This window comes from Rhamphochromis sp. 'chilingali', assembly GCF_963969265.1.
Source record: "Rhamphochromis sp. 'chilingali' genome assembly, chromosome: 3".
Taxonomy (NCBI): Eukaryota; Metazoa; Chordata; class Actinopteri; order Cichliformes; family Cichlidae; genus Rhamphochromis; species Rhamphochromis sp. 'chilingali'.
In genome coordinates this window covers 28198294-28270382 of record NC_137931.1, presented here as the reverse complement: position 1 = coordinate 28270382, position 72089 = coordinate 28198294, and the positions used below count along the sequence as shown (strand labels likewise).

The window sequence follows — 72089 nt, the reverse complement described above, 5'->3', positions numbered from 1 at the left end:
TCTGTGCAGGCTTTTTGTCCACTTTTCTCCTGTGAAAAACACAATGATGAAGCACGTTGCCCTCTTGCTCATTCTTTTCCCCGTGTGTGGACATCTGCTGGACATCAAGTTTTATAATAACCCTTACGAGTATACCTGGGAAGAGGCAGTAGCATTCTGCAGGAAGAACCACACTGACTTGGTCCGAGTGAGAACTGCAGAAGAGAATGAAGCTCTACAGCACTCTGGATGGATCGGTTTGTCCCGGAAGGATGCAACAAGTCCATGGAAATGGTCCAGAGGAGGCGAAATAGCCATCTTCACACCATGGGATGGTACATTTTCATACTATGTTTCTTACTCCTTAGATGTTACAAGATCAAACTTACTGGTAATTATACCAAACTTATTTGCATTGTGACCTGAAATCAATTTGAGACATTTTGAGCATTCAACAATTTGAGTGGTGAGAAAGGATCAGATTTACAGTGTGGAGCAGTGTTGTCTACCACAGTGTTGACTGTAATGAGTTTCATGAAGTCCCAAACCAACTGTTTCAGCTGGAACTTCAGCAAGGAGGGTTTGTTACACACATAAACACTGTACTGGTAAAATGATTTGATACTGAATCTAGATAAAAATAGACCTTTAAAACATCTCTGAAATCCAGCCGTCTTTTTTGTCTATTGTACTTCGACTTCTTGCAGCACCAAAAGAGGATGAAAACTGTGTGAACAGAAAAAGCGACGGAAAATGGGAAAGCAAGAAGTGTGATGAAAAAAAAACTTTCCTATGTTATGAGGAAAAGCTGATTCTGGTGAAGGAGAATAAAACATGGGAGGAGGCATTAGAACACTGCAGGTCTCTGGATGGAGTGGTCACAGAAGATCCAGCCTCTTCATACAGGAACCACGGCTATGACCTGGCCTCCCTGATCACTCCAGATGACTACACCACTGCACGAGAGACCGCAAAAGAGGCTACCACTGATGAGGTTGGGCAGTTTTCTGCATGCGTTTGTGTTGGTGAGAGACTCATAACTATACTTACTGTAACTTTGTTTGTTTCTCTTTGTTTACTGTTGGCAGGTGTGGACAGGCCTGTGTAACCTGGCTGGTGAGTGGCTGTGGGTGGGTGGAGAAGAAATGCAATATGAGGATATCCCAAAATGCCCAATCGAGGGCCTCTGTGGCGTCCTCGAGAAGAATGGTAGTTCACCCTACGGCATAAGAAACTGCCAGCAGAAAAGGAACTTTCTCTGTTCCAAAATGAATTAAGTGCTGTACTTAAGTAAAAATTTGATATATCTGTACTTACCTTTCCATCTTATGACACTTAGATACATGTGTGTCAAAGTAAACAGGAGAAATAATCCAAAGCAGACTCCACAGACAGGGTTAAACAAAAATGAACCGTTATTCAGGTATATGAGTGAGTCCAAAATTAGAAATTCCAAGAACAATGGGAACCTGACCAACACTTTACACTACCAGTTAAAAGTTTTTGAGTTAGAATAATTGTACCTTCATTCATGATGCATGTTACAAATATATCAGTTAATATAGTCAGTACATTGAAAAGGTGAGAAATAGTGATGAGATGTTTTCATACTGTTAGATTATACAATGATGATAGATTAATGCAAACCAGAAAAATCATAACGTCTTGTTATATGTGTTATTTTCCTAATGTAGTTGTGTGACATGTCAAGTAAATACTGGACTATACATAATTTAAAAGTTGTCTCAAGTCAATAAAGATATTAAATAAAGATTAATGTGCAGTTAAGCAATTATTTTTGTCTTTATAAGCAGTGGTGAGGGAACCATATGGTTACTTTCACTGCTATGAGGCTTTTTTTACATCTAAAACAGGCCGTCTTGTATTCCTTTTGAAAAGAATGTTTTACAGAATTCGAGAAGTACACTCTAACTACGTACATAGGAATTAAGAGGGAAAGTCAGGTAATCAAATCATTTTGACTAACTGATTATCTGGAGGTAATCACCGCTAAAAGAAGACATTTTCGCAATTTGCTGCATCTTGCAGTCATTAAGTTGACTATAAATTTCTCTGCATACCAAAGTATCTTGAGGTAATTATAAAGCTTGGCTGGAACTGGGTCAGGCAATAGGAGAATGATTCCAATGATGGGTCGTACACGTGCACATTCATGCTCAGGCACGTGCAAAGCCAGCACTAATATTCTTCTACCTTCTTATTTCTTTATTTTTACTACTTTCTTCATTGTAGATACAAACTGAAGACATCAAATATATCAAGCAATATATATGGAATAATGTAGCAAAGAAAAAATTTAAAATACGTTTTATATTTTAGATTCCTAAAAGTAGCCACCCTTTGCTTTGTTGACAGAGCTGCAAACCCTTGGCCTTCTCTCAGTGAGCTCCATGATGTAGTCACCTGAAATGGTTTTCATATCACAGGTGTACCCTGTCAGGGGTCATTTGTGGAATTTCCTTAATGGTGTTGGGACCATCAGTTGTGTTATGCAGAAGTTGGGTTGGTACACAGCTTACAGCCCTATTTGAGAATGGTTAGAATTTATACTGTAATATGCAAGAACCAATCAGCTAAGTAAAGACAAACAACAGTCCATCATTACATTACAGAAGGTCTAGGTCAGTCAACTTTGAATGTGTCCCCAAAAAGCATTTGTTTGGGCCAAGAAACACAAGTAATGGACATTAGACCTGTGGAAATCTGTGCATGGTTTGATGAGTCCAGATCTTTGGTTCCTAATGAGATTGTTGGAAAACCATTTCAGGTGACGACCTCATGAACGTCATTGAGCAGTAATCAAATCAAAGGATAAGAAAACATAAAACATGTTTTGAGGTATTTCACACATTTTTGTTTACTACATGATTCCGTGTGTTCACTCAAAGTTTTGATGCGTTCAGTGAGAATCTACAATATAAGTAGTCATGAAAAGTAAGAAAAACATTAAATGAGAAGGTGTGTCCAAACTTTTGGCTGTTAGTCTATGCTCCGTCTCTCTCTCTCTCCTCGTCTCTGTGCCTATATCATGCTGTATTTCTCATGTACATGCAGGCAAAGTGTAAGTGAGTCTTTAGAGTTAATGCTGAACATCTTGCTTGGTGAGGTGGCTGAGAAAAAAGACGGAGGGAGAAAGGTCAACATTTAACTGCAACCAAATGCTAAAAAAAATAGGTGAAAGTAAGAAACAGGTCAGTCTAAAACTCTTATAATCTAATTAACATTGTTTCATGTTTATGTATGTTTTGATGCGTTAATGTTTAAATATATATAGATGTTCATTTCAAACTGTGTTCTCATTCTGTCATATTCTGTTTAAAAAGTGAAGACTGTTTGTTTTGTGTGCTTGATCCTGTGCGTTAGTGTTACATCCTGTGAGGCTGTGGGAGCGTGTGGGCGTGGTGTTGTCCTCCCCCTCTCTCTGCCCCTGCCTTCTCCTTTAGGACACACCTGCTGCTCATCTGCCCTTGTTTACCACCAATTACCCTCCAGAGGTGATATAAGCTGGAGGAGAGCTGTGCCGGTGTGGGAGAGGCTTCTGGTGGATTCGGTCGGTCGTGGCTCTTTGTGAGTAACTCTCAACTGAGCAGCAGTTTTTCTTAAGTGACGCGACCTCCATTTCTTGGTTTGGCCTACCTGGTTTTATTGCTAAGAACAGCATAGCAGCTTCCTAGTTGAAGCAGCCACCGTTCCTTCGGCTGGCCTGTCTGATTTATCATTAAAGCAGTGTTTCTGCCTCTTTCTTTTGTTACTGTTTATATGGGTTAATTGATTATAATAAAGATTCATTTTGTGTTAAACACCTCCGCCTGGCGTCCTATTCATTCCAATCCGGATCCAATTGTTACTGTCCCCCACCCTCTTTGCCTAGCTTTCATGTGGGGATGTAACAATTAGTTATTCTGTTTTCTCTGATCTACAGCCTGAACAGACTTTGAAACCCAGAATTTACACCTACTTATTCTGTAAATTACATTTCTATCCTGGATAGTTTCCCTCTAAGAAAAAGTAATAAATAAAAAACAAAGGTGTAATAAGGGTTTGCAAGTCTATGGGTGTCTAAGACCATAAACTCAGCAGGAAAAGTTTTGAAGATAAAAAGAAAGGAAACCTTTTCCAGCAGAAACTTCTGAAGGACTGTAGGTCTTTGTGAAATCACAAACATCACAATCTGGTGGCCTTTAGTAACAGTGATATGAAAAAAGTATACAGTGGGGCAAAAAAGTATTTAGTCAGCCACCGATTGTGCAAGTTCCCCCACCTAAAATGATGACAGAGGTCAGTAATTTGCACCAGAGGTACACTTCAACTGTGAGAGACAGAATGTGAAAAAAAAATCCATGAATCCACATGGTAGGATTTGTAAAGAATTTATTCGTAAATTAGGGTGGAAAATAAGTATTTGGTCAATAACAAAAATACAACTCAATACTTTGTAACATAACCTTTGTTGGCAATAACAGAGGTCAAACGTTTACTATAGGTCTTTACCAGGTTTGCACACACAGTAGCTGGTATTTTGGTCCATTCCTCCATGCAGATCTTCTCGAGAGCAGTGATGTTTTGGGGCTGTCGCCGAGCAACACGGACTTTCAACTCCCGCCACAGATTTTCTATGGGGTTGAGGTCTGGAGACTGGCTAGGCCACTCCAGGACTTTCAAATGCTTCTTACGGAGCCACTCCTTTGTTGCCCGGGCGGTGTGTTTTGGATCATTGTCATGTTGGAAGACCCAGCCTCGTTTCATCTTCAAAGTTCTCACTGATGGAAGGAGGTTTTGGCTCAAAATCTCACGATACATGGCCCCATTCATTCTGTCCTTAACACGGATCAGTCGTCCTGTCCCGTTGGCAGAAAAACAGCCCCATAGCATGATGTTTCCACCCCCATGCTTCACAGTAGGTATGGTGTTCTTGGGATGCAACTCAGTATTCTTCTTCCTCCAAACACGACGAGTTGAGTTTATACCAAAAAGTTCTACTTTGGTTTCATCTGACCACATGACATTCTCCCAATCCTCTGCTGTATCATCCATGTGCTCTCTGGCAAACTTCAGACGGGCCTGGACATGCACTGGCTTCAGCAGCGGAACACGTCTGGCACTGCGGGATTTGATTCCCTGCCGTTGTAGTGTGTTACTGATGGTGACCTTTGTTACTTTGGTCCCAGCTCTCTGCAGGTCATTCACCAGGTCCCCCCGTGTGGTTCTGGGATCTTTGCTCACCGTTCTCATGATCATTTTGACCCCATGGGATGAGATCTTGCGTGGAGCCCCAGATCGAGGGAGATTATCAGTGGGCTTGTATGTCTTCCATTTTCTGATGATTGCTCCCACAGTTGATTTTTTCACACCAAGCTGCTTGCCTATTGTAGATTCACTCTTCCCAGTCTGGTGCAGGTCTACAATACTTTTCCTGGTGTCCTTCGAAAGCTCTTTGGTCTTGGCCATGGCGGAGTTTGGAGTCTGACTGTTTGAGGCTGTGGACAGGTGTCTTTTATACAGATGATGAATTCAAACAGGTGCCATTCATACAGGTAACGAGTGGGGGACAGAAAAGCTTCTTACAGAAGACGTTACAGGTCTGTGAGAGCCAGAGATTTTCCTTGTTTGAGGTGACCAAATACTTATTTTCCACCCTAATTTACGAATAAATTCTTTACAAATCCTACCATGTGAATTCATGGATTTTTTTTTTTTTCACATTCTGTCTCTCACAGTTGAAGTGTACCTCTGGTGCAAATTACTGACCTCTGTCATCATTTTAGGTGGGGGAACTTGCACAATCGGTGGCTGACTAAATACTTTTTTGCCCCACTGTATTTGCACTACTCATATCAATGTGAACACAATATACAGAGGTCAAATAACAGTTCAATGATTTGAAATGCTTATTTCAAACTGTAAATGTGACAGGAAGGAGTATTTTTCAGAAACAAAGCAAAACCTAAAGGAATACCAGGGAACGTGGATCATGGTTGGATGATTGCAAAGGTCCCTAGATTAACATTTTGAAGTTTAAAACTAAAATCATACACGGATGTCATTCTTTTGCTGAGACTCCTCTTTTGTGAGCTGAACTTCATTGAATAACAAATATTGTTCATGTGCAGTTTTTAGTGTTCCTTCATTTTTTTATTCAGCAGGAGGAATACAGGAAACAAATAAAAAAACACATAAGTTCCCTGTCATCACCTATGAGAGGCAGACTAGCTGGCACAAACTGGATGGTTTGGCTGGTTCTTTCATACTGGCTCTGATGAATGAGATAACAATCAGGCATGTCCAGCTGAAGAGCAGGAAACCCCAGGATCCGCCCACATGGGAGGAGAGAGCCTGTAAGAACAACAATCTGTACCAGACAAACTAAGCCAACCTGTGCCCCTGTGTCAGGAACTTTACATGGTTTTGGGCTTATTATCATTGCTGGTTCATGTAGCACAAGGTTGAATATCCATTTTGTTTTATCTGGTAAACAATACTGAGAAACATTTTTAAGGTTATTGGTTTATGGTCAATACCATTAGCATCTTTTTTCCACCTTATTATTCCAGCATTACCACATTATTACTGTAGTACAAATGCTACTGAAATTTGAAATGATTTCTCATGATATCTTTGGGTTAATATCATTCTCTATTCATCAGGAATTTTTTGATTTTCACTGGCAAACTAGCCTTTGCCACCACTTTTAACAACATCTACATCAGAGGTGGGCAATTCCAGGCCCCGAGGGCCAGTGTCCCTGCAGGTTTTAGATCTCACCTTGGGTCAACACACCTGAATCACATGATTAGTTTGTTACCAGGCCTCTGGAGAACATCGGGAAATGTTGAGGAGCTAATTTAGCCATTTAAATCAGCTGTGTTTGTTCAAGGACACATCTAAAACCTGCAGGGACACCGGCCCTCGGGGCCTGGAATTGCCCACCCCTGATCTACATGAAGCTGTTTGGTACAGCTCGAGAGAGCAAACGTACACATCTCAAAAAGCTGCACCATCTTTTTACAGAGGCGCAGTGAGTGTGAAACCCAACTCCATTTCTAAACTGTGCTCACCTCTGCAGTAACTGTGTTGTGATTATCATACACATTTGAAGCTCCTCTCTGTATTTTCAGAGCTTTTGTCATTATTTCAGGTGTCACACTTTAGCATATCATGTCCAACCTCCCTTGGAAAGCTGGTGCTCATAGAGTTAGACAAACAGAAAAAGTTTCATAAAGATTCTTAGTATCCTGCCAAAGTGGAAGCGACCTCTCCCGAAGGAGACACCTCCCTGTGTACCACTGCATCATTGACAATGACGTGGACCTCTTCAGAGAGGGGACAGGTTTGTGCAAATTTGCTGAAGACTGATTATATAGAACTAAGACAGAAGACTGAGCAATTGGACTCAAAGACATTTGAATCATGGAGGGATCATTTTGGTTTATGGATCAAATCTGAACCTCGGCTGTCTTTCTTTTGGTTAATATTAGCGAACACTAACTATCCTACTAAGGCTCATTGTAGAAAGTGAAATGAGGAAGTTCAAAAAATCAGGCTCAGATATCCTGAATATGTTTTGCTCTGAGAGACTATTGCTATCACTACTGAAATCCTACATGTGAATGGACTCTAAGTCAGAACACAATTTTAAATGCTCCACCATGATAGCACATCGCCCTCCAGTGGCCATTCTTGTTATCCATCAAGTAATGTGTATAAGAGAATGACAATATTATTAATATGAAGCATTTTGTTAGCAATGTAGGTACTTGCTGGATGTTTCTTTCTTCACATTACTTTTAAAGGAAAGTAATCAGCTAATTAATGATTACTGTATTAATTAAAGAAAAAGAAAAAACTTGACAGTATTTTCTGCAAGGAAATCCTTTTAAAGAGAAAAATGTTCAGATTTGTGAGACTAAACTTAAAAGGTTTTGAGTAAATGATGAGTATTTATTCAGGCTTGGATGTACGCATTTGTGAAATTGTTTTACGTGTGGTCAGGTTGCGTTGTATTTGTGTGTGGATTGGAGCACATGTTTGTGAATCCTCAAAAGTTACAAACGCTTGTAGATCACATCGTACGCATTTCTAACACTTTTAAGGTAAATTTCTCTCCATATTAAAGTCTATACTCTTAACTCCACACTTCTGCCTCCTTCTTGGGTGATCTACATGTTTAATTCCTAACACAATCCTATTCATTTATCTGAGCTTCAGATCAGCACTATGGGTACACTGGCTCGCTCTAACTGACACTGCCACAAACTGCCAAATGTAAAAACAGAGACACTCACAGAGCTGTTCAACCTGTAGCATGTGATCATAATGGAGTATTTTTTTTCTGCAATGGAAGGAAGGACATATTATTCATCATTAGCTTTCTATAATTAAATATTTAATCTGTTCATATAAGAAGACCTTGTAATATTGATGTATTACTTGAAGGGAGTGTTTTCATTTTGTTTTTTGTGTGCTTTTTTTTTCCTGGAGGAGTGAACTGGTTCACATGGTTTCCAAACTTAAGTTTTCAAGCAACTTAAAGAAGTCCAGACACTTTTCTTTCCAAGCTCCTTAGACTACGATGACCTGGATGACTGAGAACCTTCACAGACATATCAAATATTGATGTAAGAAATGGACTGTTGACTGAAAAACTAACTAGGCACAGCACAGTAGGAGCAGCACAGGAAGACGTTCATTAGATCAAGAACATCTTCAAAGATTAGTGGTTAAAAATACCTGCTGAGTTGTGCACAAACCTGGTGACTGACTCAGGGGCAATTCTAGGATCAGAGCTTTGGGGGTGCTGTGCACCCAGAGAGCTGCCCATCCAGGCAAGGTAAACTTTACTCGTCACGATGAGACGTCTTCCCTGTCTCTGTCAGTCCCTGCATCCTTAAATGTCTCCAGTTGTCCCGAGTTCCCTCTGACTGTCTCCTTGGTGCATTTAAACCCCTGCATCCTCCCTGTCCTCATCGTCTGTTGTCTTCATCTCCATTATCAGTCATCATAATTTTACCCTCTCTGTGCAAGTCTGCAAATTTTTTTATTAAATCATAAGATTCTTAAATTCATCAAGTCTCTCTGTGCCTGGGTCCTCGTCTCAAAACATGACATCACTGTTTTGTACATTTCAACACAATTGAATCCCCACATTTGTGAAAGAAAAGCAAAACACTTTTTTGAAAAGTCTGTAACAAAGTCAAAGTCAAAAGTCAAAGTCAACTTTATTTGTCAATTCTGCCACATGTACAGGACATACAGAGAATAGAAATTTCGTTACTCTCAAACCCTAGATGAAATAGCAAATGAACATTTAAATATAAGAGAGTGATTAAAAAATGCAAATAAAATAATTAAAAAGTAAAAATTTAAATAAATAAAATACAATTTAACAAGAAAGCTATGCAATATACAATATACAATATTCAGTTAAGGGTAAATGACATTGAGTGTAAACCAGGCAGAGTAGTGCAAATAGGCAAATAGTGCAAATGGAGATTTAGTAATATACGGTAAGAGATAGTATAACAACAAAGTCTTATGAGGTAATGGCAGTCCAATGCTCCACAAAGTGACTGGTAACTGGTGCAGGCCAGTGAGTGAGTCAAAATCATCAAATCCGATAAAGGTTATTTAAATGCTGCCAAAGAAGAATGGATTGGAATTTAAAATTTAAAAAAAAACAAATTAAATTTAAAAATATATATTTTTTTAAATTAAAAAAAAATTTAATTTAAAAATTAAAAAAAAAAAAAAACATATACTAACCTTAATTACTGCGGGAGAATAATGAATGATGCTCATAGTGAGTAAAAAGTAAACTGAGTGCATTTTTTGGACAGAGATTCACTTTTAATGTGTATGTATATTATACGGGGCGATTGTGGCTACGGGGCGATTGTGGCTCAAGAGTTGGGAGTTTGCCTAGTAATCGGAAGGTTGCCGGTTCGAGCCCCGGCTTGGACAGTCTCGGTCGTTGTGTCCTTGGGCAAGACACTTCACCCGTTGCCTACTGGTGGTGGTCAGAGGGCCCGGTGGCGCCAGTGTCCGGCAGCCTCGCCTCTGTCAGTGCGCCCCAGGGTGGCTGTGGCTACAATGTAGCTTGCCATCACCTGTGTGTGAATGGGTGGATGACTGGATATGTAAAGCGCTTTGGGGTCCTTAGGGACTAGTAAAGCGCTATATAAATACAGGCCATTTACCATTTATAATACAGATACATAAAAAATACACTCCAAAAATACAAAAGACCTTGAAATGTACAAAATATTATTAAAAAATTTGAAAAATTGAGACACCTTGGGGGGGTGCTGAAGCACCCCCAAAAATGGGCTAAAATCGCCTCTGGGCTGACTTAAAGAAATGTACGAGTAGCAGCAAAAGTTAGTCCACCAACACTGAAAAAAGTGATATTGGCTCCTTTTAGATATAGCATATTTTATTTTGGTATATCTTTTTAATTCAAATGAGTAATTCCTGTCTATATAATTCGAGTAACTCCAGAATACATTCCCTGCGTTTTAATCCAATTAATTTTAGTTAATTAAATGTAGCTCAAAATGCTTAAGTATGTTTTTCATAGCATCCTGCTGGGCCATTTTGCGCATGCGTTAGGACAGGCCACCATTTTGCGCGCGGACTGAAAAAGCCGACGCTTTGTGTGCTGCAAGCAGGTTCAAGTTAATCACACAACTTTGTGTAAAGGTGGTCTAGCTTCGGTAAGTAAAGCTTTTACGGTCGTTTTTGTTTTATTTTTTTTTACCTCAGTCAAAGCATGTTGACTCTTTAAGACGTGTGCACATGGAGAAAGAAGTCTAAGCAGTTGTACACCTCTGAACTTTGTCGTGATTTGACTTAAGCTAGCTATGTGCTCTATTAGCTACTGCTCTATTAAAAGAGTAATTGTATTGATGAAAACTGCTATGTTAAATTGTCATATATTTTTAGCTTAGTTCTGGTGGCACACTTTGTACTAACAAATTATGAAACGAGGCAATTTCTCTGTTGTAGTTAGCTGTAAAGTTCACTGTACAGACAGCCTGCAGTTTTAAATTGTGAAATCGTCCCTCCCGCCACAACATTGGCATTAAGGAATAGTCGGGCGGGGGCAAGGAAAATTTTAAAGTTGTAGAGCCTGTAGAGTATGTGTTGGATGAAAAAAATAAAAGAACATTTCAGTATGTTCCAGTTTTAAAGGTTTTATGGCAGCTTTTCAGTGATTGCCACCTTCTTGCTAAGGTTTTGGATGGTAGTCGCATAACAGAACAAAGTGGGGCAGAAGTGATTTACAGGTCTTTTAGGGAGGGGTTGTTTTTCAAAGAAAACAGTTTTTTATCAGCAGGTGAATTGCGAGTTTTACTGAATTTGTATATTGACGATTTTGAGATTTGCAATCCACTTGGAACTTCACGTAAAAAGCACAAAATTTGTGCCATATATTGGACTCTTAGCAATTTACCACCTGCTTGCCATTCATCACTGACTTCCATTTATCTGGCTTTACTCTGCAAGTCTGAAGATGTAAAGACATATGGATATGAAAAGATTCTAGAGCCGTTGTTGAGTGATCTTGTTACTTTGGAAAGTCAAGGGATTTTTATTGCACATCTTGGAGAATTTCTCAGGGGCACAATACAGTGTGTCATAGCAGATAATTTGGGAGCACACAGTATTTCTGGATTTATTGAGAGTTTTTCAGGTGAATACTTTTGCAAATTTTGTGAGGCCAAAAGATCTGATATTCAAGAAACAGAGGTTAGTTCAGGTGCGTTTACTCTGAGAAGCAAAGAGACACATGAAATGCATGTAAGTTCTGCACAGAGTAATGCAAAACCATGTCACGGTGTTAAAAGACGGTGTGTTTTCTCTGCACATCTCTCCCATTTCAGTGTTTGCAGTGGATATCCTCCAGATATTGCACATGACATATTTGAGGGCATATTACCAGTTGAGTTGGCATACTGCCTGAATATCTTAATTTTGAAAAAATATTTTACACTTGAATGAATGAATGAATGAATGAATGAAGGAATTGAAATTTATTTCAGTCAACAACAACAACAACAGATTATAATTTTACATAAAAGTACTCAAACAGAAACCGAAAAAGGAATAGGCTGAAGCCTTATGGCTTATACTTATCCTATCCCTTACCCCCATAGAAATAATCAAATCCTTAACCAAGAAAATAAATAGCATTGATAAATAAGTTGTATAACAGTTTGAAAAGAAATCAATGATAAATCAAGAAATTAAATCAACACAAAAAATTTTTAACAAACCAAATTTCTATAACCTTGTATAATACTAATTTTTAAAATCTTCCTGAAGAATGACAAAGAAAAACACATCTTCAGTTCATCATTAAGTCCATTCCATAATTTCACTCCCAAAACTGACACACATCTATACTTAACATTGGTTCTCACTTTAGGCCTTTCAAACTTATAAGCAGTGTTGGGTAAGTTACTTTAAAATAGTAACTTAGTTACTTCTCTCAAAAGTAACTCAGTTACTTCAAGTTACTCGTTACTTTCAAAGTAACTAGTTACTAGGGAAAGTAACTTTGGTTTTACTCAGAATTCTCTTGTTAATGTGTTTCTTCCATAACTTTGCCAGTCTTCTAGCTTGCTTACTTGCCACAAGTGCCACCTACCAATAGAAAGGAAAAGATAATGTGCATATTTCCACGAGAGAAATCCCACGCCTGGACCGTCATTGACTGCTGCCATGATTCTAGCCTACGTCACAGCGTCATGTGCGTCTTTTACATCCAACACAAAAACTGCAGTCGTGGTGCTTTCGATTGTACTCAGAACTTGGAAATTCTGCCTTCTGAATAGGAAGATGTAGGTAACACCAGACTGCAGATGAGCTGCATACAGGGCTGGACTGGGACAAAAAAATCGTCCTGGGCATTTTGACTAGAGGGGCACCATTATAGGAAAAATCATAAAGCCTTTGAATGAAAACAAACGCTGTTGTGACAGTGATGTACACTGTTTTGATGGTATATATGCATCAATCTATCAATCTTTTGTTGTAAGATTCAGATAATTATTTTTTAAAAGCTAGACATTTTAAATGAGAATAAGAAAGAAAAGTATTTCTTTGTGCCCCCCTTTCCCTGTTAATGCCCTACCTGGCCCCCTGGCAACACTTTGCTAGATCCGCCCCTGCACAGTTACCAGCTGTCAGCTACCTAAAAAAGGATCCTGGGGTTATTTGTCTCTCAGAAACAGTTCATAACTTCCCTTCAACTCATTCATGTCACCTAAAAGGTAAACCTGTTTCTCCATCACCTGTTCAGCTCTGATGATTCAGTAAGGACATCTCCTGGTTTCATCTTCATGTTTCCCTCTCACCAGATAACCAAACCATATCATGACCAGCAGTTTTTTTGCAGCTGTGGCTCCAGCAAACATCAGCTGATAGTAGAAATTAATATTAAATAAATTCTAACAACAGCTGATCAAGCTTAAACGTGCTGCTGTTGTTTAGCGCGACATCCGCTGGTTTCCTCTTTCGGCGCAAAGTGAGCGATAAACAAACAAGAGAGCCGATCAGCTGATCACTGATCAGTTTTCATGATTAAAGTAGAAACGGGAGAGGGAGGGGGGAGAATGAGAGAAGAAGAGGCAGCTGTGCAGCGTAAAGACACAGAATAACTCCAGCTTTGTGTCTTTTTCATTGTAGCTGAATTACGGGACAAACTGTTCCTTTTTACCTCAATAAGAAACGCGTAATATTTTCTCTGAATACCAGACGGGACGGTTGGCAACTCTAATAACTTATGAACAAAATAAAGTTAAAACATCATTAACTTCATAGCACCCACCCAGCTGTATAGAAACTCCGTCATGCTAGCTAGCACGCAGTACGGAAAAAGTCAGAATAACGAAAATAAACTCCACCTAAACTTGGTTCATATCTGACTCAGATAGACTGCAGCAGGGGCAGAGCGTGGGGGTGGCTTACGGGGCTTAAGCCCGGGTTGTTTTGTCAGAAGCCCGGGGTATTTTGGAGTGTAATTTTTTCATAGTTAGATGCCTGGCTGACAACTGTATAAAACAAAAAGTACACACAATATTCGAAGCACATAGTGCACACTGTGGGAATTTACGACTGTGCGTGAATCCCCCCCTGATATTGGTATGATCCAAGCTCAGGCACTAAGCGACTGAGCGAGGGGGCGGGGGGAGCTGCTGCCCGTGAGTGCGCTGTTTGAGAGACGGAGCCAGCCATACTAAGGAGAGCTTAAGTTTGAGCAGGTACCAAAGCAAATCATTCGTACCGTACAAATAATGTAAATATGACGGTGCATCACGAAAGATTGATATGAAACTGATCACTTGACCAATATTATTTTACTTGCTCTTCAAGTGAATCAACAAATGGCGAAATGAAAAGCCGAACAAATGCTATTTTTTAGAGAGTCTTAGCTTACGTGTGTTTATTTCATATTTTCAGTTCTTACCCTCCCCGACTAATTCGGTTTCAGTTATGTACTGAAATATAAGAATGGACATTAGAGGGTTCTTTCAAAGAAAAAACTCAGGTAAATGTTATTTTATATATTATGCTTTGTATGTTGTTCAGTATATTTCTATGCAAAACAAGAGGGATTTCAGTACACAGCAGGATATTCACATTTGTAACCAGATATTTACATACACTTTAGGGAGAAAACATAAAACATTTTTACTGTACAACATCAATTTAGAGTAAACTTTTGTTTTAGATAAATATTGAAATATCTTTTGAATTAGTTAAATGTCAGAATAAAGAGAGACAGAGCTGTCTATTTTTTATCACTTTCATTAAATTTAGGAGTACATGTACACTAAGTTTGTTAATTAATAAGAAAACTCCAGACGATTCCATTCTGAGCTGAAGAAGCTTCTGATAGGTTAGTAGAGTCCATGTGAGTAAATTGGTGGCACAGCTGTGGATGCATATAAGGCAAAACACAGAGCCTGTTTCTTTGAAATGGGAAAATCCAGAGATGTCAACCAAAACACCAGGAAAAGAATCGTGGAGCTCCATAAGTGTGGCTCAATTTGAATACAATTTGGTGCCATTTGCAATTAAAAAACACAGACAGTTTCTCTCTTTACTCTTAAAGTTAACAAATATGTTTTTATATTTATCAATCTAAAAAAATAAACATTTAGTCTGATTTGATGTTACAATTAAAAAAGTGTTTGTGTTTTGATCTGAAGAGTTTGTAAATATCTGGTTTCAACTGTATATTTGATGATTGTCAGCACAAAGAGGGAGAGAGAGGAGCAGAGAGGGCGAGAGAGGAGCAGAGATTGAGATGGAGAATGAGGACAGAACAGAGATGAACAAGAGCAGGTGAGACACACATGTTAGTCAAATGGTTGCTTACTAAAAGTATCACTGTATCATAGGTACTCATGTATCTCGTACCTAGTGTTTCTTTTTAGGTTTGCTATTTTTCAAATTCTATATTTATTAAGTTCTGCAGGCTTGTTTGCACAACAAGGCTAAATAATTATATAAACTTTTCTCAATCTAAATATTGTACTTTGGTAGAATTAAATAAATAAGTGTAGTGCAGGTCTATGATGATTTTTAGTGCTACTATCATCTAGTTCTGATTGTGGTTATGTCTTGGTTAAGTCCTCAGTAATCCTGCTTTTGAACTGTTGTAGTCCTGTTTTAATTCTGGATCAGTTCTGGGTCTGGTTGAATTGGGGTTTAGTCCCTGTGTCTTGATACAGCCCCGACTTCGTTCTGTCTTGCTGCTCAATTAAAAAACTAGTTTAAGGTGTCCTGCATGTGTGATATATATATTTCCCTATATGAAGTCATTCTTTTTTGAACAAAACTCAAAACAGAGCCTATTAATCTTTCAGTCATTTCTACACCCCCCCCCCCCCCCCCCTCAAAAAAAAAAAAAAATCCCACATGCATACTACCCTTTAGGGCTAAGCCCCGGGTGTTTCAAATGTCTGGCTCCTCCTCTGGACTGCAGGTCTAACTTCTTACCTGAAGTTCAGTTCACACTTGGACCGGAGGCCGCCTCGGGTCTCTTTTCCTTCTGCGTCCCTTTTCCTTCATCCACCTGCTGGCTTCCACCACTTGCTAATGTTACTGAATCTGTGGAAGCTCCGCGATAGCCACCACACGAAGTAACGAGTAACGAGCCTATCTAAATCCCAGTAACGACTAACGCGTTCCTGATTTTGGCATAATAACTAGTTACCGTGCTCGTTACCACAATAATAACGTAGTTACTGTAACGCGTTACTTAATAACGCGTTAGTCCCAACACTGCTTATAAGACCCCCTTAAATCATATGTTCCATCTCTTAGTTGAAATATACTTAAAATACAAATTGGAACATTCTTTTTCATCACACGATATATAATTTCTAAAGTTTTAGAATATATAATGTCCATGAATTTTAACATAGATGATCCTACAAAAAACTGGTTGGTGGACTCCCTATATCCAACTTTATTTATTATTCTAATAGCTCTTTTTTGCAATTTAAGTATTGAATCCAAATATGTTTTGTATGTGTTCCCCCAAATTTCTGCACAGTAGGTCATATAAGGCAAACAAAGGGAAGTATACAATAAATAAAGGCAGTTCTTATTCAAAAAATCTCTTGTTTTATAAAGAATAGAAATAGACTTGGATAATTTTCGTTTCACATGTTCTATGTGGGGCTTCCAACAAAGTTTATCATCAATAATTACTCCTAAAAATTTTGTCTCAATTTTACTTTAATATTACTTTTACTACCTCCAAATAACATAAATTTTGTTTTACTTTCATTCAATGATAGTTTATTAAATACAAACCATCTATTTAACTTCATGAGTTCTGTTTCCACTGTTTTCAGTAATTTCTTTATGTCAGGGTTCCTCTGCCTACCCGGTCGGCTCAGTATGGCTACATATGTTTTGTATTCTTTTTTTATTTTTTCCCTGCTCTCTCCCTTCCCCTCTTTCCCTCCTCCCTCTGCCTGGGCGGAGCTCACCTGTGGGCTCCTGCCCTTGGCCCACGCACCTGTGGCTCATCACGAGTGATCCAGCTCCTTTATAAGATGGCAGCCCCGTGTTTCTCGTCGCTGGACCGTTGCCAACCCTCGTCAGTGTAACCCCAGCTCAATTACTTCTGAAGTGTTTTCACAGCGATTTACCTTACTATCCCTTCGTGTCTCTGTGTACAGATTCCCTGGACCTACCTACCCCTGTGTTACCCGAGTGAGTGGAGTGTGAAGAGGAGTGGACGGAGTGTGTGTGTGTGTGACTATCGGCGTCTTTCCCATTCGTGTGTGGACCCCCGGAGCCCGGCTTTCCCCTCACTTTTGTAAATAATCACCTGGTGTATCATAATAAAGACTCTTGTGCTTTCAAGACCTAGAGCCTGCGCGTGAGTCCGTTCAGTCCTGTTGTGACACTTTATGTCTTTTCCAGAGCAAAATAAGTTTGTATCATCAGCAAACATCACACATTTTAAAGTATCACTGGCTGTACAAATATCATTTATATAAAGTAAAAATAACTTAGGTCCCAAAACAGATCCTTGTGGAACTCCACAAGTTACTTTTCTAAGTTTAGATTTCATGTTATTAATACTCATATATTGGAACCTATTATTCAAGTAACTATTTAACCAAAATTGTACAACACCTCTTAAACCATACCTTTCACACTTCCGTAAAAGTAAAGAATGATCTATTGTATCAAAGGCTTTACGTAAATCAATGAACACACCTATTCGAAACTGTTTTTCATCCACAGCCGTTGCAATATTTTCAATAAATTCCATCACAGCTAGAGATGTTGAGCGATTTCTTCTGAACCCATACTGATGATCATTCAATAAATCATATTTATCAATAAAAGAATCTAGTTTGTTTGCAAATAGTTTTTCAAGAATCTTTGAAAACTGAGGCAGTAAAGATACTGGTCTATAGTTTGACACAATCTGTTTATCACCAGTTTTATATAGTGGGATCACTTTGGCAATTTTCATTTTATCTGGAAAAATTCCAGTTTGAAATGATTTGTTACAAATATATGTTAACGGCTGAAGGACACTATGAAGAACTTCTTTAATTAGTGACATGTCAAGGTCGTCACAATCCATGGATTTTTTACTCTTGAATTTACTCACCACTTCTACAATGTCAGTCTCACAGACTCCACCAAGAAACATTGAGTTACATTTACAAGAAGTAGAATCTACTTTATCATAATTTCCTCCTGGTACAGAAATTTCTTTTGCCAAGTTGGGACCTACATTAACAAAGTAATCATTAAATTCATTATCTTTGCTCTCAGTATTCTCAATCACTACATTACCTCTTGTTACAATACGTGTTGGAGAACATGTATTATGTTGATTTTTTATTATCCCATTTAATACACTCCAGGTAGCCTTAATATTACTTTTATGTTTTTGAAGCAGCTGTTCATAATATCTTTTCTTTTCATATCGCATAATAGATGTTAATTTATTTCGATATTTTTTATATTTGTCTTCATTTTCCTTTGTTCTATGTGCCAAAAAAATCCTGTATAACCTTTTTTTTTTTTTACAGGCTCTTTCCAGACCTTGTGTAAACCATGGTTTTTTCTTTTTATAATTTTTAGAAAACTTTTTAATTGGACAATGGCTGTCATAGATTGACAAAAATATATCCAAAAACGCATTGTATGCATCATTAGTGTCTTCCACATAAACTTTTTGCCAGTCATAATTTTCTAAGTCTGTTTTAAAAGCCGCAATTTGTTCTGGTGTTTTTATTCTACCACTGTAATCCATTTGCTTTTCCTCTTGAAAATGAAGTTGATTGTTCATTTCAATCACTGAAAAGACAGGCAAGTGATCACTTACATCTGTGACTAACAGTCCACTATGTATCTTGCTGTTTATCTTATTGACAAAAATATTGTCGATCAAAGTGGCACTATCCATCATTATTCTGCTCGGCTTTAGAATCAACGGATGGAATCCAAAACGAAACATTTTGGATTCCACAATAAATTCTGAAGTCTTATTATGGTCGTTTGCCTTCAATAGATCGATGTTAAAATCACCACAAAAAAAAAGTCACCTTCTCCTTGTGTTTTTCCAATATTACAGAAATTTCTTTAGTAAACTGATCTATACAGGATGCAGGTGTACGATAAATGCAGCTAACTAATATGTTTTTTGAGCTTTCAACCTGAATTTCAATGGTTAAACATTCCATCAATCACAGCAGTCATATTGTTAACAACTTTACATTTAAGATGTGAAAAAACAAACATAGCAACACCTCCTCCTCTTCTATTCTTCCTATTTTGCCAAAACATTTCATAGCCCTCTAGTCCATCTTGCAATTCTTTGTCGTCATTCAACCATGTTTCTGAAATTGCTACCACTGCAAACTTATTTTGAAATTGATCAAGATACGCTTTGATTTTAGAAAAATTACTGTAAAGACTCCGACTGTTAAAGTGGATTAATGAAAAACCTTTTATCTTGGGATCCAACTCTTCCCCATTATAATATTCACATGTCATATCAACATTCTGATAGAGGTGGATATCTGGATCAATACTGTTGTCCAACTCATAAAATTTATAATCATGAGATCCAAACTATTCCATTTTTTGCCTTTTTTTGTTCACACATTCACATGCATAGTTATTTTTCTCACACTTATCAGATATTGTTCATATCACAGTCAGCAACACAATTCTTTTCTACATTGAACTCTATTTCTTTTGTTTAAATCTCTCAAGATCTGCAATGTCTCTGACAACAATTACTTTAGCTTGTTCTGGTGTCCCATTAAGTCTTATGAATACCTTACAGTTCCTGGTCCAGGTATCTTGGATGTGCCTTTCCTTCTTCAATAGTCTTGCCTGTCGTGCAATTTCAGCATTTCTCTTGGTGAGATGCTCATTCACATATACGCCGGTTCCCTTTAACTTCTTTCCCATCTTTAACAGTTCAACTTAATATTTCCTGTTCACAAATCGTAGTATGATAGTTGGCATCTTGGTATGTTTTTGTGGAACAGTATGACATGCAGCTATGTTTTTGCTATCCAAAAGAATGTCTTTGTCTTTGAAAAACTGAATAACTTGCTGCTCAAGCAAATCCTTTTCAGCTCTTGGTGCATCTTCCCCCTCCTTGTCACCTGCTGTACTCCGTGCATAGGTGTAGTGATTTGTCTTCAGTCCAGAAATAATCACATCTTCCATTCTTGTATACTGCTCCAAATCTTCAACTCTTTTTTCCAGCTCTTCAATCTTCTTGTCTTTTTCCTTAATCACAATCTTCAGTTGTCTTACTTCTTCAATTAAGTCCAGTAGTCCTGCTTGCTGTTTCACCACCTTACTCAATTCCTCTGACATGAAGTTAAGAGACTTCTTAACTTCTTCAATACAGTATCTTCTGTTAGCCTCTTAGTTGTCATGTTTCTTGATCACCAATTTAAATTCTTAGAAGACAAAATTAATTCCAGGCTCCAGGTAATCCAATGAGCCAGGTGTTACTTGTAGAGCACATGTGATGGAAAAAAAGGGACCCTAAACTTCAAAGTTTGTGGAAATACTCACACAAAATGAAGCAAAACTTCTTTGACAGCCTCAATGAGTCCATTCGGACATTTCCCTACAAATGGGCAGACAAGAGTAATCGCCCTCATGCTATTCCCAGGACTTTCATGCAGAACAAAATCATTGGAGGAAATGCTCATGAAAATTGGAGTCTCTTACGATTCCTTTCATTGTTGGTAGGACACTTGGTACCTCCAGATGAAACAGCTTGGCAGGTAATTTTGGACCTAAAGGACATTGTTGAACTAGTTGTTGCACCAGTACACACAGAACAATCAATTGCTTTCCTTGAGTCTAGAGTCTCTGACCACAGATGTAGGTTGAAAAAGCTGTTTCCAGGACTGAAGCTGTTACAAAAACATCATTTTGTGGAGCATTATCCACAGATGATTAAATTCTTTGGGCCACTTGTTGCCATGTGGACCATGAGGTTCGAGGCAAAGCACAGTTTTTTCAAACAGGTTGTTCGTCACACACGGTGCTTTAAAAATATGCTACTGTCACTGCTACTAGCTCCTGGAGAAAAGCTCCAGAGAGGCGTGTTTCATGTTAAAAGTTAAAATATAACAAAAGAGATTTTACTCAACAAAACAATACCTTTCAATTGCCGAACCCTATCTCTCCCCTCAACTGGTTGTATGCTTCAATGTTTCCTAATTATTTTGTCATCAAAAAATGTATGCGTTTGTGAACTAACTTTGACGGTGTCTAACGATAAGATGACCGAGTTTTGTCGATTCAGGGATGTTTTCTGTGCACCTGGTCAAATATAAATGTCTCAATATGTTATTTCTGTGAGTCAGACTGTTTAACCCGATCATATGGAACAAAAACTTACTTTTCGTATATTTAGAGATATACATATATATATATACACACACACACACACACACACACACACACACACACACACACACACACACACATATATATATATACATACACACACACACACACACACACACACACACACACACACACACATATATATATACATACACACACACACAACCTTTTTAAACTGGTGATATGTTGACGATTTGTCACCTAGCGTAAAATGTGACGCTTTGAGAGTGAGAACGTGTTGTCTATCGCTAAACGACAATAGTATAAGTGACAGAACTGATCATATCAGCACCACACTTGAACTATGCAGCTGATGTTTTTGTTTGTCATTGTTATCCTGCTCGCATACTGTTACTGATATAAAGAGTGTCAGCCCCACAACTAAAGCAGACATCTTATCTGCACTTAATGTTAGTCTAAGAAGCCAAGTAAGATAGTGAGATAAGATAATTATGATAAAATGCAATAAACAAAAATATTCCTTAAAAAATAAAAAGAAACACCTCAGTGGTTGCTTGGACTCCTGCACCCACCACTTATCTAACTGCACTGACTTCACCTATTAAGAATACGTCTATGAACCTGACCTTGCCACCATAGCCTTATCCCATCATTAAAGAAGCTGTTCAACTTGAAATCTGTCTCAGGTTTGAATGAGATAAAATGGCTCAATAAATTAAGACTTTCACTGTTGTTCAGCTACATTCACAAGTGCAGTTACCATATTGAACATCCCAAGTTGTTCAGAAATGTCTCTTGGAGCCATAATGAACTCAATAAGAAGAGGAAGTCAGGCATTTGGATTTTACAGAATAAAATTAATACGATTTAATAATTTTTCAGGATTTTTACTTATCAAACTCCTTCTGGAACATCAATATTTCAAAATACAGATCAACGTAAAGATGAAGGGAATAAAAACTAACTTAAATGAAAGGGACCTCTAACAGGACTCAGGAAGGAGCAGCCATCTGCAGCAACCAGTGGAGAGATGAGAGGGGAAGAAGGAGAGAAAAGAGACAAGGATAAAATGCATAATTCATTCTAATTTAATAAAACAGTCCTTGACGATAATTCCCTTCTAACTCTGTAGTATGCATAGTTTTTGCAGGTTCTGCCGGTTCATACTTTTGTGATCAGCAATGACTGATGCAGCTTACTGAGCAGTCCTATAAAACATAAAGATATTAGCGGTGACTTTTTTCATATCAACATTTCTTCAGAGGATGTTCTTGGTCTCATTTGCTGAGATAAGGCAGATTATTTATGAAACTATTTCAATCTGCAATAATTGGACTGCAACTTATGATGGAATAAAGTACTAATTTGAATTAAATGTTCGGTCAAATGATGCTGAGAATGGTTATTAAAATTCTCTCTTCATCTGGGTTTTTCTACTTTAAGGGTGACAATGATTAACTATGAAGTGACCGTGTTCACTGGCAATCTGGCCTTGGCCTCCACTTTCAATAACGTCTACATTACACTGGTCGGGACAGATGGAGAGAGCAAACGCATTGATCTCACAAGCTGGAAACCATCTTTCTTCAGAGGGCAAGTGAGTCTGAAACCCCTCTGCATATTAAAACTATTTAAAACTACATGTGATGTGGATCTTTTGTTTTTATTTTTGTTTTGTTTTTTCCAGGTATCTCATTTTATTGTGTCCTGCCCCAAATCCCTTGGAAAGCTGGTGATGATAAAGTTAGACAAACAGAAAAGGTTTCTCCAAGACTCTTGGTATCCTGCCAAGGTGGAAGTGAAATCCCCTAAAAACAAAACCTACCACTTCCCCATCTACCACTGGATTACTGACAGTGAGGTCTATTGCTTCAGAGAGGGGACAGGTTTGTGGAAATGTGCTTGTCTTATTTATACGTTTCAATGACACCCAAAAAGATAACCAATAAAGAGGCAATAAAGGTGATCAAGCAAAACTGCAATGATACTGTATTTTAAAAGATGATAATATACTATTTTTTATCTTTTTCAAATCTTTTATGAAGCTCTCAGAATCTTTGATGACAGCAACAGTCATCTTGGTGGGTGCAGTCGGCAGCAGGAACTTAAGCAGCGACAGAAAGTCTTTTGGTAAGAAATTAGAGTATTTTTACATTTTGCATCTTAACATTAAGTTGCCTGAAATCAAAATTTGGTGTATATTAATGAAATATGGAAACAAATAAATATCACATAAAATCCACCAGGATTTATAAAAAATATCATGTAAAATTTAAGTGTGTTAGGTTTATATATAATCTTCATTGAGACTGCAGATACATTGGTAATTAGGCTCTCCACTCACCACTCTGTTATCGCTATCGTGCCCAGCTGGGATGTATATGCACAGGGGATACCGCACTGCATTAAGGGAAACAGCATTCAGTCTCTGCCCTATGATGTCCATTTTTCCTTGACCAAGACAGCAGAGATGAAATACACTGCAGTCACAGGGTGAAGTATTCATGTCCTGTTACACATCTCTTTTTATCTCTACACATCTAATGAAATTATAAGCATCATAATAAGTAATGTTTTTCTTTTCTAGACTGGTAGAGTTGGAACTGATTGAAATGGCTGAGTTAAAGAAAAACTGGACTCACATAGATGATATTAGTCATCTTTTATGCGCTCATCGAACTCAAGTAACAGGTAACAAATCATCAGAAGTTCATTCACTCAAACATTGCTCATACTTCACGATGTTATATAATAATAATAATAATAATAATAATAATAATAATAATAATAATAATAATAAATTTTATTTATGAGCGCCTTTCAAGTCACCCAAGGACACTTTACAATAGGATAAAACACTTAGTAAAACAATGGCAGAATAAGAACAATAAAATAAAAGCACAAGATGAAATTAACAAACAGTGGATTCACAGTGAATATTCAGATTTGGACAGATGAGTTTTGAGTTGGGATTTAAACTGGGGGAGAGAACCAATGTTTCTTATTTCTGGGGGCAGAGAGTTCCACAGCCTGGGAGCAGAGCAGCTGAAAGCTCTGCTTCCCATGGTGGTGAGGCGGAAGGAAGATACAGTAAGCTGGATAGAAGAAGAAGAACGAAGTGAACGGGCAGAACAGGTGGTGGTTAACAGGTCAGAAAGGTAAGGATGAGCGAGGTTATGAATGACCTTGAAGGTGAGCAGAAGAAGTTTGAAAATTATCCGGAATTTCACAGGCAGCCAGTGAAGTTCCTGAAGAACAGGGGTGATGTGCTGGTAAGAGGGGGTTCTGGTGATAATGCGAGCAGCAGAGTTCTGAACCAGTTGAAGCTTATGGAGGGATTTTTGGAGGAGACCATGCAAAAGAGAATTGCAGTAGTCAATACGGGAGGTAACAAGACTATGTACAAGAATGGACGTAGACTAGGTGGAAAGAGAAGGAAGCAATCTGTTAATGTTACGTAGATGGAAGTAGGCAGAACGGGTGAGATTATTGATGTGAGATTTATAGGAAAGTGAACTGTCTAGGATGACACCAAGGCTCTTAACCTGAGTAGAATGGAAAACTGTGGAGTTATCGATGGTAAGTGAGAAATGGTTTGCCTTCAAAAGGTTGGATTTGGTGCCAATAAGGAGGATATCAGTTTTATCCTCATTGAGCTTTAGAAAATTAGAGGTACACCAGGATTTTAACTCGGATAGACACTCTGTAAGGGAAGAAGGTGGGAGGGAGGAATCAGGTTTGCAAGAGAGATATAACTGGGTGTCATCAGCAAAACAGTGAAACTGAAGATCAAATTTGCGGAAGATGGTACCTAGAGGGAGGATGTATATTATAAAGAGAAGAGGGCCTAAAACTGAGCCTTGGGGTACACCAGAGGTGACGGGGAATAGACGAGAGCGGAATGATCTTAGTTGAATAAACTGGGAACGGTCGAGGAGACATGATTGAAACCAGGCGAGGGGTGTGTCAGAGATGCCGAGAGAGGAAAGTCTGCTTAGAAGGACAGAGTGAGAAATGGTGTCAAAGGCTGAGCTCAGATCTAAAAGGACGAGAATGGTGAGAAGACCAGAGTCAGCTCCGATTAGAAGATCGTTAGTGACTTTAAGTAGAGCAGTTTCGGTACTGTGACATGAGCGAAAACCAGATTGAAATCTCTCGTAGATGTTATTATTAACCAGGTGTAAATGAAGTTGAGCTGCAACCACTTTTTCGAGTATCTTAGAAATGAAGGGTAGATTGGAAATCGGACGGAGGTTGCTAAAGTTGTTAGGATCTAAAGAAGGTTTTTTCAGTATAGGAGTGACTAGAGCAGTCTTCAATAAGGAGGGAACGATACCGGTAGTGTGAGAAGAGTGAATGATAGCAGAAATGAGTGGGAGTAAAGAAGAGAGGCAGGATTTCACAAGCCCTGTGGGCATGGGGTCAACATGACATGTGGCAGGCTTTGATTTACATATGAACTCGGAAATATCAGATAAATCAGGAAGATGAAAAGTGGAAAACGGCTCAAAAAGGAGAAAAGGTTCTGGAGAGGGCGTAGACACAACATTTGATCTGAGTTGCTGGTGGATGTTATTGATTTTCGTAGTCCTGAACAGCATCAAGGAGTTGCAGGTTTCAGAGGAATAGAAGTGTGGTGGTAAAGCGTTGGGGGGTTGAATTAGTTTGTTGAGAACTGAAAACAGAGTCCTTGTATTACCCTCATAAGAACTGATAATACCAGAGTAGAAGCTTTGTTTGGCCTTGTTGATGGAGTCTTTATACTGAAGTACGTGGTATTTATAGATTTCTGAATCAACAGTTAAACCAGATTTCTTATATTTACGCTCTATCTGCCGAGCTTTGGCCTTCAGAGCTCGGAGGTCAGAGGTAAATGTAACCCACATAAAATGGGGGTACCACTTTAAGGACTGATATGAGGAGAGATGGACAGCCTGCCCAACCAATCGAAATGCACAGGTCCCAGTATGTTTTGACCAATGGGAGAGCAGTCTGCCGCTGTATGTCCCACCTACGTGCTCTGTGTTTGCTGCTATGTGTGGAGGTAGTCGCGTGCTGGCAGGAGAAAAGAGAGACTGAAGCTTTTGAGCTGGAAAAAAAGTATTAGATATAAGTTGCAACCAACTGTGTTGCACATGAGTTCACTGGTTATCAGCTACCTTTCATGTTAAAAGTAGCCACAGTGAGTAAGCAGGCAAATGCTGCATTTTTCTGGTGACTTTAAAAAGTACCGCGTGGAGCTAAACTGTTAGCCTTTGTTAGCTCTGGTTGCTATCAACTGCCTGGAAGTTCATCTCAATCTGCTTCCAGAAGTAAGGTAACACTTGAAGCGCAACTTATGTTTATTTTTCCTTCATGTCGTATTACGGTTATTAAAGAGAAAACATGTCCTGTTACGTTATTTAGAGCCCTGCATTTTCCGACCGAGAGACACTATGCCATTGTCTTCGGCCGTGATGCGCTGAGATCGGTGAGCACATGTTGTATGTCTCAGTTAGTTCACGTCTGTTTCACATTTTATTGTTGAGAAACTGAATTAATCTCAATTGTTTGATTAATAATTGTCGACTATGTGACATATATGCATATGCACTGACTTTACTTGGTTTAATGCATAGTTTGTGTAAGAGAGATGTTTTATTTTTGCAAATTTGAGTATTTTTATTGCAAATTTATGTTGAATGTGATTTAAACAAAATCCTAAGTTGTGAATTATAGCTAGAACAGCATAATTAATATTTGAATTTCTCTTCTGACCCTGTCTGTTGACAGGTCAGGTTTTTTTTGTATGCTGAATTGTTCCTGAGGTGGATTCCTCCGGTGAAATAGATGGCGAGCCTTCCCACCTGGACTTAGAGAGACTGAGATTCGCTTCTTTTCCACTTGATGATCTGCTGCACCTTGCGGTGTGGTAGGACTGTATCACTCACACTTTCACGCACAGCTGGTTATACATAAGACCACTGACTGACATTCTTTCATCCCTATTTTCTTTCACACCCTAGGAATTTTTTGGACTTTACCCCTTGGACATTTTTTATTTGGGACTTTAAATAATGAGCTGTTGTGTAGAGCATTCTCCACATGTGAAAAGAGTGTGAGATTTTCATTTGAATGTACATTGGATTTGTGTAATCTGTTTCTATAAGAGTTAAGGAGTCAGGTTACTAGGGTGCACCCGAGCATTGAAACCCGAACATTGAAAACCAAAAATAACACTTGGCCAAGTCATTGCTTTAGTAGTTTGTGTTTTACTTTTCTTTTAATTTTTGTAAGTTTCCTTTCTACCATTGTAAAGTGTCTTTAACCTGTGCTTGTCAACCTTATGGTTTATGTCACTAAAGTTGGCTGGTTCTTTTGAGTTACATTCTTGTCTCTGTGTCTCATTTGAACACACCCCTGTGCTCCTATAGTCGAGCCTATTGGCCCATTGATATATTCTTTTCAACAATTCCCCTTACTGTGTTACATAAACCAGGGAGCAGAGCGAGCGAAGGAAACAGAGTGGGTTTTTACAGGAGCCAGAGAATCAAGGACAGTGCATAGACAATTATTATAATATAACAACAAATCATAAGGAGTAGAATAGAAGTCCGGAATCTGAACATTGTCCAAACTGGTAGTGAGAATGTCCATATCAATGTTCTTGATGTTGCGGAACAAGATGAGACGGGTTGGCTTGGTAGAAGAGCAGCAGAGAGTGAGGTTAAATGAAAGGAGGAAGTGGTCAGTTATGGGGATTTCAGTAGCAGAAAGATTCAAGGGAGTAAGACCAGAACAGCAGACCAAGTCCAGGGTGTGTCCTTTAGAGTGAGTGGGAAAGTCGATAAATTGTTTAAATTCAGAGCCTTCGAGACAGAAGGAAAAGTCTCTGGTGAGCAGAAGGTCATTATTGTCCATGTGAATGTTGAAATCTCCCACCAAGATCACATTTGGGGAGAGAGATGAAAGATGGGTTAGTAGATTAGCAAAGTCACTGAGGAAGACAGGGTTAGGTTTGGGGGGGCGGTATACAGTAGCTATGATGGTGGGAATGGGTCCAGTCAGCTCACATGCAAGGACCTCTAGAGAACTAAAGGTATCAACGTTAACTGGCAGGACTTTCAAGTGCTGGCGAAAAAGGATTGCGAGACCACCCCCACAACCTGAGCAGCGGGGTTTAGAAAAGTAAACAAACCCCAGAGGAGCAGATTCTTTTAGCTGAGAAAAGTCATCAGGTTGTTGCCAGGTTTCAGTTAAGCAGAAAAAGTCAAACTTACGGTCAGATAGGAGGTCTTGGGTGAGAGGTCCCTTACTTGTCAATGAACGAATGTTTAGAAGACCGAAGTTGAGTGGAGTATCTTCTTTTTTGCTAATCGCGGTGGGCGCCCTGGGCAGGTGGGCTAGAGATCGATGGTTAACAGCCCGATCAGGGTTCCTGCGAGGGCGGCGAGTAGCAGACCAGAACGATTTAGTTCCATTGGAGTTATGGAAAATCCTGCGGGACCCGCGATGGATGTATCTCCGGCGAGGCTGGAAAGTGATGCCGGGTGGTAGTGGAGCTCCGCCGGCGACGGGAGCGATAGCTGCCCGCGAAGGCGCAGGAGCTCAGCGGCTGTATAGCGGAGCAGTCCAGCCGTAGGATGGTAGACGAGCATCAGGAGAATCCAAAATAGTGCCGACCAGCTCAGGAACATCTTGGTCCACATCTTCGATTATGTGGAGGAAAAGGAGCCAAGCCGGCCGGAGCAACGAACAGGTAGGCTAAAATAGCTCAAACAGTTACGCTAGTGCAGCTCACTGAGAAGAAGACGTGAGAACACATTCAGCTGAAATAACAGAAGTTGAGGACAAGCGTTGCAAGTCAATCCCTGGCAGAGATCGATCTGGTCCTGAGTGTGAATGTTCCTGTTCATTCAAATCTGAATCCAAATAATCCAATTAATCCAAATAAATCCAAATAATCGAAAAATGTACCGGTGAGTACACCGGAAATCAAATATATTCAACTACACTTAAAAACAAGAATGGTTTCTAGTCTGTTTCTTGTGTTGATTTTTGGACTCTTAGTCAATGTATGTCAGTTTCCTGTTTATTATTCTAGTGTTTGAACGTTTTGATCATTTTTAGTCTTTTTCAGTTGTGCTTTTATCATACAAGTAAATCTGAGCATTAGTTCTTGTTGTATTTTTTGACTTCCTGTTCACAGTTCAGTTTAAAATGAGCTTTGAGTACAAACCTAGATTGCTCTACTGTTAAAATATTAGTTTTGAATTCCTTATTTGTATAGCCTGAGAAATGAATAACCTCACAGGACACAATTACTGGGGTTCTTAATGTGCAGTCTTTTGTTTTCGGTGAAGACAGAATAATCAAAAATGGACCAGAGAAATAAAAGAGGTAAAATAAATGAAATATATACAAAGAAGAAATATGGCAGTGGCCTCTGGATTCCACAGCAATATTTCAGCTCACCTGGATACTGGAGAACACATATGATATCACAACTTATCCCCTACACACAGAAAATAGCCGCCCTAAGGTGCACGTGCAGGTCCTTTGCATCATTGATTTCTTGCCAATGATATCACCTTTTTGTAAAAAACAGCCAAGATGCATTTTTTCTAAGTTTTGGTAAAACTGCAGTAAACTCTTAAGCACTGCCCCCTGGTGACCAAAATATGCAATGACACAAATCACCAAAATGAACAAATTAAAGTGCACACTACATGCAGAAAACAGGAAACTGTGTAAACAATGAAATTAAACTACTCAATAACATTTTTGTTTTAACATAAATATAAACAAAGAACATGCATTCAAAGAAATTTTTAGAGCTCTTTTTTCACCTTAAACTGATATTTTTTTAAACTAAAGTAGAAAATATTATCTGTATACTTGTACACTTGGCTACATTTGTATTAAACCACAGTTTATTGTTTGAGTTTGTAATCTTTTGAGTGTTCAGCTCCCTCAGTGTGTTATTATCCGCCCCTCCTCTGCCTTCTGTTCATCCTCAGACTCTTCATGTTTATTTTATTCTGTACTTGATGTTTGGCCATCTGAATTCAGGTTTGGGTTGTTCCTTTTTTTTATTTTGTTTTCATTTGTGTCCAACATCAGTTTGACTTCCTGCATATGCTTTGTGTTAGTTTTCACTTGTTATGTGTGTTTATGTGTGTGCTTGTGCATAAATAGGCCTGACCTCCCTGTAGACTTTGCTGGATCATCTGCTGTTAATCCTCTGTGCGTTTCTTTGCATGTGATTTTGAAGTTACCTCTATCTTCATCTTAATGCAGTGATCTGTGCAATCCATCCTTTTCTGACTGTGAACTATGGTTTCAGAGTTGGAAGTTCCAATTCTGAGCCCAACCCCTTTGTACTAAGCTGTAGACCACCCCAGTGCAACTTAGTGTTTGTTGCAGCTAGAAGTTTTTTAACAACAGACAAAGGTTTTTGGAGATCAAAAAACTTCCTTCAGGGAAATCCCCAATTGTCCCTGTGTCATCGGAGATTTCTGGGCACTATGTTGTCTTTAGGTAGGATCAAAAAGTTGATTCTGTTCATCTGGACGTAGCGTTTTCAGTGGGAGAAATGTTTCATCACCCATCCAAGTGACTTCTTCAGGCTCAGCTGACTGCAGATTTCCACAAACTTATAAACAGTACTTTTGCACCGCGACTGTTCATTAAGTGGTCATGACAATTTGCATAGTAATGATCATGATCAAGGAACTGAGTCAGCCAATTGTTCATTCAGTGGTGCTAGTTTCAGTTATTGTGCAAATGTACTGTTTAGTTGGGGAAACCTGCAGTCAGCTGAGACTGAAGAAGTTATTTTGATGAGTGGTTAAACGTTTCTCCCACTGAAAACGCTATGAACAGATGAACAGAATCAACCTTTTGGGGATGATATAGCATGCATCAAGACTCTTTAGGTGGTGATTCCTGTATTCCAAAATCAAGTAAAAAAAATATTATTTTTCCAGACTTTGTTCATAAACATTGGAAGGAAGACTCTTTATTTGGCTATCAGTTTCTCAATGGTGTCAACCCCATGTTGATCCGATGCTGTAAAGCACTCCCAAAGAACTTTCCTGTCACTGGTGACATGGTCTCTCTCCATGGTCGGGGAAGTCTGGCAGACGAAATGATGGTAAGTGTTTAATTCTCTTGAACTAATGATGACTGGCTGATCTTACTGGTACATTCACTTCATAATTGTAATATTCAAACTGCATGCATGACATAAAATCATCAGTAATGCTTTCTGGAATTCCAAACAGAAGGGCAACATCTTCCTGTGTGACTACAAGCTTCTGGATGGAGTGCAACCAAACACCATCAACAAAAAGAAGCAGTATCTGATGGCTCCTCTTATTCTGCTTCAGAAAACCCCTGATAATAAGCTGATGCCAATTGCTATTCAGGTGAGTTCAACACTCAATAATACTAATGCTTGACAAAGTTGACAAAGTCAAAGGGTGCATCTTTCATCATCTTACAGTGCTGTGATTCCATTCCCCAACTCCCTGAACAGCAATCATGGCTGTAATTCAGTGGTCACGACACTTTGCATATTAATGATCAAGAAACTGACCTCGCAGCCCATCGTTAGTCAGTGGTGCTAGTTTCAGTCATTGTGCAAATGTACTGTTTATAAAGTTGGGGAAACCTGCAGTGACTGAAGAAGTCACTTGGATGAGTGATGAAATGTTTTTTCAGACCTGAATGATTTAGCATGCATCAAGAGGGCACACTTTCTTCTTAAGATGCAAAAAAACCCATAAAAGGCAAAGCAAAAAAGAACACAAATGGATTTCTAAAAAGAAACAGAACACACGGCAGAAAACTAAACAGCAGCAATGTTTGTAGCATTATTGAAATTGGGCTAGCTGGCATATAATGGTTTGCTACGTGGTGGCTACCTATAGACCTATGGTTAGAAAAATATAAACAATAGCACATTGAGGATGGAGGATGAGCATCAGCCCCCCCCCCCCCCCCCCCCCCAAAAAAAAAACAAAAAAACAAAAAAAACAAAACAAAAAAAGACAATGTGAGGGTCCCCGATTTCCCTGCTGGGAGAAGATACTGAACATTGCCTAAATTTGAGTCAAGAGAACATCTGAGATTATCCATGCCCAATCCAAGGTTAGCCAGTAATATCTAACTACTACATATTTTGGATGACTCACTATGAGAAATTGAAAAATTGCTGATCCTGAGCTCTGACTCTTCTCTGAAGCATTCAGATATTTGGTGTATTGGTAAACTGTTAGCCCATTGACTGTAGTTACATCATAAGGTTTTAAAAACTGAGCTTGAACATGTGCTGCATATAAATGATGCTAATAAAAAACCAGAGAGGTTGCCAATTACCCCAATGATGAGGCTTCATTATATTAAATAAAACAAGATACAAAGTGTTACAGCACATTAAAAAGAGCAGCCTGAATGAATGCATTAAGACCTTGGGCCCAGAAGTAGGGAAACTTACAGAATCAAGGGGATAAACACCACATCTTACTGAGACACATATTTCTGAGAATATAAGCATCCGCAGGAAGTTTCTACAAAAGCATGAGCAGAATCAATCAGCTACAGTGTAACCAATACAGACTGAGGAAGCAGCGGCGTAAACATGACTCCTACCTGTGACAGCTACGGAAGCCACATGAGCAGAGACCTGGATGTATAGGGCAACAGGTAAGTAAGAGAGGGATGCTCAGATAGCAGCTATTTATAATGTGACTGCATAATTTAATTGGCCATCAAAAAAGCAATCAGCAATACATTATTAAACGAAAAATTAATTCTGCTAAACTCAAACAGTATGGGATGAGTTTAACTATATGCCAAGCGTCCGGAGCGGGACACAGACAAAAACACTTAACCCTCTGAGTCAAGACCCAGGAACATGACAAAACTCACCTAAATAAGTAACCAAAATATGGTTATTCATCAAATAATGAGGATAATAGATCAAATGCAATGAATTAAAAGCATATCTCTTCCTTCTTCTTCAGCTAAAGCAGAAACCAGCAAAGGACAACCCAATCTTCCTTCCTACTGATTCTGAGTATGACTGGTTGATGGCCAAAATCTTTGTGAGAAGTGCAGATTTCAACTTCTATGAAGTCAGTGTTCACCTGCTACGCACACACCTGCTGGCTGAGGTTTTTACAGTCTCACTGCTGCGTAACCTGCCCATGGTGCATCCACTGTACAAGGTAACTGAGGCTAAACAGTCTAAGTCTTTTGTGCCTTGGAGTTGAATATAGCACTAACTAGTGCCAGTCAATTTCTCAAAAAGGAAAAGATGTGGAAAGTCTATGCAGCAGCACTAATGTAGTGTCCAGTTCCTCTGGCTCATCACTTCTCCATCACTCTGCTTAACAGTTAGTACAAGGTCTTTGTGCTGACAATGCACAGCACCACATTTTGTCAAATGTGGTGCTGTGCATTGTCATCAAACATCTTTACTTTAGTCTCATTTGTCCAAAGAACATTATAAAAATAACTCAAGTTGAGAAAAAAAAATCAGGAACTCTCAAACAGCCAGAGGGAGAACACAAGGCACCAGAGACAAAAGACCACCAAAATAAAATGGGAAAAAACCGAATGCATGAACAGAAACATAGACTTGAAACAAAAACAGAAAGGTAAACAAACACTGAGACGAGAGTGACTTCACAAGAATGCACAAGGAACACGGGAGGCATTATAACAGAAATATGAGATCGAATATAAACAAAACTAAGACCTGGATAACAAAACTGAGAAGTCCAGAGAAAACAAACAGGAAACACAGAGCTGTAATAAAGGACTGAACTAAAAAGAATTGCGACTATACTGAGACCAGAATCCTAAAACAAAGATAATCCAAAATACAATGCTTAAACAAAATTCAAAAACATCTCTCAAAACCTCTTGGCTTTGTGCATTTCATCAGCAGCAACTGGGTGCCACTGGCCCTCTTATTAAGAGGTAACAGTGTAGTAAGAATTTCACAAGACTGCATAGAAACCTGTTTAAAAATTCTTTTTCACATGACTGCGTTGAAATCATCAAATAAGCAAGGATCAAATAAGTAATTTTCTTACTAATAAATTTCTCCCTTTCTGCCAGCTTCTGATGCCTCACACTCGCTACACACTTCAGATTAACGTCTTAGCTCGGCAACTTCTAATATCTAAGACGGGAGTTTTGACTCGGGTACGAAAAGACCAACACACTGAACAGACCAAAACCTAAACAACATTTTCTTTTTTACTATTGTGTACAGTATTTGCTTCTCACTTGTATTTGTTGTATCTGTTCTCTAGTATGCAGCTTCTGGTGGAAAGGGTGTAATCACAATCCTGCAGAAATCGTTATCCTCCCTGACCTACAGCTCCCTCTGTATCCCAGATGATATTGCAGAACGTGGGCTGAAAGATGTACCAAATTTCTACTACAGGGATGATGGATTGAAGCTTTGGGAAATCATCTTCAGGTTCTCTAATTCTCCCTCTGAGTGCTTACTCGGGTCAACTTTATTTTTAGCGTTTTCCATTAGGTGGTATACCAGATACTTTGTTTAGTACCTACTCGGCTGGCGTTCCAAGCAACCTGAGTTGATCTAAAAATGTGACATCAGTAGACTGCAAAAATCAAAACTTCCATATTTGAAACCTGGAAATGAGGGAAAGGGCAACACAAAACCCAACACCGTGGTTTCCTCAGTCTGACAAAAAGAAAAGTCAGAGGGGCAGTATACCATCGCCTTGACATCCTCCATTGCTTTGTTTGTGTTGAATACATATTACATAATGGGAGCTTCTGCCACATTGCTCAACCCCCCCCCCCCCCCCCCCCCCCCCCCCCCCCACCCATCCACCCACACACTGTACTCATTTGCGAAGGAAAATGACCAAGACAGAGTAGAATCAAGTCGGTAAAAGGGGAAAAGAGGTATTAGTCTAACTATCAGGTTAGGCCTAATTGGTCAGTTTGTGGAGCAGTGGGGAAAAACTCACTTTTTTTTCAAATAAAAAGCCTTATCAGGATGCTCATGTGTTAAATTTGGGTCAAACAGTTTATTACAGTATGGTGGTAAATATAGAGCTATGTCTAGAAATATATGGAGTGTAACAACATTTTTATAATATTGTCTTACTACACCACAGCAATGGATTTTAAATCAGTCCATCAAGATGTGCAGACTTTCAGCTTTAACTCTAGGGGTTAAGCACAAAGTATTGAACTAGCTGTTTATACATATTTTATACATGTTTAAACATAGTAACTTGTTGTCAGGGGCTTAAAATTAATTTGAATAACTTAATTTTAAACACAGGTGCAGATTTTAATGCTTGGGTCCATTGCTGCCAATGACTGCCTGAAGATGAAAAGCCATGGAGATCACCAAATGCTACGCTTTCTCCTTGAGATGCTCAGGCCTTTACCACAGTCATCTTTAGTTGCTTCTTGTTTGTAGGTCTGTCTACATTCACTTTTGTCTTCAGTAACTAAAAAAGCATGCGCTGTTGGCTTAGGATCAGGTGAAGGCTGTGGTTAAGGAAGAAAATCGAATTTCTTTAGCTTAAAATAGTTCTGGGTTTCTTTTGTGATTATCTATTTACACTGTGAAACTGTCTGATCAGTTTTGCAGCATTTAGCTAAATCTGAGCAGCAAGCACAGCTTTATACATTTCCCAACTCATTCTGGTACTTCTATCAGCAGTCTTATCATAAATACTAGTGCTCTGGTTCGGTTGGCACCAAGGTTATTATTGTTAACGAATACTAACGAAATAACAAAAACTAGAAGTGAAAAAACATTTTCGTTAATGGAAATAAAACTAAAAACGAGACTTTGCGAAAAAAAGGAAAACTAACTAAAACTGTAATGAGTGTTCACAAAACGAACTAAAATTAATTGAATTTATAGCAAAAATGTGTTTAGTTTTCATTGATGTGTGTGTGTCATACAATAGTCAAGGGTGAAAATGAAGTTTAGTTTCCAGGTTTTTCTCTTGCTGTGTCTCATTATGCCAGCAGGTGGCAAGTACGTTAGTCAAATCGTCTGTGTTGCTGCTCCGTCCACGCGCAGAATCATGTCAGGAAAAGTCAGGAGAAAGCGCAGAGGTCCAATTTGGGATTACTTTGAATATGACTGTGTTTTGGATAAAGCAAGTGTCTTGTAGTGGAAAGCGACAAATTATGAGTAGGGATGGGTACCGGTGTCGGTTCTGACATAAACGGTAGTAACCAGACCGAAAAGCAGCGCACATTTCGGTGCTTTATTTCGGTGCTTTTTTTTCCTGAGCTGGGATACACTTCTAGCCAATCATTTTACGTTTCCGAGGATAGTAGGTGGGCCAGTTACGTACGTTCCTTTAGAGCAGAGCTACAGATTAAAAATGCCCAAGGCGAAGCGGTCAAAAGTCTGGCTGTACTTCACAGCAAAATATGCAAACTCAGCAGCCTGCAACAAGTGCTTTAAGGTGATACTGTGATACTGTCAAAGGAGGTAACACCTCAAATCTGATGAAACACCTGGCGACGCATAGCATTTTTTTTAAAAGCCCAGAAATGTGCCGTATTTGATAGCTTGCTACGAGACCTCACACCGAGCACATCTACTGCGGGTGGGTTGCCTGTTATGCAACATCCCCCAAAAACACGAAGAGGAGAGTCCTGGCCCCTAGTCCTGCCAGTGTAGCAGAAATGATGAGGATGATGATGATGATGGCAGCAGCAGCCGTTCTTCTCTGCGTGAGTAGCTTAATGTTGTTCGTGTGTAATTTACGTTGAGTAGGCTAACCACGTTATTACATTAATGCATGTAAGGTGAACTAGCAAACATCATCATAGCTACATGCGGCTGTCCTCTTGTTTGATGGCAGATACTCCCTTCACCCTGGCCAAAAAGGCTAAAATGACCAAAGAAAAAGTGGAAAACAGTTAAACATGAGAGGTTTTTGGACAAAGTTTGTGTTTTTTTCCATTGTTTAAGCACTGCTTCCAGCCAAGAGTGATGCCATATATGCCCCATAGCTGCAGAAAAGGCTAACATTGTTATCTTTTTACAAAAAACAGCTGAACATGAGAGGTTTTTGGACCAATTTTGTGTTCTCCATTCTTTAAGCACCGGTTTGAGCACCGGCACCGTTTAAAAAGTACCGATTTGGCACCGGTATCGGATAAAACCTAAACGATACCCATCCCTAATTATGAGGGACATTTCTATAAGGAAAAAAAATCCCACAATCCTTAAACTGCACTTGAAAAGCTCGCACAAGAAGGCTAACCTAGCTTACCTTGAGAAGGTAAGGGAGCACACTCAACCCTAATCCCCAGAAACAGAATCTAACCCCAGGCCAGGCAGTGTGATGCATCCCGAGACAACAGGACGGGGATATCTACACAACTGTGTGAGCCTTCAAGAAGTTTATCAATTCACTTGAACCAAAATATGAACACCCGGTGCTGCAAGAGTTAATAGTCTCATTCGGGCTAAGATATACCTTTTATAGTTCAAATCAAATCAAATCAAATCACTTTTATTGTCACATCACATGTGCAGGTACATTGGTACAGCACATGTGAGTGAAATTCTTGTGTGCGAGCTTCACAAGCAACAGAGTTGTGCAAAATACAATAATATAAACAAGTTGCCTGGTATCAATGGTTGTTCATCTGCCCTAATTTATTTATTTATTTATTTAAAGAACCCATAGGTGGGAATGTGAGTTGTCTGTCTCTGCGTGTTAGCCCTGCGACAGACAGGCGACCTGTCCAGGGTGCAGGGTATGGTAGCTGGAATAGCAACATACCCAAGGATAAGCAGAAGAGCATGACTGATATGATGAAACTGGGATTTTGTTTCACTTAATTATTGCAAACACAGCTAAAACTATAACTGAAACTAATCAAAACTAAACTGAAACTAAGGATTAAAAAAAAAACGAATCTAGCAAACAATTGGTAAAAACTAATTAAAACTGATATAAAATTGAAAATCTGAAGTCAAAACTAAATAAAATTAAAAACTAATGAAAATTGCAAAACTATTAAAACCCTGGTTGGCACCCATAAATGCCCATGCTACAACGCTGTCAATCAATCAATCAATCAATCAATCAATCAATCAATCAATCAATCAATCAATCAAGGCTTTATTCGCCACGTGCAGAGTTCAGCTGAGACAGTGTCCTTCGCCCTGTTAGGCTAAGTAAACAGTCTTCCAGCCAGCCCAGGTGGCCTTGCGTGGACTGGGAAGGAACAGTCTAAACACAGTCATTATCAGGGTGTTTTTGTTTGGCTCCAGCCTTGAGACTGCAGCTGGCGCCGAAAGGGTATCCGCATGAAGTGATGGTGTTTTTTACTTTAGTGCGAACAACTCATATGAATTTCAAAGCTGTTCTAACAGTCCAACACTGGTCTCTCAATCTCCCGTTGGAGAGCCATGAGCTTCTCTATGATGTTATCAAACTTGCTCTCCTTGATGTTGTCATTCTTGTGCTCAAAGAGCCAATTCTGAGAACTCACGACCACAGTGAGCTTCTTCAAGATGTAATCCAGTTTGCACTCAGAGATCTTATTGTGAGTATTCACGGCAGCCGTAAGCTTCTCCAAGATCTTATCCATGCTGCACTCAATGAGCCCATTTTGAGAAACTCACACCTCTTCCCATCGTTTCAATCCCAGCCTGCAGCCTTGTGGGGGTTTGAACAACCGGTTCCGCTTTCTTAATTCTTCGATAAGTCAGGGCCAAACCAGCTCCGATCAGCAAGAACCCTGTTATCATGGTTCCGAATAGGTAGATATCTTCAGCACTCAGGCGCACCCAAGCCCAAACTTCTCATTGAGAAAGGGGTGTCAATTGCATTTAGGGACCAGTTGATCAAATCCATGATTCCACTTTTAGGTTTTAGAGAACAGACTGTGAGAGAGTGTTCCAGGGAAAAGTAATACAAAAAACACGAGACTAGACAAGGACATAAGAGGCTAAGCAGGGAAGCTAAGGGAGAGGAGGAGAGGAGAAAAGTGCGACCGCCTTCGTCAAGAGCAAGAGCAGAAAATGTTTGGCAGATGCTTTGGATCAAGAACCGTTCCATTCCTTCTCTGAAGGCCATCTTGTAGTCTAATGCCCTGCTTTCTGATCACCAGCCTCTTCCTTGGCCACTGCATGGAGTATGCCTCAACAGCTGGTTCCTGGTTTTTCCTGCCTTGTTGTTGCTGGCCACCATGATAAACTGCCCCACTCCACCCACTGGCTTTTAGACCACCTGTGAAGCCTCTGCAACTAGCCATTGCCAAACCTCTGGAGGGGTCCAGTCTCCTTGACCGTCACTAGCCCCCTATCAAGCCACAGGAGGGGTTCCATCTTCTCTTCTGGTCTCTTGTCTCGAGGCCATCCACAAGGACTGTGTCTATTATTGCAAGCCTCTAGTGTGGCTTCCCCACCTTAGCTGGTCTCCTTCTCAACCTCCAGAGAGGTTCTCCTTTGCTACTCCTCCTTAAGGCCAGTCCCCAGAACTGTCTCTCACATTATTCCTCCTCCAGACCGTCCATTTGGGACTGCATTCAGACTCAATCTCCCTTTGTGTTTTTTATTTGTGGCTGTGTAACTGGATGTAGAGCAACATTTTGGAAAAAAAAGAAAAAATAGAACTCAAATCTATTTGTTGTGGTTGAGAATGGGTTCACTGGCATGCATTAAAAAATCCCTCAGGAGATTCTGATACACTTTTTATTACATTTTTTAAATCAAGAAGAAGATAGATGAGCAAGTATGGTTATTGAAGTTATAATTAGAAAACTAATTTCTTTCTATCCTTCTAGAGAAGTGGTTCTTAACCTTGTTGGAGGTATCAAACCCCACCAGTTTTGTATGTGCATTCACCGAACCCCTCTTTAGTGAAAAATAAAATCTGATTTTTTTTTTCAAATTCAAGACATAGATGTGTTTTTTTACTGGTGCACACAATGATCCGTGCATGAACATCACCTTGTTCAAAGAACAATACCAACACAATGAACAAACTTACAACAAATTACATACCTGCAAATCAGTGTGACTTCTGCTGTTGCCTTTGAGAGACCAGTTCAGATATGCGTGGCTTTACCTTGGCAAGTGCCAGTCTCATGTCATTTTCACAGCAAAGTCTGTTCCTTTTCTTTGTTTTTATGTCCAGCATCCTCGAAAAGGATTGCTCGCAAAGATATGTTGTAACAAATGGCATAAAAAAATCCAGGGCTTACTTAGCAATAACTGGATACTTGTCCATTTGTCGACACCAAAACTTTGAGAGCGTTGTTGTTCTGAAGAGTTGCTGTTGAACCTGGCTCTGCTGAAATTTAATGATTTCGTCAAGGTATTTATCATTGACATCTGCTGTCTAATCAGCAAAAGTGAATGGCTGTCTCACCCATGCTGGATATGACTCTCTCGTAGGAAAATATCTGTCGAGAGACATTGCAAGCTCATCTAAGTGCGTTGCAATAGTTTGCTTCAGTTCCGTGAATACAGAAATATCTCCGATTCCAGACACATCTTCGATCTTACTTACACAGTTGTCCAGAAGGGGGAAGTTTGCGAAGTTGTTGTTCTCTGTTCGTCGTTTCCATAACGGTAGCTTTTTTTGAAAAGCTAATCCGGCTTAGATTAGCAACGTCTGTGCTCTCATCGAGTTGATGGCTGAATTTTGCTGGGCTTGAAATCAGATCTGCGAATACTTGAGCCAAGATGTCTTTACTAATGTCTTCTATTCTGTTGCTGATGGTGTCATTTGAAAGAGGAATTTGGAATCATTTACCTTCGGCCGCTGTTCAGAGTATCAGATTCGACATCTTTAATGCAGCTGGTTTCACGAGTGTTTCACCAATGGTGTGTGGCTTGCCCTGCTTTGCGATCAGGTAAGCAACTTCGTACGATGCTGTGAGGATCGGTTTGTTAACAGATACAAAATTCAAGAGCAGGCAGAGTGGGCCTTTCATCGAATCTGTCTCTCTTCATCCTTGAATTCAGCAAGTGTTGTGTTCTTGTATTCAATGTCTCCTTGCAGCTTCAAGAAGTGTTCCTTTAGTTTTGCTGGTGCGAGACTAGAGTTGTTCAACTTGGCGTTGCAAATCATGCAGAGAGGACGCTCACTCCCATCACGTTCCGTGATACATGTGAATCCATATTGTACATATTCGTCCAACCACTTTCTTCTTTTTCCCGACATAGTTAGTATGGATTAAAATATTAACAAAAAAATCACACGAACTACTACCACGACAGTCACACGTTGACTACTGCGCGCTAAATTCCGCCAAGCAGTGTAGCATGATCATCTGCAGCCAGTGATGGCCAAAAGGGGCCGTGTCATCACAAATTTACACGATAATTCGGGTGTGTCCGGACCCCGCGGTGGAGGCTCTGCCGAAGCCCTGAGACCGACTCACCGAACCCCTATGGTTCGATCGAACCCAGGTTAAGAACCACTGTTCTAGAGTTAAGGGAGTTTGATAAACAGGAATAGCCAGGCTGTTTTTCAGGCCTGTGGCAGCACCAAAACAACTGCTCCAAAATAGATGACAATTAAATCATTGGAGTCTAAAATGCCCTGAGTAACCTTTTCAGACCTCCAAAAAATAGTTAGAGTCCTTTCACACTACCATTGATCAATGGCAATGTCACTTTACTTCTTAATGATCATGAAAGTGACCTGACAGCCCCCAACACATGTGATAGTCAGTGGTACAAGTTTCGGTCACTATGCACAATTATTGTTTGGATGAGTGACAGAGCGATTCTCCCACTAAAAACGTCACAAGAAGATGATCAGAATCAGCTTCACGAGGGTTCTTATAAGACTTTTGTTTTTAGGTTAAGGTTAGGGTCTAGTAGACTTGAGGTACTCCCATGGCTTGGTTTTCTTGAAAACAACCTTAAAAAATTCATACCCTGCCTCCTTTACTGTCATCCATTACTATGTAGAAAATAAAAGTTTTCATATAAAAAAGATCCAAAGGTTGGGGAAAAAATAGCACATTTTATACACATTAACAAATTTTATGGTCTAGTGTGTTTAAGAAATCTGTATTTAAATTGGGATTGTGCTTCATTGCTTATGGCTCTATATTTCAAAGGTTTGTGAAAGAAATTCTCACCTCCTACTACAAGACTGATGCTGAAGTCCAGAAAGACTCTGAACTGCAGAAGTGGATTCAGGACATTTATGAACATGGATTCCTTTCACAAGCAAGCACAGGTGAGCTTTATTTTGGACTTACTCTGCTCATTTAAAGCTCTGTGATTTTAGATTTTAACTCTACTAGAATTTAAATGCCTGATTTGCAGTTCAAATATATAGATCCAAGTCGTTTGGTCCATGATCTATTCGAGTTCACAGGTTATTGTAATACCTACCAAAAAAATAACATCAAAGTACAGAAGCAAAGTTATAGCTTTTTTTCTGTCATTCACTGGCTATAATGCACAAACTAAATAAAATCCTGTAAATCAATTTAGGACAACTGGTTCTCATTCACCAACTATTATTGACCACTAAGATATACTTTGTCAATGGTGTGGCCCAAGTTTTTGACCAGCTCTAAACTATCTTACATTTTTATACCATAACTAAACTTAATGATGGCATTTATGTTTCAGTGGTAAAGGGGTGCAAGAATGCATTCATTTTCTGAACATCACAGTCCAAACTAGAACTTTTATCAGTACAGATTTTAGTGAATGTGAAAAACTGCCTGTAAAAATGACAAGAAGATGACCTTGACATTGAGCAGAATTTGGGTGAAAACCCAACGTGATTAACGGTCCCACAAATGTGTCCGTCTGCGTACATGTTTCAGTTTAGAAACCACTGCAAATAAGCTCCCATGCAGTCAACCAAAATCCCATAAGCAGTTTGCTGAGCATGAATGGCCATGGTCAAATTCTGATTGGTTCACAAGGGGCTGGGAAACAGAAGGGGGAGACAGCAGAAATGTAGAAGAAAAATCAAAGACTAAAAATATAGAATGAACAATACAGACACTGGCTGTGGTGGAAACATTTTTTTTAACATTTTGATCCACTTCAGCATTTTGTATGTCATAACTTCACTTGTCTCTTCCACTGGCTAAAAGATCAACAACAGCAAAATCAGGAGTACCCTACTTCCTTGAAAACAACAGGTAGATGCAGGTAGATGGGCAGTCTGTTACTGCCTGTGGATTACCTTTGTGCTACTCCCACTTTAGCATTAAAAAAAGTGTAAGTAGTGTTTAGTTTAGTAGTGATCCCTACTATTGGACACTTTACCCCATCCTAAAAAATGTGTGAATCTGAGCATTTAGAGCAGTTTAAAGTTTTTGGCATATTTGGACTACCTATATATTATATACACTGACCAAAGCATGATGTGAGACTTTATTATGATAATAGAACTTTATGTGCACCTACAATATTGTAATTTTGATACAACTTTACTTTGGTTTCCCCAGTGTATTGAAGTAATGCCATTTCTTTTTGTTCTGATCATCAGGAATTCCACAGAAATTCAGCACTGTGGATGAGATGGTCAAGTTCGTCACCATGGTGATCTTCACTTGCTCTGCCCAGCACTCAGCTGTCAACTCTGGGCAGGTGAAACCTTCTAACATCATTTAATTTCATTTATTTAGGTTGTAATAGTTTAAGGCCATGCAAGAACCTTCAAGACCTTAAAGTGGTAAGATTAACCACCTTACAATATATCAGAAATAAACTACAATCACTTTACAAATTTCAATTGCTAAGCCCCAAAAGGTTGATTCTGTTCATCTGGACGTAAAGTTTTCAGTGGAGAAACGTCACTACTCCAAGTGACTTCAGTCTCAGCTACCTGAACACATCCTGGACAGGGAGGAACACAGGGAGTCAAGGAGGCCATTTACACAAGAAGGGGAAAAAACATCTCTGAATCGAGAAGGAGGCCTAAGGGTACATCTTTCACCGCCTTACAATGCTGTGATTGAAGCCATTCCCCAACTCTCATTAAATAGTGCTCATGGCCATTGATCAATGGTCTTAGATCAGTGGGCTTTGAAAAGTTGCCTTTGATCAAAGGTCATGACAGTTTGCATATTCATGATAAACGAACTGACCTCACATCCCTTTCAGTTGCACTAGTGTCAGTAATTGCGTAAAGGTTGGGGAAACCTGCAGTCAGCTGAGACTGAAGAAGTCACTTGGATGAGTGACGAAATGTTTCTTCCACTGAAAATGCTACATCTAGATGAACAGAATCAACCTCAATTTACTTACCTGGATGATATAGCATTATTCAAGACATTAAAGGCAAAGGAGCATTGTTTAGTTAGCAAAATAAATTATTGCCAACTCCATGAATACTTTTCTCTCAATTTGGGAAAACACTTCAGTTAACAAGTGTTCCTTTGTTAGTGGCAGGATAATTTATAAAAGGTAAGTATACTTAAGTCCTAAGAGAATATTAATTTTAGAGTCTGGCTTGACTGATGATCTCAGGTCCATCTTGCTTTTCACATTAAATTTTTAGTGATGGCTGAAGCTCAGGTGGTAGAGCAGGCTCCGTACTAGTTGGAATTTTGGTGGTTCAAACCCTGTCGAGTTCGAGTTTGTATGCCAAATATCCTTGGGCAAGATGCTAACCCTAAGTAACTCTATGATGCATCCAGTGGAGTGTGAATGTTAGAAAGCACTTATGGAGACATAGGAAAATGTGCTTTGAGTCTCCAGGAGAGTAGCAAGTGCTACATAAGAACCAGTGCCCACTCACATCCTGGGCCATTTGACCTAAGGCTATGTCCACACGAATGCGTTTTCAAACGAAAATGCATCGTTTTCCAGACTGAGCCGGCATTTTCCTCAAGGAAAAACACAGTGTTTTGGAAACGCTCTCGAAAATGGATACATTTCAAACTGGAGGTGTCCTGTCGCAGTGTGGGCGCTGGAAAACGCAGACTTTCTAAAACGATGACGCATTTTAGTCATGTGATGCAGTCATGTGACCAATTGAACAAAGGGCATTATACAGCAGTTGTTTTGATTGCTCTCAATTTTAACAGCCCTATTAAAGATTAATATCAGTATTTACATGCTCCAGATAGCTTTTCTTCAAATTGTTTAATTCTCACTCGCTTTTGTGCTTGAATATAGGCGTTTTTGGCCATTTCAATGTGGATGCACAACTCTTTGAAAACTACTGAAAACGGTAGTGTGGACACAGAGCGTTTGCTATATGTGGAAGGAAATCGTAACCTAGGACAAGCTGATGGCATAAAATGTAAGCACAACTCCTCCGGTTTCATATGCAAAAAAAAAAATTTGCGGTAGCTTACGTGTTTCCAGTTCTACAGGGATTTAAAAATAGTTAAGCAAAATGGAGCGTGCCCACTCTGACCAATTTAAGATGGTTAAAGTGTCTGGGAAGGAATCTCAAAATTGGATTATAGATGGCAGACAGTTGGTGTCATAAACCACCACCTCTGTTCAAGGATGATCATCCACAGTGGACAAAGATGAATTCTTTCATTACTCATCTGTCTTCTCTGTCCAAAATGCGAACATTGGCATCCTCAAAAGAGTGACCTTTGTTGTTCAGATGCAGAGGAACATCTTGAACGTCTTGCCTGTCGACGTGACTCTTCTATGTTGTCCCATGTGTTTATGAAGTGGCTGTAGAGATCAAAAGAGTTAGGGTTGATGGTATTCACATTTTGGACAGAGAAGACAGAGATGGTTTGAAAGAGGAGTGAAAGAAGCCATCAATGTCCACTGAATGACCAATAAACAGGGGTGGTGTTGGCTACCTACAATGCAATCTTGAGATCCCTTTCTAGTCCAGTCACCTTCATTCAAGCTCTTAAAGATCTCTTCATCAAATATTTCTAGTTTTTGGGTCAGCAATTTAAGGATGCACTCTTTTCCTTCATGTTTGTCCTTAATCAAGTTAGAGCCTAATGTGTATTACACCCCTTGACTCTCCAGGCTTGACCAAACACCAATATCACACTGCTATGTGCTTCAGAGCCTATTAATGACCTTTCCTTTACTCCTTCAATGCAGTACGACTTTGGGGCCTGGATGCCCAATAGTCCTGTCACCTTGCAGCTTCCCCCACCAACTAAAAAGGGGAAAGCAAGTGAAAAAAGCATGATAGATACATTCCCCAATATTCAAACAACAGTTCATGGCATGGCCGTCATGTGGCTACTCAGCAAGCAGTCCTCTGACTCTGTAAGTGTTCAAGTTATGTAATGTACATCAAAATGTCAAATTCAAAAGTCATACAACTATGCATTTTGAGTGGAAGAAGCAAAACATGCCAGTGATCTCATATCTATCTCATCAGATCTTTCTTGGCCAGTACCCAGAGGAGCATTTCACTGAGGAGGTTCCCTGCCAAAAAATAAAGGATTTCCAAGTAGAGCTCAAAAGGCTGAGTGCAGAGATCAAAGCCAGAAACTCAGTGTTGGACCTGCCATACACATACTTGGATCCTGACGTGACTGAAAACAGTGTGTCCATTTGAATATTAGAAGGCAGCTTCTCTTCCTTTAGTTCAGTAACAAAAACAGAAAAGAAAGTGAAGTTTGAGCTCTGCCTGAAACTCATTCTATTGATTTAACTTTAGTTTACCAGCAATTTCTAAAATATTCTTCTGAGTTAATACAATGACCAGGTTTTATGTTTCAGGTTTTATGTTTCATAATTAGAAAATATATCAGTGGAAAGAGTGTTTCTGATTTATAATGATTTCTACTTTTTTAATCATAATTTTAAAGCTGTTTCTCTCTTTGATAATGAAAAGGTAAATACGTAGATAGAAAGCTGCTAGGGTGAGAAGGGCTTTAAGAAATAAGGTCTCCTTTGCACTTCTCTGGTTTTTAATTCTCAATTTTGTTTCAATACAAGCTTTATATAATCAATATTTTTGTCTTATTGCAGTGTATTGCATGAATCCATAAAAAGTGTACCTACTTTGAAATAGGAAAATTAATAGCTATCTATATCATTTTTAGAGATCATAGAGATTTAACACAGATATAGACAGACATGAATGCATAACTTTATGTTTCATTTAAAATTCTTAGAAATTTCTGCCTGTGAATACATGATTTAAAGGGTGAAGAAGGAGCTTACTATGTTATTTTTCTGTGTGAACTATACTTAGGCCCTGTTTATATCAACTGATTTTTAAGCTTGCCTGACATAAATGATGATAATTTGATCTCTTTCTGAACTGTTTTCTGTATGTAAAAGATGGAATATAAACACTGACCCAGTCAAAATCCTCGTTTTATTGCAGATTGCTTTTGTCATATTTAGATGAAGGCGTGGAGTCCTAAGATATTAGTAAATACTAGCAGTAAGGACGAAATTAATAAGAATTTAGCGATTCTGATTCCATTATTGATATCATTTATCGACTGGATTCCTTATTGATTCTCACTGACTCCACTTTGAGAGTCACCACCACCACTAAGCAGAATATCAAAGACATTACTTACATTCATGCAAATTAATTCTGTGTGGTCAAATATTTGTGCATGTTGGAGGTATGTCCCTCTTTGTTGCGATCAGTGTTGGGACATTACTCAGTAAAGTAAAAAGGTTCCTACACAAAACATTTTTCTTAAAAGTAATGCACTTAATTACACCCAGGAGAAAGACATTCATTATACTACCTGTTACATTACTTTCATATTGCTTAAAAAAAACAAAAAACCTGAACCACACTCATAATTACTATTTGACAGTATATACCTGAGGCTCCAGCCCCACACAACAACACAAATCCCTATAATAATGAGGACACACATGATTTTTCTCTTAGTACTTAGGTATGAAAACAAAGCCGACAACACTGTATTCAACACTGTATTAACTGTATTCTAGATATAAAATGGCAGAAAACTTTTTGCAGCTTAACCAGGGCAAAAACTGAAATTTTAATCATCGGTCCTGAGGCTCAGAAAGAGAAACTCTTGTCTAAATTACAGGCATTTTCACTATGTCCTTCACTACAAGTGAAAATGCCTGGGTGTTATTTTCGACTCTGAGCTTGGTTTTATCCCACATATTAAACATGTAACCAAATTTGGATTTTATCATCTAAAAAATATAGCCAGAGTCCACCCTATTCTCTCTCGGGCCAACACGGAGATGCTGATGCATGCTTTTATTACCAGTCGCATTGATTACTGTAATGCCCTGCTCTCTGGTCTTCCCAAAAAGAATATTTCACCTTTACAACTTTTACAAAACAAAATAATTCTGGGTTCTTGGCTAACTTAGCATTAGCAAGTGGAGGCGAGAAGCCAAAGTTGTGTTAACAGTATACTGCAGTTGTTTCTGTCCTGGAGCAGTCTCCACTTCATACTCTCATCCTTTTGTGCAATAAAAATAAAAGTATTGTCCATTGTTTGTTTGTTTGTTAGAGAGAGAGAGAGAGAGAGAGAGAGAGAGAGACAGAGATACAGAGAGAGGATGTGTGAGTGTTAGTAGCAGAATGTACTAAAGGAGACGCCGGCCGCCCACAGCAACCAAGAGAGCTGAATAGCCACTACAATATTCTCCTGAACGATAGGTGTTGCCACTCAGAGAGTACCACCACATAAGCGCTGATATAGCAGGAGAAGAATCTTTTTTTCCTCTTTTCATCTCCCTTTGTATATTTTAATATTTCTCAGCTTCTGGAATGTCATTAAAATGGCTATAAAAACTGACATGATCACACCATAGGATGTGACATCATCTTCGCCATGCTGTGCTGTCCAACAGGGGCTCAGAGGTGAGAAATAAAACCCTACAAGGCTGCCACCTGAACTGTGTAGCATCAGTTTCACCCGCGATAGCTCTGGCAAAACAATCACTCTATAATAGAAAATGGCAACCAGAACCCAGGCCCCAGGAAATCTCTGGGAGAAAAGTCCCACCCCTAGCTGCTCTTTTCCAGAGAGGACAATGCAGGCAAGACAGCAGATCTGAGAACAGACCGCTGCAGGTTGTAAACTCTTAATTTTAAGTGTGGCCAGAATGCCAAAAGGCATCAACACCAGCTGCCACTGGAGACAGAGTGCTAAAAATAAAATAGTCCTATTATTCTGCATTTAATGATTGCAACTGTAGGAATGATGTTTCCTACACAGCAGCTGGAATTAAGAGGCGGTTACACTATAAACCAAAGTGTGGGTAACCTACAATAAGGTGCAGACATGCAGCTTACCTGTAGCTGTTGTGAAACACAATCAAACCACCTGAGTTTACCACCACAAACTACTGACAGCTAACATCATCCTCCAGAGAAGGAGAGAGAAGAATCAAAGCAGAGAGCACAACCCACCCAACCACACTTATAATTCAGTGTAATTCATTTCAATGAAACCTCAGCAGAGGGTTGCTGAGCTAATGAACAATCTTTAGGGTGGATTCACTTGATTTGTGTGTGTTGCAGAATGTGGCATGGTGGAAAATTGAGAAAATCCCCCACTAAGCATTGGGTTGGTATTATTTTTCATTTTAATAATCGCATGCTGTGTTTTTGTGTGAGCTGTGAGGTGTGGGCCACAACCATGTGGAGTGGAGATTCTACTCTAGTCCAGCTGCCAGCTCTTTGGAGTGCACTGTTACAGCATGGAAGCCAGTTGACATGAGACATGAGAAAAGTGCACATTTCAAAGGAAATTATTTTTAACCTAACCTGGAAGTTTTTGCTTTTAAAATAATCAAATGACACTGGAGGGAGGACTCGTTTTAATCAGGATTCCTGTGGATTTGCTGTGATAAAATTACTGGAGTGGAGATGCTCGGTGTGCTGAGTTCATGGAGGAATAGCCTACTCTGGAATTAAAAAGTAACCAATGAGAGGAAGTTGGTAAAGACTTCAGCTCTCAAACTTCTGAAGTTTGAGAGCTGAAGTCCCAGGATCTGGTGTGGAAACCTACTCCTTAATAACAGAAGCCCTGATAAGGTGGATGGAAAGCCTTTCTCAGAAAAATGCAAGATTGATATGTGTTTGGCTGCTCTTTCCCTTGACGTACCACTTTTTCCTGTGTGTAGCCAGTCTAACATTTCTAACCATGGCAGCTTTGGGCCTTTGATTGCAGTCCAGAACTTTGTCTTCAGCCACTAGTCTGCTTTAGAGGAAAAATAAATCTTGCGTTACTCCATTTTCAGTGTGTGTGGTGGTTTCCTACTGGTCACTATTAGAACTTAACACATTCTTGTAAGGAGGCTGTGGCGGAGGTGTGGCCCTGGGCGCGGCTGCAGGGAAGGAGTGGTGCAGTGAGCTCAACAGGGTGGTGCTGGAGAGGCAGGTGAGAACACAGTTGATGGAGTTTGGGCTGATGACGGTTTCCTTCTCCTTTTTTGTGAGACGGGAGAGGAGCGGAGGGGAAGTGGGGATCAGCTGAGACGGGAGCTGTCCAGACGGTGGACTGTCAAAACGAATAAAAACTCAGAATAAACGTTGCATCTGGCAGTAACAAACTGTGTTTGTGTGTGTGTGTGTGTGTGTGTGTGTGTGTGTGTGTGTGTGTGTGTGTGTGTGTGTGTACGTGGGTGAAGTGCATCTCACAGAGGCCATTTTGTGGCATACATAACATGTGTTCATGCATCATTACAATGACAACAAATCTTTTGATCTTGCTTGCTTACTATGCTTAAAACTGATTCTCAGTCTGGGACTTTATTTATTGTAAACATCACTCTGAGGGGAAAAAATGTGCTGGACTGAATCTCTTTGTGAATTCAGAGTTTAAAAAAGCCCCTGGCTGGGCCTTGGGGGCTTTGGTCTTGGTTGGTGTGTTGCCGGGGTTGTAGGCGGGTGGGTGTATGGGGGCCCAGCCCTGGCGCAGGGTGCCGCCGGTGCGTCGAGCCACCTGGGGGGCTCTTCAACTGGTGAGGGAGGTTGTCACATCTTGCAGGAGCTTTCCTCTCTTCAGGAACTCTCTCTGCAGGAGGGGGAGATACAGGAGAGGTGGAGGAAGATCTCAGCCTGGGCGTCTATTGTCTTATGTAGTCTGGAAGATGAGTGGATGATGGGGTGGGTGCAGTTTTCTCTGTGGTGGGGTTGGGTGGACTGTCCCGGGCTCTGTGGGGCCGGGAGGCGCTGCTGCACTGGGCCCAGGCCCATCTGGCGGGTCGCGGAGTATGGGGGTGCCTACTGGGGTCAGCGGGGGAGATGGCCCCAGGGAGGGGTCACTTGCCCCTCCCTTCCTTCCCTCCCCATCTCCAGCTGCCTCCCTCTTCCCGCTCCACCACAACTACCCACACATGCAGGGCCTTGGAGTAAAGGTGTGTCACCAGGGTGCAGAGGAGGCATCCCCCCCTCTGTCCCCTTCAGGCTGCCTCTGCCTCAATTTTATCCCACAACTTAGACATCCACATTACTCACACTCTCATTACACATACATATAGGATCTTGGGGGTGGGCACGAAACACGGAATCCAAATTACCATCAGGGTGTACACCTCACCCCTGGCGTCGTTGCCCACCTCTCAATTTTAAATACACGTAGACATTGAGGGCTAGCAGGAGGGACCATGCGCTTATCTGCTGCTATCTGGCAGGTAGCTCCATGCCCTCCTGGGTTTTAAATGCACCCCCCCCCTGGCTTCTGCTCTGCGGCTGCTGAGTGACCCCTCATCTGGGACTCTCCTCAGCTCTTTCTAGGACAGTGGCGCGGCTACTTTACCAAATTACATGAAGGAACCTTTTGAAAAAAACAAGCGCGTCCATGCTCACAGGTGTACACACGGGTGATCACACACACAAACTACACCCTTTTTGGCTCCTACCTTAAAGCACACTGTGTGCTGTCGATATTACGTGCTGCACAATAATGTTTAAGACTTAGTATTTACTGTCATATTCTCATATATCATTGTGATGTTGTTTATTCTATTACTCTCGTTTTCTTCTGCTTGTTTTCTTTTTTTTTTCTCAACAGGTGATCCAGGTGTTTAAAAAAGTATAAAAACCTCACATCTGAGGTTAATCAAAAAAGATCAACAAAACTATAAAGCATACAGCATGTGTAATGCTTAAACAACGTGATATGATATATCAGGATAACACAAAAAATATTTAATAAACAAACACATAATCAGCCGAAAAAGAACTTTGGTTTGAGGTATCAATGCTTTCTTCTCATCAGCACTCACGTACACTATTTTGAAGTGTCTAGTTGCTCTTTCACTCAGCCGCATTTTTTCGCAGAGAAAAACAGGTGGCTGATTACCACCTGATCACCACCTGTTTTTAACATAGTGGGTGATGAAATTGAGCCCACATCTCCACCTAGTGGACAGAGAAAGAGCTACAGTTTTACATTGTACTACATTTACCCTTCCTCTTGTGTTAGGGTCGGCACTGACCCGTTTTAAATTTTAAATGCATAAAAGAATCACATAAATGTGTTTATTGTATCAAGGCTTTTTGACTTTGTCAGGAACCTCTATTTTTTTTTATATAGAATAGCATTTATTATTTACCAAAGTTTTAAAGATATTTTCTTAATTTGCATGTTTTTTATTCTTTTTTATTCTTTTTTTTTTTTTTTTTTTTTTTTTTTGCCTGTCCCGTTTGGTTCTTTTGCCATCAGAATTATTGTCTAAAGGCGAAGAAAGATGCTCAACCGATTTACTTTACCAAATTGACCATCCCAGTCTTGCTGTGATGGTCTATTTGATTCACCTTTTCTTGTTTCTTTTATTTATTTTTTATTTTTGCTTGCTAGATACGGGACAGACGTGAATGAGGAAAAGAAAAGGGAGAAAGGAAGGGGGGAAAAAACTGCGGAGAAGAGGGACGGGGATAAAGGGCAAGAAAACAAAAACCAACTAAATAAGCAGACAAAAAATACATATATCAATCACCTGGATCACCTGTTGAGAAAGAAAAAAGAAAACAAGCAGAAGAAAATGAGAGCAATACAATAAACAACATCACAATGATATATGGGAATATAACAGTAAATACTAAATATTAAACATTATTGTGCAGCACGTAATATCGACAGCACACAGTGTGCTTTGAGGTAGGAGCCAAAAAGGGTGTAGTTTGTGGGTGTGATCACCCGTGTGTACACCTGTGAGCATGGACGCGCTTGTTTTTAAAAGGTTCCTTCATGTAATGATCTGCTAGAGGGTGTGGGGGGGCCACAGCCCCGTCCTCCAGGGCATGAAGCAGGTATGGAGGAGATCAAGACTCCAGACATCCAGAGGCCCTCAGAACACAAGAGACCAAGGAAAACCAACAGAGGGGCAAACGCGCCACTATCCCAGAGAGAGCTGAGGAGAGTCCCAGATGCGTGGTCACTCAGCAGCCGTGGAGCATTAGCCAGGGGGGGTGGCAGTGACGTGCCCGTGAGCTCCGCCGGCAGCCAGCTGTGCCTGAGTGAACGAGCCCCAGGCCGAGAGGCTGAGGGCACCCCACCCCCGAAGTGGCCCGAGCGAGCCCCAGGCTCCAGGCCCCAATAAGCAGCCAACAAGGGGTGAGCCACAAAGAACCACCAACGCAATAATGTCTGAGGGCGTCTGCCACTGGCAGGGGAAGTGGTAGGGGGAGATAGGCCTCCATACCTTTGAGGGCCTGAGATGTCCCCAGAGATGTGGCATCTGATACCCAACCTGACATATAGACACAGACATACAGGCACACACAGATACAAACATCCATTCCCACCCTCATGCTCTCATATGCAATTACTCAACACTCAACCAACGTGGAGACAGACATAGAGACACTGTACACACAGTTACACTCCCCAAGCATACTCTAAGCCCCGGGTCTAGGCCCCTGGAGGGGGAAACTGCACACAGACCCAGGTGGTGTTACCCTTTTCCCTGTGGTGGGGAGAAGCAGACCACCCCGACTCCGCAGCAGCAGAGATGCCCCACACTCCAGACCCCAGTCGGACGGCCAACTCCTCCTCCTGGCCCCCTGCTCCAGCAGGTCGCAGAGAGCGGGGGTGTGAGAAGACTCCAAACCTCCCTCCGCCCGCTCATATGTAGTGTTAATGCATGTGTGTTTTAAGGTGCATTTAAAACCCAGGAGGTAAGCGCATAGCCCCTCCTGATAGCCATCAGTGTCTACGTGTATTTAAAATTTAGAGGTGGGAAACGACGCCAGGGGTGAAGTGTACACCCTGATGGTCTGTGTGTTTTGTTTGCCATTTTTATTCAGTTCCATTTACAGAAGCCCTCTTATTCAGCTACTATTCACACCTATCCAATGTATTCACACCTGGTGCTTTCAGAAAACAATGGAACGTCCAGCTACCCGGGCCCCCTCCCCAGACGGTCAACACTTGCGGCTCCCCCATCACCTCTACCACTCAGTAAAGCTCACAAATTTCTCCATGTGCCTTCACACCTCTTCACAAATGCGTTACGGGAGCTTCTTTTTCTGCTAAGATAAGGTTGCAATTAGTCGGAGGAGCTCATATACAAAAGTTGCAACGGTGCCCTGGAGCATTGAGTGACTGACAGTTCTCCAATCACCGGTTCACACCACTGTACTTACATACTAATCATTCATGTACAAAATGTGCTTGTCTCCAAGGAGAGTCCCTCTTCTTCTCTCCAGGCTTTATAAACAAAAACGGTGGGAGATGTCGATCAGTGGCATGTGCACAGACTTTGAGTCACATATTAATTCAAACAGGCTGCAGTCCTGTCACTCTTGGTTGACCTTGATGTGATTTGAATACGCAACCTTCTGATCTGGAGTCAGATGCGCTACCCCACAAGGTCCCACAAACCTGCCCCTCTGCCCAAAACTTCTGAAAATCTCTGCAAAGCCAATCCATCTTCTTTCCACACAAGACATCAAAATTGTTGCAGGGGGCTACTTGTTATCACTGCTATAGAAAGGCTAGAATGACAAATCTTAATCCTTTCTGGCTACGTTTGGTTTTCAGTTAGGCGGCAGTACCTGGGCCCTATTTCAGGAAGCCGGTTTAGAAAACTCAGAGTGAAAAACGATACTCAGGTTTGAGTAACCCCGAACTGTCCAACTCGGAATATTCGGTTTCAGAAAGGCTGATAACAATTAGTTCAGTCAACGCGGAGTTGCTTAAACCCCAAGTTAAGCGCACGCACGAGGATACATAAAGCCCTGATTAGTGGAGCACAGATTAAGCGAGTCACCATGGAGACGGAGGGAAAGAAGGCGCGGTCAATGTATTGTACAGCGCTTGAGGCCGAAATTCTGATGGCAGCATATGCCGATAACATGCAAATTTTGCAGAAAAAAAGTAACACAGCCTCAGCTGCAAAAGAAAGGGAGCATGCATGGCAAAACATAGCCGACAGAGTCAATGCGTGAGTGTTAATTTAAACATTGATCTAGGGATTTCCACCCATTTAACACGTTATTTTATTATATTTTATTTTATTTTTTATTTCATACATTTTATTTTGTGATGTGAGCGCAGGTGCAACCCAACAGGCCCCAAACGTTCCTGGCAGCAAGTAAAAATGAAATATAAAAATATAGTCCAAACAGGTAAGGTGTAATTGTATTATGAGCCATAGTGCTTGATCTGTTTGTCCTATGTAAATCAATTGCAGTTAGAGGCTACATTAATTTCCCCTCTGTAAGCACTTATTGAAATTATCTGAGCACATTACAAGTACATTGGACTTCCTTCCACCACCTGCCGCTGGATCAGAGACTTCCTCTCAGACCGTGTACAGAGAGTTAGAGTGGGGCCTCATCTTTCCTCAGCCCTCAGCCTCAACACCGGCTCTCCACAAGGCTGTGTACTGAGTCCCCTACTGTACACTCTGTACACACATGACTGTGTTAGTTCCCACCCAGACAACACAGTCATCAAGTTTGCAGATGATACCACTGTGGTGGGGCTCATCTCAGGGGGAGATGAGACTGCATACAGAGCTGAAGTTCAGAGGCTGTCAGATTGGTGTGTAGACAACAACCTGGACCTCAATACCACCAAAACAAAAGAACTGGTAGTTGACTTCAGAAGGAGGAAGTCCGAGCTGCAGCCTGTCAGCATCAACGGGGAGTGCGTGGAAAGGGTCTCCAGTTTCAAGTTTCTGGGTGTGCACATAGACACAGACCTCCAATGGAGCTCTAACACCTCTGCGGTCTTAAAGAAGGCCCAACAGCGTCTCCACTTTCTGAGAATCCTCAGAAAAATGGACCTGAAGAAGGAGCTGCTGACCGTCTTCTACCGCTGCTCCATTGAAAGTGTGCTGACATATTGCATCGGTGTGTGGTTCTCCAGCTGCACCACAGCACACAGAAAGGCACTCCAGAGGGTCATCAACATGGCCCAAAAAATCATTGGACATCCTCTTCCCTCCCTGAAGGACCTGTACAGCACTCGCTGTCTCAAGAGGGCACGCAGCATCCTGCGGGACTGCACACACCCAGGACACCGGGTGTTTAAGCTGCTGCCGTCTGGCAGGAGGTTCAGGCTGCTAAGGTCCCGAACAAATAGACTCAAGGACAGCTTTTACAACAGGGCAATAGCCCTGATCAATGTAAATAGCTGACCTGACTGGATACCTCCCTGGACTTTTTAGGGGGAGGTAACAATGTTTAAAACGATAACAATAATATTTATATTTATAACAAGGTGCAATAATAATTAATGTGCAATAATAACAGTGTGCAATACACATACACTTATTCTTCTTTTTTATACTAAGTTAATATACTGTGTTGTGTTGTTTGTTACGTTGTGATGTGTCATATCGTGTCGTGTTGTGTTATATGTAGTGCCGACGTAGGACAGTTTTTCCAATTTCATTGTACTACTGTACTATGTATGACTGTGCAATGACAATAAAGAGTTATCTTATCTTATCTTATCTTATATTTGCTTACTCTGTATGCTCAAATGTGACCCGTTATGGCCACTAGAAAAAAAGCGGAGGCCCGAAAAACAGGTGGGGGTCCTCCACCACCACCACCACTCACAGAGCCTGGCCACTTGGCTTCCACATTTGTGATAATGTTGGCAGCATCACATATGATCTTCACAGTGCAGAGAACGCAAATTAGCATCCATTACTAATAATGAAATAATTTGTTAGTTTGAAATGCTACAGGGAACTATGTACCTGCACATTAATGCTGTGGAAAGACTTCCTGTTCACATAGTCTCCTTCATTTACTGAAGGAGCAATGATTGGAATGTGAGTGCCATCTATACAGCCAATCACACCTGGGAACCGTGAAAATAAATGTAAAATTTAAGTAGTAGTTCAAGTATCACCACATCATGAATTAAGTTTTGTTCATAATAATAATAATAAATTTTATTTATGAGCGCCTTTCAAGTCACCCAAGGACACTTTACAATAGGATAAAACACTTAGTAAAACAATGGCAGAATAAGAACAATAAAATAACGCACAAGATAAAATGAACAAACAGTGTATTCACAGTGAATATGCAGATTTGAACAGATGAGTTTTGAGTTGGGATTTAAACTGGGGGAGAGAACCAATATTTCTTATTTCAGGGGGCAGAGAATTCCACAGCCTGGGAGCAGAGCAGCTGAAAGCTCTGCTTCCCATGGTGGTGAGGCGGAAGGAAGGTACAGTAAGCTGGACAGAAGAAGAAGAACGAAGTGAACGGGCAGAACAAGTGGTGGTTAACAGGTCAGAAAGGTAAGAAGGAGCGAGGTTATGAATGGCCTTGAAGGTGAGCAGAAAAAGTTTGAAAATTATCCGGAATTTCACAGGGAGCCAGTGAAGTTCCTGAAGAACAGGGGTGATGTGCTGGTAAGAGGGGGTTCTGGTGATAATGCGAGCAGCAGAGTTCTGAACCAGTTGAAGCTTATGGAGGGATTTTTGGGGGAGACCATGCAGAAGAGAATTGCAGTAGTCAATACGGGAGGTAACAAGACTATGTACAAGAATGGACGTAGACTGGGTGGAAAGAGAAGGAAGCAATCTGTTAATGTTATGTAGATGGAAGTAGGCAGAACGGGTGAGGTTATTGATGTGTGATTTATAAGAAAGTGTACTGTCTAGGATGACACCAAGGCTCTTAACCTGAGGAGAAGGGAAAACTGTGGAGTTATCGATGGTAAGTGAGAAATGGTTTGCCTTCAAAAGGTTGGATTTGGTGCCAATAAGGAGGATCTCAGTTTTATCCTCATTGAGCTTTAGAAAATTAGAGGTAAACCAGGATTTTAACTCGGATAGACATTCTGTAAGGGAAGAAGGTGGGAGGGAGGAATCAGGTTTGCAAGAGAGATATAACTGGGTGTCATCAGCAAAACAGTGAAACTGAAGATCAAATTTGCGGAAGATGGTACCTAGAGGGAGGATGTATATTATAAAGAGAAGAGGGCCTAAAACTGAGCCTTGGGGTACACCAGAGGTGACGGGGAATAGGCGAGAGCGGAATGATCTTAGTTGAATAAACTGGGAACGGTCGAGGAGATATGATTGAAACTAGGCGAGGGGTGTGTCAGAGATGCCGAGAGAGGAAAGTCTGCTTAGAAGGACAGAGTGAGAAATGGTGTCAAAGGCTGAGCTCAGATCTAAAAGGACGAGAATGGTGAGAAGACCAGAGTCAGCTCCGATTAAGAGATCGTTAGTGACTTTAAGTAGAGCAGTTTCGGTACTGTGACATGAGCGAAAACCAGATTGAAATCTCTCATAGATGTTATTATTAACCAGGTGTAAATGAAGTTGAGCTGCAACCACTTTTTCGAGTATCTTAGAAATGAAGGGTAGATTGGAAATCGGACGGAGGTTGTTAAAGTTGTTAGGATCTAAAGAAGGTTTTTTCAGTATAGGAGTGACTAGAGCAGTCTTCAATAAGGAGGGAACGATACCGGTGGTGAGAGAAGAGTGAATGATAGCACAGATGAGTGGGAGTAAAGAAGAGAGGCAGGATTTCACAAGCCCTGTGGGCATGGGGTCAAGATGACATGTGGCAGGCTTTGATTTACATATTAACTCGGAAATATCAGATAAATCAGGAAGATGAAAAGTGGAAAACGGCTCAAAAAGGAGAAAAGGTTCTGGAGAGGGCGTAGACACAACATTTGATCTGAGTTGCTGGTGGATGTTATCGATTTTCGTAGTCCAGAACAGCATCAAGGTGTTGCATGTTTCAGAGGAATAGAAGTGTGGTGGTAAAGCGTTGGGGGGTTGAATTAGTTTGTTGAAAACTGAAAACAGAGTCCTAGCATTACCCTCATAAGAACTGATAATACCAGAGTAGAAGCTTTGTTTGGCCTTGTTAATGGAGTCTTTATACTGAAGTACATGGTATTTATAGATTTCTGAATCAACAGTTAAACCAGATTTCTTATATTTACGCTCTAGCTGCCGAGCTTTGGCCTTCAGAGCTCGGAGGTCAGAGGTAAACCAGGGAGCAGAGCGAGTGAAGGAAACAGAGTGGGTTTTTACAGGAGCCAGAGAATCAAGGACAGTGCGTAGACAATTATTATAATATAACAACAAATCATCAGGAGTAGAATAGAAGTCCGGAATCTGAACATTGTCCCAACTGGTAGTGAGAATGTCCATATCAATGTTCTTGATGTTGCGGAACGAGATGAGACGGGTTGGCTTGGTAGAAGAGCAGCAGAGAGTAAGGTTAAATGAAAGGAGGAAGTGGTCAGTTATGGGGATTTCAGTAGCAGAAAGATTCAAGGGAGTAAGACCAGAACAGCAGACCAAGTCCAGGGTGTGTCCTTTAGAGTGAGTGGGAAAGTCGATAAATTGTTTAAATTCAGAGCCTTCGAGAGAGGAGGAAAAGTCTCTGGTGAGCAGAAGGTCATTATTGTCCATGTGAATGTTGAAATCTCCCACCAAGATCACATTTGGGGAGAGAGATGAAAGATGGGTTAGTAGATTAGCAAAGTCACTGAGGAAGACAGGGTTAGGTTTGGGGGGGCGGTATACAGTAGATATGATAGTGGGAATGGGTCCAGTCAGCTCACATGCAAGGACCTCTAGAGAACTAAAGGTATCAACATTAACCGGCAGGACTTTCAAGTGCATCCTGCTACCTGCAATTTTGTGGAATCCCTCTTTGATAAATCTTGTGGGTCTATGACCGGGGAACACCACAAACGAGTACAGGAGACGTTTCAGTGCAACTGTAGCATTCCTGACTGCCCGACAGACGGTAGACTTGGAAATGTGCTCAGCGTCACCAATATTATACAGAAAGCTCCCGTTTGCAAAAAAGCGAAGTGCAATACAAATAATATGTACAGAACTGAGAGGATGTCCACGATGTGTCACATGAGCAATATTAGGCCTGAGGATGTTATTCAAATAAAGTGTAGATTGTGCTGAAAAACGGTAACGTTCACACAGGAAATCATCAGGAAATGATAAACACACAGAAAATCATCAGGAAATGATAAAATGTCCAAACGCGCTCTAATCACTCTCTCCCGGCGGAGAGCTCTGCGGAGAATTTGGGCTTCAACATCTACTGGCTCTTCAAGGAAGGGACACGCCATGTCTGACACTTCCTAAAGTCAGGTTTCCGACAAAGAGGCGGAGACAGTCAGGGTTAGTTGAAGTAAACCTGCTAGGGGGCAGGTTAGCTTCACGGAGTGTGTCGTCATAGTAACTCACTCAGAATTAATCTAAACTCGCTTTGTGAAACCGAAAACCAAGAGTTTTCGTTAACTCAGGGTATACTTACTCAGAGTTTGCACTAAACAGGGCCAGGGCCCTATTTCAGGAAGCCGGTTTAGAAAACTCAGAGTGAAAAACGATACTCAGGGTTGAGTAACCCCGAACTGTCCAACTCGGAATATTCGGTTTCAGAAAGGCTGATAACAATTAGTTCAATCAACGCGGAGTTGCTTTAACCCCAAGTGAAGCGCGCGGACGAGGATACATAAAGCCCTGATAAGCGGAGCACAGATTAAGCGAGTCACCATGGAGACGGAGGGAAAGAAGGCGCGGTCAATGTATTTTACAGCGCTTGATGGCAGCATATGCCGATAACATGCAAATTCCGCGGAAAAAAGTAACACAGCCACAGCTGCAAAAGAAAGGGAGCATGCATGGCAAAACATAGCCGACAGAGTCAATGCGTGAGTGTTAATTTAAACATTGATCTAGGGATTTCCACCCATTTAACACGTTATTTTATCATATGTTATTTTATTTGTTATGTTATACATTTTATTTTGTGACGTGATGTGAGCGCAGGTGCAACCCAACAGGCCCCAAACATTCCTGGCAGCAAGTAAAAATGAAATATAAAAATATAGTCCAAACAGGTAAGGTGTAATTGTATTATGAGCCATAGTGCTTGGTCTGTTTGTCCGATGTAAATCAATTGCAGTTAGAGGCTACATTAATTTCCCCTCTGTAAGCACTTATTGAAATTATCTGAGCACATTACAAGTACATATTTGCTTACTCTGTATGCTCAAATGTGGCCCGTTATAGCCAACAGAAAAAAAGCGGAGGCCCGAAAAACAGGTGGGGGTCCTCCACCACCACCACTCACAGAGGCTGAGCAGTTGGCCCTCAGCCAAAACAGTGGGCGCCCTGTGGCCGAAGGCATCTCTGCGGGGACATCCTCTGAGTCAATAACCCCGCAAGACACAAGTGCCTACATAGGGGGTAAATTCAAAATAATACATGATGTGCATACATCCTTTCTTCACAGTCACCTTTGCAGTGCTACTCATTCATTTGATAAACTCTTTACCATAATGAATTATTTTGTAGTGAAGTTATTTTCCTACTGATTTTGCCTTCCCTCAGTCTTGGTTGTCTTTGAGAGCATAATGACAATGAAGTGTAAGGTGATTGGTATGTTTGTTAATTGCCATTTGGTCCCTTGTAAGTTATAAGTGACCTGTATGAACCTCATATTCTATCAGTTGATGGTGGTGGTGTACTGCATCTGGTGCAGCCTCCTGTTTTTTTTTTTTTTTTTTGTTTTTTTGTTGTGTCCCGTTTGGATCTTTGGCCATCAGAATTGTTGTCTTAAGGCGAAGAAAGATGCCAAGCGGATTTATTTTACCAAGTGGATCATCATGGCCTTGCCATATTGGTCCATTTGATTGACCTTTATTCTAATTATGAATTTATTTTATTTTCAGTTGCTACAAACGGGACAGACATAACTGGGGGATAGGACAGGGAGAGAGAATGAAAGAAAGAGAGGGAGAGAGAGAAAAACAAAGGGGAGAAGAGACGGTGAGAAGGGGGGGAAGAAAGAAAAAAACAAACAAAAAAAACAAAACACCTGGGTCACCTGTATGGAGAAAAAAAAACAGAAGAGAAAGCAAACAACAAGGAGCAACATAATAAAAAAAAACGGCACCATCACAATAAACTAGCTAGCAGTAGATAACAGTAGATACTAAATAATAAACGATATTGTGCAGCACGCAAGATAGACAGCGCACAATGTGCTTTGAGGCAGCAGCCAAGAAAGCTGTAGTCCGCGTCTGTGAATACCCGTGTGTACACCTGTGTGCATACCTGTATGGATCAGCATGCTTGCATTCCAAAGGTTTCTCCATGTAACGATCTGCTAGGGAGTGTGGGGAGCCAAAGCCCCGTCCTCCAGGGTATGAAGCAGGTATGGAGGAGATCAAAACTCCAGACATCCAGAGGCCCCCAGAACACAAGAGACCAAGGAAGACCAACAGAGGGGCAGCCGCGCCACTGTCCCAGTAAGAGCTGAGGAGAGTCCCAGATGAGGGTTCACTCAGCAGCCGCGGAGCAGAAGCCAGGGGGAGTTGCAGTGACGCGCCCATGAGCTGTGCAGCCTCCTGTTGAGCCAGACCAACATGCAGTTGTGAGTAATACTCCACAGATTATATGAGTTTACAGTAGAACAGCAATGTTGTTAATTTCTTTACTACAGGAAAATAATGAAGAAACATTGACAGCTGTTACAGAGGAGGAAGCAACAAATCAAATTCAAATTCAAATTCAAATTTTATTTGTCACGTACACAGTCATACACAGTACGATATGTAGTGAAATGCTTGGACAACTGCTCGTGACCTAAAGAGAACAAAAAAGGAAAAGGCTATGAATAAGATAGGAAATAAATATGAAAAATTAAAAATGGTAAATTTAACTAGGAAGGAATAAAATATAAATTAAGGTTAAAAATGAAATAACTGTACAACACAAATTAGAATGAAGGGTAAATTTAACTGGGAAGAATAAGATAAATGGCCTGTATTTATATAGCGCTTTACTAGTCCCTAAGGACCCCAAAGCGCTTTACATATCCAGTCATCCACCCATTCACACACTGGTGATGGCAAGCTACATTGTAGCCACAGCCACCCTGGGGCGCACTGACAGAGGTGAGGCTGCCGGACACTGGCGCCACCGGGCCCTCTGACCACCACCAGTAGGCAACGGGTGAAGTGTCTTGCCCAAGGACACAACGACCAACACTGTCCAAGCCAGGGCTCGAACCGGCAACCTTCCGATTACAAGGTGAACTCCCAAATCTTGAGCCACGATCGCCCCGTGGCTCAAGATTAAGATAAATATATAAATTAAAGATAAAGATAAATATATAAATTAAAGTTGAAAATAAAATAACTGTACAACAAAATACACAATATAGAACTATATAAGAATGTATGAAGAAATATAAATAAATATATACACAATAACAGCAGCTGTACAAGTATTAACCGGAAATGAAGAATATAGTGACCAGTGTTGTGCAAAACCAAAGTCCAGAAAGTCCAGTGTGTGTGTAAGAACCATATGTGTGGGTCAGTACTGTGTGGTGGTGTGATTGAGAGACCGTATCGCCTGCGGGAAGAAGCTCCTCCTCAGTCTCTCTGTGTTGGTCTTCAGGGAGCGGAATCGCTTTCCTGACCTCAACAGAGAGAACAGTCTGTTGTTGGGATGGCTGAGGTCCTTCAGGATCTTCCTGGCCTTGGTCCAGCACCGCCTGCTGTAGATTGAGTGCAGGTCAGGGAGCTCGGAGCGGATGGTTCGCTCAGCTGACCGCACAACCCTCTGTAGAGCTTGTCTGTCCTGCATGGTGCTGTTCCCGAACCAGGTTAAGATGTTTCCCGCCAGGATGCTCTCTATGGTGCACGAGTAAAAGTTCCTGAGCACCTTGGAGGGCAGTTGGAAGTCTCTCAAGCGTCTGAGGTGGTAGAGACGCTGTCGGGCCTTTTTCACCACGGTGTTGATGTGACAGGACCATGACAGGTCCTGCGTGATGTGAACTCCGAGGTATTTGAAGCTGTCCACTCTCTCCACTGGGCACTCGTTGATGACGGGGGTCTGGTAGTTCCTCTCCTGCTTAGTGCTGAAGTCCACTATCAGCTCCTTTGTCTTACTGACGTTTAGAAGGAGGTTGTTCCTCTGGCACCAGTTCTCCAGATTCCTAATCTCCTTCAGGTAGGCCGTCTCGTTGTTATCAGAGATCAGGCCCACCACGACGGTGTCGTCAGCAAACTTGATGATGGTGGTGGAGCTGGTAGTGGCCACACAGTCATATGTGTACAAAGAGTACAGCAGGGGGCTCAGAACACACCCCTGGGGGGCTCCAGTGCTGAGAGTGGTGGAGGCTGAGACATGTCCGCCCATCCTTACTGCCTGTGGTCTGCCAGTTAGGAAGTTGGAGATCCACTGACACATAGATGAGCTGAGTCCCAGATGCTCCAGCTTGGTGGTGAGTGTGGAGGGAATTCACCTCTACCACTCAGTAAAGCTCACAAATTTCTCCATGTGCCTTCACACCTCTTTCCATACTTGAAAGGGATGTAAACAGACTCTCTAAGACACAGGACCCATGCAAAGCAGCTGGGCCAAATTCGGTGCCTCCATCCACCCTGAGGCACTGTGCTGATCAGTTGTCTACAGTGTTCACTGACACCATCAACAACTCACTGGAGACACGTCATGAGTCGTGGACCTGAATTTCTGGACAGACGGACGAGTATGCCACAAGCAACTAAAAACCTCCTATTGGAAGGGAATCACAGGCTGCAGTCCCCTCACTCTCGGCTGACCTTGACGTGATTTGAACACGCAAGCTTCTGAGCTGGAGTCAGATGCGCTACCATTGCGCCACAAGGTCCCACAAACCTGCCCCTCTGCTCAAAACTTCTGAAAATCTCTGAGAAGCCAGACCATCTTTCCACACAAGCAATTTTTCTGCAACTGGAGGTTGTTCAACTTGTGAATGCAAAGAGGTTGTGCCAAAGACGCATGTCATTTCAGACCATGCATGTCAACATGCACACGTAGAATCTCTCTTTATACTTGAAAGGTTCTCCTCTTTGAGAAAAGAATACAAATCGAGGTTTGAAGTGCGCTTGCAGTAGTCAATCAAAGGCCTAATATAGTGTCTGTCATTCAGTGCTCACGCTCTGATGAGCTTTGCAAGCCAGCTAGACAAATTCTTAACAATGCATATTTGTTACTGATGCTTGTCAGAGAAAGACAAAGTCCTTGGACAGTGTCTAAAAATAAAAGACCTTCCTCTCACACACACCTAAAAAGTGATTGCTCAGAAGGGAGTGCTTTTGTACGTGATGATCTCCTGTCTCAAACACAAGCTGCTCTGGAGAGGCTCCTTGTGCCGTCTGCACCAAAATGCTATTCATGGGGGTAGGAGACCAGTGCTGTCAGCCTTGAATGAAATCTTACCTGACTAAACGACCTTACACTTCACACACAATGGTCTCTTCAACGACTGTTAATGGTATTTACCAGAGAAGTGACTTCTGACTAGGGAGTGTTCTGGCATGTGATGATCTCCAAAAGAACCAGCGCTGTTGGAGCAGGGAGCAGGCATCTCTCACCACAGGCCAAAAGGTGCAGGTGAAGTGGAGGAGCTGTGATGGCCGAGAGGTTAAGGCGTTGGATTTGAAATCCAATGGGGGGTTCCCCGCGCAGGTTCAAACCCTGCTCACAGCGAAAATGCGTTACGGGTGCTTCTTTTTCTGCTAAGATAAGGTTGCAATTAGTCGGAGGGGCTCATATACAAAAGTTGCAACGGTGCCCAGGAGCATTGAGTGATTGACAGTTCTCCAATCACCGGTTCACACCACTGTACTTACATACTAATCATTCATGTACAAAATGTGCTTGTCTCCAAGGAGAGTCCCTCTTCTTCTCTCCAGGCTTTATAAACAAAAACGGTGGGAGATGTCGATCAGTGGCATGTGCACAGACTTTGAGTCACATATTAATTCAAACAGGCTGCAGTCCTGTCACTCTTGGTTGACCTTGATGTGATTTGAACACGCAAGCTTCTGATCTGGAGTCAGATGCGCTACCATTGCCCCACAAGGTCCCACAAACCTGCCCCTCTGCCCAAAACTTCTGAAAATCTCTGCAAAGCCAATCCATCTTCTTTCCACACAAGACATCAAAATTGTTGCAGGGGGCTACTTGTTATCACTGCTATAGAAAGGCTAGAATGACAAATCTTAATCCTTTCTGGCTACGTTTGGTTTTCAGTTAGGCGGCAGTACCTGGTCACTGGTCTCCCGGCAAACAGAGCCAGCCATTTGGGTACACCCAAAGCAACACAGTGGTCCAACCGTTTACCGTCACTTTAGCAGCAGGTACACCGTTGCCTCCATTGTTGTTCTTGTGTTGCAAACAGGTGATGTCACGCTGTTGAGGTAACAAAGTGAATGGGCTTTGAAGAAGATGTGGCGAACAGGTTATATTCACTAGGATTTGCTTCTTAGTTAGGCAACTTCTGGGTTTAGTCTGTTTTGTCCAATTTTTGGAAGGTGAATGGCTTCTTCCTGGAAACCTATCCCAGACTTGTAAGCAAGCCTTTCGGAGCACAGTTGTTTAGTACGTCCTGAAAACAGACGAGCCTAGCAGAGGATGGTTTCGATCCATCGACCTCTGGGTTATGGGCCCAGCACGCTTCCGCTGCGCCACTCTGCTCCACATGTACCACAAGACTAGCGCTGCTTAAAAGTGGGCCTTCAATAACATCTTGCATGAACAAACTGTGGGAATTCTGAAGGTGGACGGTACCCGTTTGAACACTGACTTTTATAAATCTTTGTCACCTCAGCGTTCAATGCTTCAAAGCTTCTTGGACTGCTTGTCAGGTCTCGTGTGCGGCCCAACAGATTTTAAGCTAGGGTCAGCCAACCATTTCCTCGTTAGCTGCTAACTCGAATCACTGAGCTTATTGTGTGAGCCACTGAGTCGCATAGTCACGTAAACGCTTAGACGTGAAAACACTGACACTTGGTGTTGCGTATGTTTACTTCCTAAATAAACCCATGAACTCTCTTCAATGAACCTTATTTTACCTTTAGTTAACTAAAATCGACATTCTGTTACACGAACACACTCTGCTGATGCACTTCGATGCTCTTAATACTTCCCGCTGATTGTCAATGGTAGTTCTCATCGGTAGAGATGTAATACCGTCTGTAATCACAAGCACCGACATTAGACACGAAATCTGAATGTATCCAACACAGCGGACACAGTGACATTGTCCACAGTGAAAAACTATCCTGGATATGATGAGCTTGCTTCAGAATGCCAAGCCCAGCTCTGAAGCTGCTTTTAGATTTCATTATCATTCAAAACTGTTTGTTTGCTCGGAATGAAAAACTTATACTTGATATTTGAATGTTTTTTTCTTTACAATAATTTTGTGAGTTTCTCTTTGGTGCAGTCTTTACTTCTTTCAACTATGTGTTTACATGTATCACATGGCATTGCTCTCTGTATACCTGCAGCATGCGAGTGTTTTGTTTGCCATTTTTATTCAGTTCCATTTACAGAAGCCCTCTAATTCAGCTACTATTCACACCTATCCAATGTATTCACACCTGGTGCTTTCAGAAAACAATGGAACGTCCAGCTACCCGGGCCCCCTCCCCAGACGGTCAACACTTGCGGCTCCCCCATCACCTCTACCACTCAGTAAAGCTCACAAATTTCTCCATGTGCCTTCACACCTCTTTCCATACTTGAAAGGGATGTAAACAGACTCTCTAAGACACAGGACCCATGCAAAGCAGCTGGGCCAAATTCGGTGCCTCCATCCACCCTGAGGCACTGTGCTGATCAGTTGTCTACAGTGTTCACTGACACCATCAACAACTCACTGGAGACACGTCATGAGTCATGGACCTGAATTTCTGGACAGACGGACGAGTATGCCACAAGCAACTAAAAACCTCCTATTGGAAGGGAATCACAGGCTGCAGTCCCCTCACTCTCGGCTGACCTTGACGTGATTTGAACACGCAAGCTTCTGATCTGGAGTCAGATGCGCTACCATTGCGCCACAAGGTCCCACAAACTTGCCCCTCTGCTCAAAACTTCTGAAAATCTCTGAGAAGCCAGACCATCTTTCCACACAAGCAATTTTTCTGCAACTGGAGGTTGTTCAACTTGTGAATGCAAAGAGGTTGTGCCAAAGACGCATGTCATTTCAGACCATGCATGTCAACATGCACACGTAGAATCTCTCTTTATACTTAAAAGGTTCTCCTCTTTGAGAAAAGAATACAAATCGAGGTTTGAAGTGCGCTTGCAGTAGTCAATCAAAGGCCTAATATAGTGTCTGTCATTCAGTGCTCACGCTCTGATGAGCTTTGCAAGCCAGCTAGACAAATTCTTAACAATGCATATTTGTTACTGATGCTTGTCAGAGAAAGACAAAGTCCTTGGACAGTGTCTAAAAATAAAAGACCTTCCTCTCACACACACCTAAAAAGTGATTGCTCAGAAGGGAGTGCTTTTGTACGTGATGATCTCCTGTCTCAAACACAAGCTGCTCTGGAGAGGCTCCTTGTGCCGTCTGCACCAAAATGCTATTCATGGGGGTAGGAGACCAGTGCTGTCAGCCTTGAATGAAATCTTACCTGACTAAACGACCTTACACTTCACACACAATGGTCTCTGTTGTGATATTTTGATACCACGGTTAGCATTTACAGGATATTGTTTTATACAGGAAAACTGTTACTCAATAAGGCCCATCTACTAGTTGTTTTTCTCTTTCTCTCTGACCCAAGAATTAATGTGTAAGACTCACAGGCTGGTACCCCAAGGTCGAAAACACCACAGAGACGAGACCACTTCCTTACTCCCATCCTCCCTTCTTTATCTCTTAGAAAAAGGCTCGTTAAAGGCCAGGTGGTTTGTTTCAGAATTCACTAATGAAAGAACTCTGTATTCTATGTCTAGGAGTGTATTTTGCTGGGATGATCATAAATTGTAGCTGAACTGATAAACTACACACAGGATACTTCTTTGCTCACAAGGCAGGAAGACGTTTCCTTATTTGGTCTGTACCGGTTTGAACTGAGAACTTGCTGACACACGAACCTTTTTTTTCTCTATATAAGCTGTTATGTACTAAATAAACCTTTGAGTCGATTTGGGAAGACAACCTGAAGCAGTCTGTGTTTCCTTGTTCTCCCAAGCTGCTCCCGACGTCGTAACTAACCCAGCTGAATGGCATACCTGAGTGTTACTTTAAATAATTAGGAATCTTAGAAGGAAAGGACAGAACTCTGCTTATCGCTCGTGCCTTGGAGGGAAAACCGGGATGGACATTTTTTCCTTCAATTTGGTGTCAGAAGTGGGATTGACTGACAGAAGGTAAATATGCGTCTTTCATATTTATATAAAGACCGTATTATACCTCTCTCAGTGATCGATCCATAAAAAAACGGGATATGCTGACGAAGTTTCACTTAGTGATCCAGAGAGATACACTGACGACTTCCTCAGTCCCCGAATAAAGTAAATTAACCCTTGTGTGGTGTTGGTGGACCCGCTAGTTGTGGCTTTCCAAATTAACACTATCAAACAATTTTATGTTAAATTACTATGAATTAATGTGCTTCTCGTTTTTCTTTTATATAAAATGTTATAAATAAATCAGTTATAATCAAGTGGAAAGACACAACACATTTATACGTAAAAAAAAAAAATAATAATAATAATTAATTGTTTAATTTTTCTTTTGAAAAAAAAACAAAAAAAAAACACGGGTCTCAAGGGTTAAAAGCAGTAAATTAAAAGCAGAAAGACACAGGGAGTTGCCTGTTGTTTTGCGAGAAGTTGCTCGTTAAGTGAGAGTTGCTCACCCAAACAAAAATTGCTAGCAATAAATTTAAAGTGACCTCAGCTGTGCCGCAGCGAAAATACTAACCTAAATCCTCCTAGCGTGTAAACCCCTCTGGAAATCACTGAACATGGGTCAGAATAATTCAAAGACCACAGACAGGTCCGATAAAAAATCTAAAGTACCTGTAAAACCAAAAATTAATAAAATACAAAATAAAGTCTCAAATAACGGCTCAGTATAACTCCCATTTCCGGTTACGTGTAACCTACGTCCGCGAATCGGTGAAGACGTCCATGATCACGTATCCAGAACATGCGGAAGTGCTTATGTGACTGACTTTGTTTACAACTTACGGACTGTAAGTTCAATGCATTCTAATTTATTTCCGGAGCCCTATCCCGAACGATTATCGCCAGAAAACAGGTCAGTAAAACTGAAGGCCAGTGCAGATACTACCACGAAAGCTAAAAGTGTTAAGATAATGTTGAATTTTGATGTAGAAGGCTCAGAGGAAAGTGAGAAACTAATGTATGCAGGATTACCCGCTCCAGCACAGCAAGGAAGTTTCAGAGGACGGAAGGATAAAAGTAGAGATGTGTGTTTTTGCTGTGGAATGGTAGGACACTGGTCCAGAGAATGTCGCTTTGCAGCCACCAACAGGGCACACGCGCCTCGACCACAGAACGCAGTACAAGTTCCTGCCACTAGGCGTCAGCGGAGCTCTTCCAGACAAGGTAACTGGCAACAAAGGGAAGCATGCAATAATGGCCCCACAGGTGCAAATTTAGCTCAGTTTTCCAGCAGCCGCAGACACCCAAAGCAAAAATGAATTTGTGTATTTCATTTAACATAAAGGGTGAAATGTTTGCTGACACTGATAACAGCTTATGTTTTCTCTGCCCTATGTACCGACATGATGGAGAAGGAACATCCTCTGTGTCAGCTGGACCCTCAGCAGAGAATGAACTCAACATCCTTTTTGTCCGGTACTCTATGTCACACACTGTGCCAAAAAAACGTGTACAGACGCCACTACTAGGTAATCCCATGACTGGGAGCCACACTTTTGTTTCTCTCACACTTTTCAACAACATGATAACTGCTCACACAAGTGAAGGTCAAACAGTGATTTTGTCACATAACTCAGACATAGGTTACGAAATATGTCGACACATAGATGTAACCTACCTTATATTAACTTTATACCTTAAATACAACAAGCCAGTATATGTCAAGCAATGTCCCATTTCCACGGAAAAAGCCGCAGCTCTAGATGTCATGATAGGAGATTTATTGACTACAGGAGTAATAAAGCCCACACTCCTATCAATCCTGTGCCAAAGCCTAACAAACCTGGCGTATGGCGTTTCATACAAGACTTAAGGCAAATTAATGCAGTCAACATTCCTCTGCCACCTCTCGTTTCAGATGTTCACAGCATATTGACATGCATTGCATACACATTTTACCGTGGTGGATTTATGCTCCGCTCCTTTTTCTCAGTACCTGTGCATGAAGACACACAGCCGTTATTTGCATTCACACATAGAAATAAGCAGTACACTTGGACTCGTTTGCCCCAAGGCATGATAGACAGCTCTGCTGCTTTCTCAATGGTGCTTCACTCCTCCAGGGCTGCACCCTGATCCACATGTGGATGACCTC

The 72089-nt window shown here is 40.9% G+C and overlaps 2 protein-coding genes across 2 annotated transcripts in view; both read left to right on the top strand.

The window, feature by feature from the left end:
• LOC308394164 (secretory phospholipase A2 receptor-like) overlaps positions 1-1664 on the top strand; it is a 3192-nt gene extending 1528 nt beyond the window's left edge. The window contains exons 2-4 of the mRNA XM_080878347.1: positions 10-314; positions 687-973; positions 1068-1664. Of these exons, the coding sequence (XP_080734473.1) occupies positions 44-314; positions 687-973; positions 1068-1256 (747 nt within the window). The 5' untranslated portion in view covers positions 10-43 and the 3' untranslated portion in view covers positions 1257-1664. The remainder of the gene's footprint in view (positions 1-9; positions 315-686; positions 974-1067) is intronic.
• Positions 1665-22843: 21179 nt separating this feature from the next.
• LOC308393703 (hydroperoxide isomerase ALOXE3-like) lies at positions 22844-48729 on the top strand (the record flags this gene model as incomplete). Its single annotated transcript, XM_080877661.1, has 14 exons — positions 22844-22990; positions 23081-23279; positions 23439-23523; positions 23764-23886; positions 23981-24084; positions 31362-31528; positions 31659-31802; positions 33402-33605; positions 34504-34590; positions 34701-34870; positions 42499-42620; positions 43896-43996; positions 46439-46609; positions 46725-48729. 14 exons carry the CDS (start codon positions 22844-22846, stop codon positions 46902-46904), a joined length of 2004 nt encoding a protein of 667 aa, XP_080733787.1. The 3' UTR covers positions 46905-48729.
• Positions 48730-72089: the final 23360 nt, after the last annotated feature.